The 72,089-nt window shown below is 46.6% G+C and overlaps 1 protein-coding gene across 1 annotated transcript; it reads right to left on the minus strand.

Moving 5' to 3' along the window:
* Positions 1-2,165: 2,165 nt before the first annotated feature.
* pkd1b (polycystic kidney disease 1b) lies at positions 2,166-57,844 on the minus strand (the record flags this gene model as incomplete). Its single annotated transcript, XM_080542561.1, has 44 exons — positions 2,166-3,053; positions 4,557-4,668; positions 4,870-5,069; positions 6,073-6,207; positions 6,470-6,574; positions 6,697-6,873; positions 7,967-8,135; positions 8,464-8,664; positions 8,823-8,977; positions 10,036-10,260; positions 10,803-11,005; positions 12,210-12,418; positions 13,099-13,228; positions 17,875-17,896; positions 18,353-18,559; positions 18,722-18,859; positions 22,992-23,115; positions 31,352-31,562; positions 34,207-34,350; positions 34,477-34,644; positions 35,087-35,282; positions 35,509-35,761; positions 35,969-36,119; positions 36,237-36,989; positions 37,190-37,334; positions 40,432-40,569; positions 40,828-40,978; positions 41,128-41,256; positions 41,477-41,564; positions 42,235-42,517; positions 47,156-47,293; positions 47,443-47,595; positions 47,696-49,083; positions 49,231-51,372; positions 51,674-51,810; positions 52,069-52,244; positions 52,494-52,625; positions 52,853-53,620; positions 53,714-53,985; positions 54,122-54,269; positions 54,455-54,573; positions 54,883-55,088; positions 57,386-57,566; positions 57,766-57,844. The coding sequence occupies 44 exons, from the start codon at positions 57,842-57,844 to the stop codon at positions 2,166-2,168; spliced, it is 12,249 nt and encodes a 4,082-aa protein (XP_080398687.1).
* Positions 57,845-72,089: the final 14,245 nt, after the last annotated feature.

Genomic DNA, 72,089 nt, shown 5'->3' on the forward strand with positions numbered 1-72,089 from the left:
TGGACCTCCAGACATTTGTTGTCAACGCGCACCTCAAGTTCCCTCCTGGCTTCTCTGGTGCTAAGGTGGTATGCCGCTGTGACTGTCTTTCCAACACTGAGTTGTAGACGCCACCTTCGAAGGTATGCTACCAGTGTGCCTATGTCTTCGTTAAGACCCTCTTCCATCGCCTTCCACGTTGGTCGGCTCAGCATGATGGCAAGATCGTCTGCGTAGCCATACTTTCTGGATGCTGTATCAGGTAGGTCGTGGATGTAAACATTGAACAGCATCGGCGAGAGAACAGACCCCTGCGGTACCCTGTTCCTCAGTCTTCTGAGCCTACTGCACTGGCCACTGCTGGTCTGTAAGATGAAGCTGCGGTTGGAAAGTGTCTCCATGATGAACTTCACCATGTGGCGGTCCGGTATTGTCCTCAGCAGCTTCAGGTGGAGTCCCCGGTGCCACACAGTGTCATATGCAGCAGTCAGATCCAGGTACACTACCCCAGCTTTCTCATTGTCCTGGAAGCTGTCCTCGATGTCCTGACAGAGTAGTGTTACCTGGTCTGCTGTTGATCTTCCACGACGGAAACCAGCTTGTTCCTGTGGGAGCTGTGAGTCCACCACTGGCTCGATGCGGCTATGGATCATCCTCTCCAAGATCTTAAATGGGACACAGAGCAACGAGATTGGTCTGTACGACTTGGGGTCTTCTGCAGGTTTATTTGGCAGAGCTATGACAGAGGCACGGCGCCAAGTCTTTGGGAGCTTTAATCTCCGGTAGCATGATGTATAGAAAGCACAGAGCCAGCCAGATGTCGTTGTCCTAAATTTCGTTGTTTGGTACCTGTACTGTAGCAATGACAAATAAAGTCCATTCCATTCCATTGTGGTCTGGTGGATGACGAACTCCGGGTGGATTTTGTCACCGCCGGGGGATTTGCCTGGCTTGAGCTTGCTCATGGCCTCACTGAGTTCCTCTGCTGTGAATTCTCCCGAGAGGTTGGAATCGACACTGACCGCTCCCGAGATGCAAGACACCTCACGCGATGTCACGTCCACCTCTTCTCTGGCACTAGCCCTCTGGTGGTCGCACAGAAGGCGGCTGCATTCCTCGTCCCAACCTGGGATGTAATTCCTGTTATAGCCACGTGGGATGGTCTTCTTTGCCGCACCCAGGAGGACCTGGCAGTAGGCTGCATAGGCCGCATCGAGATCGGCTGTGTCTGGGTCTGGCAGGCCAGCTGACCTTCTTTCAGTCTCCTCAGCATACGACTCCCAGTTGGCTTTTCGGAAGTTCGGAGTGTGCTTTGCTGTGCTGGGGGGGTGATAATCTCCCCTTGGGGAACAAGAAACAGAGATTATGTTTATATCAAAAGAACATCGTTTATTTTAAGATTACAAAGAAAAGAAAACACAGTGTCGATTCCAAGGGCCATTAGTCTTTATTGGTCTGCAGAAACATGTCCACTTGAGATGACAGGAACAAGCTTTTTAAAGGTCAGTCTGTATATAGTAGACATACATGAAGTACAAGGCATCCAAAAGCTCTTAATTCATTTTGCTTTGCTATGCAGGAGATACAACAGTGTGGGCAAAGCATGGGTAAAGACCTAACCATAACCCTAACCCAAAGCATGGGTAAAGACCTAACCATAACCCTAACCCAAAGCATGGGTAAAGACCTAACCATAACCCTAACCCAAAGCATGGGTAAAGACCTAACCATAACCCTAACCCAAAGCATGGGTAAAGACCTAACCATAACCCTAACCCAAAGCATGGGTAAAGACCTAACCATAACCCTAACCCAAAGCATGGGTAAAGAGGTAGACAAGGACAGAGAGATTGGTAGATTAGGATCTCCTACACATACACATATGAGTCCACTTACTCATAAAGAAGCATTAAGCTGGTCTAGGTCTATCAGGTCTCATGGCTATAGCACTGTTTCAATAACAGTGTATTACAACAGTCATCCAGTGTTTTCACAGAGAGGCAGTTATCAGTCCTAGCCCAGTACAGACACAAGCTCAGGGCAGGCTGGTGGTGACAGAAATTGAAGGAAGGAATGGAATGCCACATGTTTGATACCGTTCCTCATTCTACTCCATGCATTACAATGAGCCCATCCTCCGATTTCACTCTCCATCAGCCTCCACTGATCAGATGTGTCTCAGTGTCTCAGTCCTTCTCTGTCTCTGGCCCCTCTGAGGTCCAGGCCTTCCTCTTCACAGGCACCCCCTCACTGATGCGTCTCCTGTCCCCCTCCTCACTCCTGGGCCTGGCCACGCCAGAGGCAGCCCCACCCACACCACCTCCACCACCACCTCCACCAGGGGCCTGAGTGGGCCTCTGAGCCGCATCAGCAGAGTGAGAGCTCCCAGAGTGCCAGGCCCTTCGTCTGGGGAGCCAGCCAGCTCCAGGGGGCCACATAGGCCCGACCTCCAAGCCCAGACCGGAGCTCCCCTGGGCAGACTTGGCTGCCTCAGATGGGTGGGTATCTCTGGATAGATGTGGCTGAGCCTGGAGGATGGCCGACTCAGAGTAGGAGCTACAAATGTGAGGGAAGGAGGGGTTGACAGAGGAGGTAGAGAAGGAGTGAAGGATGTTGGGGTTAAAGGAAGGAGGAGAGGAAGGGAGAGAGATGCGAGGCTTTGGGGGTAGCAGTGCTGTCCTTCTCCCCATTCTTTCCCCTACTTGTCTTTCCCCTCCAATAGCTGTTCCCCCTCTTCCTTCTTCTTCTCTTCCTCGTTCATCCTGGTCTCTCCTCCTCCTCCTCCTTTTCTGCACCTCTTCTAACTGAACCTCCAGACCGTGAATGTCTTCGGTCAGTTGGTTGACCCGGTCTAACCGTGAGAGCAGACCATTGAAACAAGGCAGCAGGCGGTCCAGATGAAGCTGAAGATCAAAGTCCGGCTCTGAAACACCCGCGCTCTCAGAGCCCAGGGAGACGGCTGAGGACAGGGGACGGGGGGAGGAGAGGGAGGAAGAGAGGATGGAGAGACGTGATTCCTGAGATGACCTGGAAGGAGGCACCACCACGCCCACAAACTTCACCCTGTGTCTGAACTAGAGAGAGAGAGAGAGAGAGAGAGAGAGAGAGAGAGAGAGAGAGAGAGAGAGAAAGAGAGAGGCTTGAGTATTTAGGATACAGAGATATAGAGTACTAATCATGTGTCACATCTAAGCCTACTGTCACACCCCTAAGGTCTAGTGGCACGGAACTTTTAATAGTGCCAGAGGCTAGGACAAAGAGATTCGGAGGATCAGCTTTTAGCATATATGCTCCTAGATTGTGGAACACCCTACCTGAGGGCCTGAGGTTGTCTAAAACTCAGGACATTTTTAAGCGTGACCTCAAAACCTACTTATTCAATGTCGCCTTTTGCTACTAAGGGAGACATTGGACATTATAGAACTAGGATCACTAGGCCATTACACCATACTCGTGTTTTGAGATTTGTGTTGACAGGAAAATGGACCCGGGTGCTGATGAGGCACTGTCAGCTCCCAGTAGCACCTAGAGCAGTACTGGAACCGGTACAAGGATGTACCAGGACCACCATCAGGTTGTATTGCTGTCATCTTTATTGTCTTTATTGTGTTGTTGCATCATAACTGTGCTTAAGTACTGTAGCAATGACAATAAAGACCATTCATTCATAAGATTCTCTTTTGGCAGGACCTGTGCCCATGCTGGATGCAGAACGATGCAGATATAAAACTAAATTTATGGACAGTGTGTACGCCGATAATATGCAAGGAACTTTTCCTGGATACATGGTGTACAGGTTTTTTGCCCTTGCTTGCTTGCTTTGTGCCGGTGGTCCTTGGCCTCCCCTTGGGGCCCCCCGGCTGCCCCGTGTGCCTGGTCTGTTCCGCCGCCGGGGCACCTGCTTGGCCGTCCTTGTGCGGGGCCTCTTTGGTGAGTGCTTGCTTGGCTGGGCCGGGTGTGCTGGTGGTGGGGCGGGCTGGGTGTGTGGGGCGGCGGGGGCTCCCCGGGGGGGGGGGTGGGGGCCCACCGCTGGGTACTGGTAGGCAAACTGGCTAGTAGTCACTCTATGTGTAGAGGGCTGCAAGGGAATTTTCCTGGCTACATAGTGTACAGGTTTTTACTTTTGCCTGCTCGCGGCTCTGTCAGTATTGATTGATTGATTGATTGACTGATTGACTGAAAATGTTCATTGTGTGAAGCGCATTGAGTTGCATCTTGTAAGAAATGCGCTATACAAATACAATTTGATTTGATTTGACATCATCAAAAAACTATTGAGAATTATTTCCACATGAAAACAAAGCAAGTGACATAGAATCCCCACATTACAGCTAGAGAGAGAGAAAGGCAAAACAATAACATTTTTCAGAATAAACATTTGAATGGTCCGTCGGTTGCCAACTTGTTCCCTGTTTCACCAGCTGCTGTCACATATGTCTTGAGTATGATACACATTTTACTGATGGCAAACATTTTCTTTGGTACATTTTGTTACATTTCATCTGGATTCTTCTCTATTACTCTAAATTCCCAAATCTGTATTCATTCATGAATAAATTCCCTCTTTATATACGTACCTCCTTAGCCTTGGTCAGCCCCATCCACAGCTTGAGTCTCTTGATGAGGAACTCCACCATCTCATAGTCCTGAGGCTCCATGGCTGGACGGTACATTTCTGCCTGCACTGCCCTGGGGGGTAATAAGGTTAGGGTTAGGGAGAGAGAGGGAAAGAGAGAGAGGGAAAGAGAGAGGGACATAGAAGGGGAGAGAGTGAGAGGAAAAAAGGGTAAGGAGAGAGAAAGATGCACGTTACCTGTATTTACCTGCATCTCTACAGTGTGTGTGTGTGTGTGTGTGTGTGTGTGTGTGTGTGTGTAGTTGTGTGTGTACCTGTATGTGCGGATCAGCACAGCCCCACAGAGCCGGGCCAGCATCCAGCCTACTCCCCCCAGCAGGGTGCAGCAGAGGGGGCCGAGGATGGGGTGAGCCCTGCACAGCCCCCGGAGGACCCCCCTCCCCCGCAGGAGAGACAGCAGGGAGAGACCAGACCGCCACACAGACCAGAAACCTTCGACAGAGGTGGAGAACAGCTGACACACACACACACACACACACACACACACACACACACACACACACACACACACACACACACACAGATGAAGAGGACTATTTGAATTCAAATAGACGTTCACTATTGTAGCTATCTGAATACTAGTATTCCATTAGTATTAGTAGTATTAGTATTAGTAGTATTAGTAGTATTAGTAGTATTAATAGTATTAGAAGTATTAGTAGTATTAATATTAGTAGTATTAGTAGTATTAAAAGTATTAGTAGTATTAATAGTATTAGTAGTTTTAGTAGTATGAGTAGTATTAGAAGTATTAGTAGTATTAGTATTATTAATAGTATTAGTAGTATTTATAGTATTAATAGTATTAGTATTATTTATAGTATTAATAGTATTAGTAGTAATAGTATTAGTAGTATTAGGGTTAGTAGTATTAGGGTTAATAGTCTCAATAGTATTAGTAGTATTAGTAGTAGTAGTAGTAGTATTAGTATTAATAGTATTAGTAATATTAGTATTAGTAGTATTAGGGTTAATAGTCTCAATAGTATTAGTATTAGTAGTAGTAGTAGTAGTATTAATAGTATTAGTAGTATTAGTGTTAGTAGTATCAGTAGTATTAATAGTATTAGTAGTATTAGTGTTAGTAGTATTAGTAGTAGTATTAATAGTATTAGTATTAATAGTAGTAGTAGCAGTAGTAGTAGTAGTAGTAGTAGTAGTAGTAGTAGTAGTAGTAGTAGTAGTAGTAGTAGTAGTATCAGTAGTATTAATAGTATTAGTAGTATTAGTGTTAGTAGTATTAGTAGTAGTATTAATAGTATTAGTAGTATTAGTATTAATAGTATTAGTAGTATTAGTATTAATAGTATTAATAGTAGTAGCAGTAGTAGTAGTAGTAGTAGTAGTAGTAGTAGTAGTAGTAGTAGTAGTAGTAGTATCAGTAGTATTAGTATTAGTAGTATCAGTAGTATTAATAGTATTAATAGTATTAGTAGTATTAGGGTTAGGGCTCCTACCATGTGTCCAGTGTGGGAGCAGAGCAGCATCATCAGTACCAGCAGGACGGCCAGGCTGGCCAGCCCCTTCCAGGCCTTGTGTAGAACACGGCCAAACACCCCCCACCTCCGCATGAACCGGAGGGCCCCCACCATCTGAAACACACAGACAGGACTCTTCACAGCTCAACAGAGTGGATATCTATGCACAAGCATCTTCTGCTGTTTTGGGTTAAAACCAAAAACCTGCCCGTGCATATCGTTCAAAACCTTTATTGGAGACATGGTAATTGTAAAGGTAACTCACAGGGAATTAACAGATATATTTTTTACTTGGTTTCTGAAGGACCCCTCCCCTTCACTCCCCCCCCCCCCCCCCCCCACACACACACCTTCACTGTGCAGTGCTACTCTTTACCTTTAGGAGTAGCAGAGTTAGCAGTACAGCTGACACCTGCGAGGACCTCCGGGCCAGCAGGGCGGCGCTGTGGAACTCTGTAATGCTGGCTGGCTGGAGCCGGTGCTACAAGAGACAGGATGGAGTTGGTATCAGATTTAGCCCTCATGATTAGTGTTAGGGTTAGGGTTCATGATTAGCCTTGAGGGTATGGTAATCCCATCCTAGAACAGTGGTCCGAGTTCTACCTGAAGCAGACAGGAAGCAGCCTGGGACAGGAAACAGAGTCGCAGAGTGGCCGTTGCCAGGGACAACAAGGCTAGCAGAAACCAGCTCCAGCCCTGATGCATGTACTGGGCATGCTCAGTAGCCATGGTCCAGAGCTCTCCAACCAGGAAGAGGAGAGCAGAGAGAAGCAGGAGAACCTGGAGATAGGAGGTGGGAGGGCATTAGGACCCTGGTGGAAAAGGAATAATTCACCCAAAAATCTAAGTTTGCTATAAGCAAAACAATAGGGCTTGTGTGTCTGTCTGTCTGTCTGTCTGTCTGTCTGTCTGTCTGTCTGTCTGTCTATCCATCCGTACATCTGAGCCTACACTGACTATAGTCTACAGTAAATAACTCTAATGGAGGAAATAACTGTTACCATGAGTGTTAACCCTAACCCTAACTGTTACCATGAGTGCTAACCCTAACTGTTACCATGAGTGCTAACCCTAACCCTCACTGTTACCATGAGTGTTAACCCTAACCCTCACTGTTACCATGAGGGCTAACCCTAACCCTCACTGTTACCATGAGTGCTAACCGTAACCCTCACTGTTACCATGAGTGCTAACCCTAACCCTCACTGTTACCATGAGTGCTAACCCTAACTGTTACCATGAGTGCTAACCGTAACCCTCACTGTTACCATGAGTGCTAACCCTAACCCTCACTGTTACCATGAGTGCTAACCCTAACTGTTACCATGAGTGCTAACCCTAACCCTCACTGTTACCATGAGTGTTAACCATAACCCTCACTGTTACCATGAGTGCTAACCCTAACCCTCACTGTTACCATGAGGGCTAACCCTAACCCTCACTGTTACCATGAGTGCTAACCGTAACCCTCACTGTTACCATGAGTGCTAACCCTAACCCTCACTGTTACCATGAGTGCTAACCCTAACTGTTACCATGAGTGCTAACCGTAACCCTCACTGTTACCATGAGTGCTAACCCTAACCCTCACTGTTACCATGAGTGCTAACCCTAACTGTTACCATGAGTGCTAACCCTAACCCTCACTGTTACCATGAGTGTTAACCATAACCCTCACTGTTACCATGAGTGCTAACCCTAACCCTCACTGTTACCATGAGTGCTAACCCTAACTGTTACCATGAGTGTTAACCCTAACCCTCACTGTTACCATGAGTGCTAACCCTAACCCTCACTGTTACCATGAGTGCTAACCCTAACCCTAACTGTTACCATGAGTGCTAAGTCTGCTAACCCTAACCCTAACTGTTACCAGGAGTGCGATGTGTAGGTCTCGTCCTGAGGAAGATGAAGGGATGATGAGAGGATGGATGGAGAGGGAGTGAACGAGTGTGTGGGTTTGAGCCCACTCCAACCGTACACACACAAACACACCAGTCTCTCTGTGGTACTGGGTGAAGCCAACAGACACAGCCTTCAACCTGAGGGAAGAGCAGAGTCAGGGTTAGGGTTAAACCCAATGTAAAAGAAAATGTTATTTATTGTTATTGGATTAACTTTTTTAGGGTTAGGATTAGGGTTAGGGTCAGAGTTAGGGTCAGGGTCAGAGTTACGGTCAGGGTCAGGGTTAGGGTCAGGGTCAGGGTTAGGGTCAGGGTCAGGTTTAGGGTCAGGGTCGGGGTCAGGGTCAGGGTTAGGGTCAGGGTTAGGGTCAGGATCAGGGTTAGGGTCAGGGTCAGGGTTAGGGTCAGGGTTAGGGTCAGGATCAGGGTTAGGGTCAGGGTTAGGGTCAGGGTCAGGGTTACTGACTGTGGTGTGGTCCAGTGAGCTGTGTTCAGGTCAGAGAGGATCAGGTGTGTCACACCACTGCTGTTCCCCAGCAGGACAGTCTTCTTATAGTCTGGAGCGTGTATAAACTGTATCCATGGTAACCCAACGAGGTGTAGGGCGGGGCTCTGATGCAGGTGGGGCACCAAAGTGTGGTCCATCCACTGCCACGCCTCGGCCCACCTGCACACACACACACACACACACACACACACACACACACAAGAATATAAAAGGTAAACAAAGGTACAAAATGTATACTCACAAATGTACTTATTCTCTCTCACACACAAACAAACAAACACACACACACACACACACACACACACACACACACACACCCTGTGATGGCAGTGAGGTTGGGAGTCCCGTGAGGGGCTGTGTGTAGTGAGTGTTTGACAGCGGAACGGAGAAGTCTAGCCTGGCTCTCCTGAACGCTGTCCTGGTAGTTCACCATCAACACCACCAGCAGAAACAGCATGTGACTCACACAGTGCTGGGGAGAGAGAGAGCATGTGACTCACACAGTGCTGGGGAGAGAGAGAGGAAGAGTTTTGAATGTAAAAATAATTATATATACTATATATATATATATATATATTATTATAGTCTATGACAGTAGATTATTCACTACAGAGTGATGATCCTATGACACAGTCAGGACAGTGTAGGAGGAACTCTAACCCTAACACTAACATTACCTTCATGAACCCTAACCTAACCTAACCCTAACACTAACATTACCTTCATGAACCCTAACCTAACCTAACAATAACATTACCTTCATGAACACTAACCTAACCTAACAATAACTTCATGAACACTAACCTAACCTAACAATAACATTACCTTCATGAACCCTAACCTAACCTAACCCTAACATTACCTTCATGAACCCTAACCTAACCTAACCTAACAATAACATTACCTTCATGAACACTAACCTAACCTAACAATAACATTACCTTCATGAACACTAACCTAACCTAACAATAACATTACCTTCATGAACCCTAACCTAACCTAACCCTAACATTACCTTCATGAACCCTAACCTAACCTAACCTAACATTACCTTCATGAACCCTAACCTAACCTAACCTAACCTAACATTACCTTCATGAACCCTAACCTAACCTAACCCTAACATTACCTTCATTAACCCTAACCTAACCTAACCTAACCTAACATTACCTTCATGAACCCTAACCTAACCCTAACACTAACATTACCTTCATGAACCCTAACCTAACCTAACCTAACCCTAACACTAACATTACCTTCATGAACCCTAACCTAACCTAACCTAACCCTAACACTTACATTACCTTCATGAACCCTAACCTAACCTAACAATAACATTACCTTCATGAACACTAACCTAACCTAACAATAACATTACCTTCATGAACCCTAACCTAACCTAACCTAACCTAACATTACCTTCATGAACCCTAACCTAACCTAACCCTAACATTACCTTCATTAACCCTAACCTAACCTAACCCTAACATTACCTTCATGAACCCTAACCTAACCTAACCCTAACATTACCTTCATGAGCGAGCGCAGCGCTCTGACTTTCCGCGCCTCCTCTCTGGCTTGCAGCAGGCCGAACCCACACGGCGGGTGTACCTTCTCCCCCTGCTCCCCCCCCAGTACCTCCTCCCCCTGCCCCCCCCCCACCCTCCTCACAGTGGTCTCCAGCCCCAGCTGATCCTGCACCTCGGGGTCCACCGGCCGCCACACTACAGCCCACAACACCGCCTGCACACACACCTGAGGAAGAGGAAGGGTTAACACTAGAACATCCATGAGGGGTCATTTGACCCCTGTGAGTAAAGACATTTTTAATATTTCGGGTTAACTCGTTCAAATTTCAGGACCCTCCTTTCATGACTTTTCCTAGATATGTGCGTTCTACCACCCATTCTACCACACCGTTTTTCTGTGTAGGAGGCAGGCTAATTTAAAAGCGGTCAACTAGTGGTCATTGTGTGTAAATAGCAGCTTGAGCATTGTAAAGAGGGCTCTTTTAGTAGGCAAAAAGGCACGGCGTTAACACTGCCTGCACACACACCTGAGGAAGAGGAAGGGTTAAGTTGTATATACTTGCCATTTAACTATCAGAACATTTTCTATTACCAAATCTCCCCTGGTGGGGTTAGGGTTAGAGACCAGCCTCCCCTGGTGGGGTTAGGGTTAGAGACCAGCCTCCCCTGATGGGGTTTGGGTTAGAGACCAGCCTCCCCTGGTGGGGTTAGAGTTAGAGACCAGCCTCCCCTGGTGGGGTTTGGGTTAGGGACTGACTGTCCCCTCACCTTGAGGGGCTCCAGCAGCAGGGCAGAGGTCAGGAAGGCAGAGAGGGAGGAGATGAGCCACATGAGGACCACGGAGCTGGAGAAGTGGCTGCCGTAGAGGCCTACCACAGCCAGGCAGGCTCCCAGCAGCAGCGCAACCAGGGGGTAAATTACACGCAGTACCCAGGGAAGGAGCAGCCAGCTGGGCTCCCCCCGGGCGACACCTAGGGTGGGGGACATGAGCGCTGTAAGACTATTACTATAATCACAAGTCATGGTATCAATACTGACATTCATGTCATGTGCTTTCACGCCAGCATCATTATCTAGAGATTATCTAGAGTGAATCTTACATTGGGTACGTTCGTAAATACGTTCTGAGAGCGCCGGAGCACACCCGGGGTGCTCTCTGACCGCGCACTGGGTGTTCCGAGCAGATTTCCAGAGCGTATTTACGAAAGCACCCATTATATTAACTAACCCCAACCCTAACTCATTTACTAACTAACTAACCCTAACCCATTATATGAACATATAATATGTTATAATCTATATATGCTGGTAGACTGGGTTTCATCATGAGTCTCTGAGGGTGGGTGCTAGTGCCTCACCTATGTGTGGAGTAGGAGGGTGGATGCTAGGAGGGTGGAGGAGGGTGGAGGAGGAGGAGGAGGGTAGGTGCTAGGGGCTCACCGATGTGTGTAGGAGGCGGAGGAGGAGGAGGAGGGTAGGTGCTAGGGGCTAACCTATGCATGTGGAGGAGGAGGAGGAGGAGGAGGAGGAGGAGGGTAGGTGCTAGGGGCTAACCGAGGAGGAGGAGGAAGAGGAGGAGGGTAGGTGCTAGGGGCTAACCTATGCATGTGGAGGAGGAGGAAGAGGAGGAGGGTAGGTGCTAGGGGCTAACCTATGCATGTGGAGGAGGAGGAGGAGGAAGAGGAGGAGGAGGGTAGGTGCTAGGGGCTAACCTTTGCATGTGGAGGAGGAGGAGGAGGAGGGTAGGTGCTAGGGGCTAACCTATGCATGTGGAGGAGGAGGAGGAGGAGGAGGAGGAGAAGGAGGGTAGGTGCTAGGGGCTAACCTATGCATGTGGAGGAGGAGGAGGAGGGTGGTGCTAGGGGCTAACCTATGCATGTGGAGGAGGAGGAGGAGGAGGAGGGTGGTGCTAGGGGCTAACCTATGCATGTGGAGGAGGAGGAGGGTAGGTGCTAGGGGCTAACCTATGCATGTGGATGAGGAGGAAGAGGAGGAGGGTAGGTGCTAGGGGCTAACCTATGCATGTGGAGGAGGACTCTGAGGGTAGAGGAGGAGGAGGGTGGGGGCTCACCTATGCGTGTGGAGGAGGAGGAGGAGGAGGAGGGTGGGTTGCTAGGCTAGGGGCTCACCTATGCGTGTGGAGGAGGAGGGTGGGTTGCTAGGCTAGGGGCTCACCTATGCGTGTGGAGGAGGAGGAGTCTGTGGAGTCAGGGGAGGGGCTGGGGATGAAGGTGCTGGCCATGGAGGAGACAGAGAGGGAGGAGGGACACTTATACAGCCCTGTCCTGTACAGGGAGGTGGGGGAGGAGGGCTTGTGTATCTCTGTACTGTACAGTGGCTTATCCAGGCTCAGCTCTGACCAGCCACTGCATGAGCTTCCCTGGCTAGAACATACAGAGAAAAGAGGCACAGTCAGAGAAGTACACTCAGAAAGAAGTATGTGTATTTGTACAGCAGTTCGGTGTGTCAGCACAGAAGATCACCGGCGCCCCCCTCCCCTCTCTGGAGGAGCTGTACAACACACGCTGTCTCAGGAGGGCCTCCAAGATCTCCAGGGACCCGACCCACCCTGGGCACGTACACTTTGTCAGGCTGCCCTCGAACAGGAGGTACAGGACCCCGGCCGCTAAGACAAACAGACTGAAGAACTGCTTCTACCACAGGGCCGTCAAGGCCCTGAACACAGAAAAGGTCTAAGTTCTGGGCCCAGGACAGTCCGGACGGATTGTATGGCAGCTAGTGCTGAGGCACAAACATGTACATTTTCAGCCTGCAAACTGTGACACTTTAAAATAACGTGAAAAAATACTTTTGTGCAATATGACAACCCTAGTTGACTATCTGTGCAGTATAGTACAGTGGATTGTGTACATAGCCTTTATTGATGTAAACCAGCTCCTTACCTTCTTGTGATTTTATGCTTTTTCTAAAATGTTTTTTTTTTTCTTCCTAACACCAGGGGAGCCACCCCTCCTAAATGTCGTTGTTTGGTACCTGTACTGTAGCAATGACAAATAAAGTCCATTCCATTCCATTCCATTCCATTCCAGGGTCAGGGCCTTACGTGTGTGGCAGGGAGGAGGTCCTGGGGGAGTAGCGGCCACTGTCAGAGGTGGAGTGGTCAGAGAGGTAACCCTGGGGGTTAGGGCTGGACAAGCCTGCATCCGCTGCTATGGACCTCAGGAGGTTCTCCTCTGACGTAACAAAGACATGACAGACAACAACGTTAGAGATGGAGCTAGCTACACTCTCTCTGTCTCATTCAGGAGGTGAATTCAAATTGATGTGGAGGAGAATTAAATAATTGGAAAGTGCTGTTCATTTTCAATGAATGAATTATTTTTTTCAATTGTTGAATTTGAGTTTCAGTTTACTTTGACAATTTACTCTTTGTTGGCCTTCTGATTGGTCTACTGACCACGAACCAGAGTGCTTCTTTCCGTAGCAACAGTTGCTAACGTACTGAGGGCTGGACAAACAACCCTTCTTTGTTAATGGCATTACAGTGAAACGTATAGATTTCTAGCTGACAAAACGTTTTACATTATTTTAACATGGTTAAAAAGTGTGCTTGGGGTATTTAGAAATATATAGAAGTATATAGAAACAATGACAAATGTCTCCTTTGGATTCGGCTTTGCGGACGACCACACTGGCAATTCAACACATAGGCGCTGTAATCCAATGTTACGCTATGGACTGTTGCTAGCTCGCAATGCTTACCTGTTGGGCAGGGCAGGTCTCACTGATAGACCCTAGCTCGTATTATACTAACTTGCTGGTAACATTAAAGTTTGTACAGGACAATATTGCAATTTCTATAGCGTCAGCTAACTATCTGTGGTCAAGCCCGGATTATCCATATATTGCATCGGGTGAACGCCCTGGGACACCAGCCAATGGGGGGGCACCAAATTATTCGGACAATGAATAGACCTTTAATATATTTTGGGCACATTTTTTAAATATAGGCTATATTTACTGGAAGACATCCACACAGGTACAAAACTAACGGTTATATTTAGGCTATCATGTATAAAAAGATAAATAAATGCGAGTGCCCCCCCCAGTCACAGACAAGTGCCCCCCCCCAGTCACAGACAAGTGCGCGACGACGCAGTGCCGCCATACTATCAACTATCAACTAAGAAATCAAAATGGACAGGCGACAACTGAGTGGCTCTGCCAAGCGAAAAATGAAGCAAGGCAAAGACTCCAGACATACGGCCGCTCTTAAAAATGTCCCAACAATTGGGATTTTTTAAATTTCACCTAGGCCTAAAATTAGCACTGAAGTTAACAGTGGGGGGGGGCAGCAGAGCGAGCGAGGGAGCGAACAGAGCTATTATTAGCAACAACGTTGAGAGCGGTGAAGCTAATGCTAACTGCCCAGCAGACGATCCTACAGCTCAGGCAGACGTGAGCCATGGCGCTGAGAACAGTCAGGTGCATGAGAGCGAGGATGACGGAGACGACGAGGTGGATCCTGGAAATATTGCCGAAGATCAGCAGCCGCTGGTGGATTTTAACATCTCAACAGACCCGGAACTATGGGGAGACATCACGGAGCATGTGAGGGAAATGGCCATTTCTAAAGGCCCGGTGTCCTTCCAGAATAGGGCCCGCAAATACCCAGCATCTGTGCGGGACATTGGTCTTGGAGGACAAACGCGGTCACTCACCAATGATTTATTGCATTGTTGCCTCCCAAACAAGCAGATAAGCAGTAGAGAGTGGTTAATTTACTCACCATCAGCAGGTATGGTTTACTGCTTTGCCTGTAAACTGCTATCTGAGTCACAGCATAATGCTTTAACGTCTGGGTTCTGTGACTGGAGACATCCTGAGCGAATTTCGGACCACGAGAAGAGTGCAAACCATAGGCACAACATGCTGGCTTTACTGCGCAGATCGAGGAATGTGGATACGGTGGATGCTTCGCTTAGGCGGCAGATGGACACTGAGGTGAAATACTGGAAGGAGGTATTGAGGCGTCTTGTGGCTGTGATCAAATTCTTGAGCGAGAGAGGCCTAGCATTCAGGGGTGATGATGAACTTTTGGGCTCATCAGGTAATGGCAATTACCTCGGAATGTTGGAAGTTATTGCGCAGTTTGATCCGTTTTTAAGAGACCACATAGAGAAGTATGGCCAAAAGGGACGAGGGACAACATCATACTTATCATCTACTGTGTGTGTTGAGTTCATTTAATTAATGGGTGAGAAAGTAAAGAAAACGATTGCAGCCGAACTACAGCATGTCAAGTACTTCTCGGTCATCGTTGATTCAACCCCTGATTTGTCGCACGTTGACCAGTTGACATTTATTTTTAGATTTGTCAGCGAGGAAGGGAAAGTGGTGGAGCGATTTATTGGTTTCGAGCCCATTCACAGCCACACTGGAGCAAGTCTTGCTGAATGTGTAGTAAGAATGGTTCATGACCTGGGGTTAGACTTGTCGAATTGCCGGGGACAAAGTTATGACAACGCCAGTAACATGTCGGGTAAATATAACGGCCTCCAGGCGCATCTTAAAAAAGCAAACCCCCTGATTCATTACGTGCCCTGTGCTGGACATTCCCTTAATCTTGTCGGTGTAAATAGCATTAACAGCTGTAAGGATGCGAGGGATTTCTTTGACCTACTTCAGTCATTGTATGCGTTTTGTGCAGCATCCACTCACCGATGGAGCCTGATATTAAAAAATAAGGATGTGAACATCAGCAGGACTCCAAAATCACTGTCCAGTACTAGATGGAGTTGTAGAGCTGACTCTACCAAAGCATTGAGAGAAAACTATAGTGCAATAAGGGAGGCCTTGGGAAGGTTTGCAGCAGATGCGGATGAGAAAGATGACGCCAGGGACGAGGCTGCTGCGCTCTGTCGTAATCTCGACAAATTGGAGACCGCAATAATGTCCAATCTATGGGATACTGTGCTGAGTAGATTCAAAGCCACAAGTGACACATTGCAAAAGCCTGATATAAACTTAGGTACTGCACAGCGACTGCTGGAATCTCTGCATACGTTTGTGGCATCACTCAGAGATCAATTTTCTACATTTGAAAATGCTTCTCGGGATGTGAAAAGCGTGAGACCCTCTTATCACCACGAGACACAGCGGGTAAGAAAAAGAAAAGCCTTTGCAGATGAGTCAACAGGGGATGACACGATGCTAACTGGGAGTCAGCGATTCAAGGTGGAAACCTACAATGTGATCATTGACAGGTTGCTGTCCTGTCTTGTTCAGCGCATTGATGCATACAGGGCCCTGAATGGACTATTTGGCGTTTTGTTTGATTCCGACATGGACCGCGATTCTGTGCGTAAACGCGCTGCTGCGCTCTCCTCCACATATCCAGATGACCTGGACAAAAACTTTGGAGATGAACTTATTCAGTTCAAGGATTTTGTGCGGGAGGAGACAACCCGTTCACCAGAGGAGATGCTTCAAATCCTGAGAATACATGGACTACAGACGACGTTCCAATGTGTGTTTGTCGCACTGAGGCTTTTCCTTACCCTGCCAGTTACCAACTGCGAGGGCGAGAGATCCTTCTTCCAACTCAAACGAGTGAAGAATGAACTCAGAACCACTATGGGACAGAAGCGTCTGTCTGCACTTTCCCTGCTGGCAATTGAATCCGAGTTGGTCAAAGAGATGGACTTTGAGGATTTAGTCAACGACTTTGCCTGCGGAAAATCAAGAAAAAAGAAGTTCTGCTAAAGGTAAGGCTTACTTATGATTATTTCGGGCTAATATGACGCTGTGGCTGATTTGGGCCTGTGTGATGCACAGGGTAATAGCCTACGTCTGATACAGCATCACGAAGGTGAGCAGAGCGGCAAAGAGAGAGGCGCTGTTTATTTCCATTTTTGGACTTGGTTGGTATTGAGCTTGTTTTATTGTTGTATACAGTATGTGCATTTTCCCCCTATGTTATGGTTTTGCATGTAGTCTCAGGCCATTTATGATGGAAATAATTAGCCTATATTTAGAAAGTCGTGTTGCATTGGGATGTGAGTTGCATTCAGATTTGAGCATCAGTGTCAAGGCTACACTACGGTATTAGGCCCAACTGGGATGAGCCTGTACTGTAGTAATATGCTCTTGTAAATCTATGTTTTTTGTAACCATAGTAAATAACTGTGATGACCCAGTACTGTAGTAATATGCTCTTGTAAATCTATGGTTTTTGTAACCATAGTAAATATAAAATGTTCACTTGCAAAGTAAAAAAAAAAAAAAGTGTGTGTGTTGGGGGGGGGGGGGGGGGGGCACACATCAAGTCTGGTCACCCTAGGGCACCCTAGGGGGTTAATCCGGGCCTGCCCACCAGACTAGTGTTTGTCCCACCAACAGTAGCCTAGGAGGGCGGGACTATGGGCGGGTCTTGACAAAGGGTCAATTGTCATGGAGTTTACAGTTAATACATTATTAGTTCAGAATAGATTTCAAGAGCCTTCTGCTTGTTTATAAAGCTCTCACTGGCACAGCACCAGAATATCTGAATATCAGCCCAATAGAGCTCTCAGGTCTTCTGACGCTGGTTTTCTCTGTGTACCACATGTACAAAAGAAGAAATTTAGTGAGGCACTCAAATTGTGGAATGCACTGCCAGTTTACATTAGGGATGCAACCTCAGCTAATATGTTCAAGTCAAGACTAAAACCCCTTGCCTTTAAATTACTAAATCATTAAATTATGATTATATAATGATTGGAGCATTTTAATAAAAAGTTATTAAGATAATAAGTATTATTATTATTATTATTATTATTATTATTATTATTATTATTATTATTATTATTATTATTATTACAGTAGATTCCAGTCTCACCAGACAGTGTAAGGACATTGGGCTGAAGGGTGTGGACACAAGGGTGTGGGAGTGGAGGTGTGTTGGAAGGAGGCTGACCCATAGGAGCAAATGAGGGGAGGGAGGAGGGTGAGTCAGGGGAGGAGGGGGAGGAGGGTGAGTCAGGGGAGGAGGGGGAGTAGGGGGAGGAGGGGAAGGAGGGGGAGGAGGGGGAGTCAGGGAAGGAGGGGGAGGAGGGTGAGTCAGGGAAGGAGGGGGAGGAGGGGAAGGAGGGTGAGGAGGGTGAGTCAGGGGACGAGGGGGAGTAGGGGGAGGAGGGGAAGGAGGGGGAGGAGGGGGAGTCAGGGAAGGAGGGGGAGTAGGGGGAGGAGGGGAAGGAGGGGGAGGAGGGTGAGTCAGGGGAGTAGGGGGAGGAGGGGGAGTCAGGGGAGGAGGGGGAGTAGTGGGATGGGGGTAGATCAGGGACAGCAGGCGAGGTGAAGGAGGAGAGGGGGTCAGGTGTGGAGGGTGAGGAGGGTGAGGCCAGACGGAGCTCCATCAGGGCCTTCTTCCTCTTCAGCAGACGGCCAGGCCCCAGAGACGACCCCGCAGGGTCAGAGGTCAGCCCTGACCCCGGGAGGTCCAGGAAGCGGTCACAGGAGGGCCAGGGACACATCCTCTCTCTCTCTGCTCCCAGAGTACAGTCCAATGCCTTGCTTTCTAGTAACTTGAGAGAAACGGAGCAGTTGGAACAAGCAGCATAGTGTAAGCGGTAAGCAAAATTGGTGTGGTAATAATAGTGTGTGTGTGCGTGCGTGTGTGTGTGTTCGTGTGTGTGCGTGTGTCTGTGTGTGTCTGTGTGTGTGTGTGTGTGTGTGTGTACTCTTACAGAGGAGGGAGTGTGTCGGTCCAGGCCCCCTGGCAGAGAAATGAATGAGGAGCAGGAGAGATCTGATTGGCCCAAATAATCATCCATCTCCACTGAGCGACAAACAGGGGAGGGAGGCACCGACATGACCATGGCAACCTGGAACAGAAACACACACACACACACACACACACACACACACACACACACACACATATAGAGCAGGGGGAGTAAGTGTCTCTTCAGGCTACACCTTAACTGCTCCTCCTGAGACATCTACTACCCCACAGCACTGTGTCTCCTGAGACATCTACTACCCCCCAGCACTGTGTGTCCTGAGACATTTACTAGCCCCCAGCACTGTGTCTCCTGAGACATCTACTACCCCCCAGCACTGTGTCTCCTGAGACATCTACTACCCCCCAGCACTGTGTGTCCTGAGACATCTACTACCCCCCAGCACTGTGTCCTAAGACATCTACTACCCCCCAGTACTGTGTCTCCTGTCCGGCTTCTGGAGCACCGCCTTGGGTGCCACAACCATGAGTTCTGTTTTCTTACTGTTAAGTTTGAGAAGATTTGATGACATCCAAGTTTTTATTTCACTTAGACAGTTGACAAGAGACTGAGGGGGGAGCTGAGAGGATGGAATAGTGCTGAAATAGATTTGGGTATCATCAGTGTAGCAGTGGAAGTTGAGGCTGTGATGGCGAATGATCTGGGAGCATGTAGATGGTGAAGAGGAGGAGTCCAAGCACAGAGCTTTGAGGCACACCATGACTGACTGGGGCTGGGGGGGAACTTAAGCCATTTCTGGTAACAAACTGTTCCCTGTTTAAGAGGTAAGATTGGAACCAGGACAGGGCTGTGCCGATGAGACCTAGGAGGTCGGATAGGCGGTTGAGGAGGATGGTGTGGTTGAGGAGGATGGTGTGGTTGTGGAGGGAGACAGAATCAAAAGCTACAGAGAGGTCCAGGAGGATGAGGATGAGGATGCTGATGCGGCCAGAGTCAGCAGCGATGAGGAGATCGTTGATGATCTTGTGGTATATTCAGAAACCGGATTGGAGGGGCTCATAGAGCAAATGGTTGGACATGTGCTGATGGAGTTGGGTGGCGGCTACTCTTTCCAGAGTTTTACTGAGGAAGAGAAGGTTGGAGATCGGCCGGTGGTTGTGAAGGTCATCAGGGTCCAGACCAGGCCTCTTGATGATGGGGGTGACTGAGGCAGTTTTGAAGCTGGTGGGGACTATGCCATATTCCAGAGAGACGTTAATAATGTCGGGCAGAGGGGGGGTAGTTAATAATGTAGGGGCAGAGGGTGGGTAGTTAATAATGTAGGGCAGAGGGGGGTAGTTAATAATGTAGGGCAGAGGGGGGGGTAGTTAATAATGTAGGGGCAGAGGGGGGGTAGTTAATCATGTAGGGCAGAGGGGGGGTAGTTAATAATGTAGGGCAGAGGGGGGGTAGTTAATAATGTAGGGGCAGAGGGGGGGTTGTTAATAATGTAGGGGCAGAGGGTGGGTAGTTAATAATGTAGGGGCAGAAGGGGGGTAGTTAATAATGTAGGGGCAGAGGGTGGGTAGTTAATAATGTAGGGGCAGAAGGGGGGTAGTTAATGATGTAGGGGCAGAGGGTGGGTAGTTAATAATGTAGGGCAGAGGGGGGGTAGTAAATAATGTAGGGCAGAGGGGGGGTAGCTAATAATGTAGGGCAGAGGGGGGGTAGTTAATAATGTAGGGCAGAGGGGGGGTAGTTAATAATGTAGGGGCAGAGGGGGGGTAGTTAATAATGTAGGGCAGAGATGGGGTAGTTAATAATGTAGGGCAGAGGGGGGGTAGTTAATAATGTAGGGCAGAGGGGGGGTAGTTAATAATGTAGGGCAGATGGGGGGTAGTTAATAATGTAGGGCAGAGGGTGGGTAGTTATTAATGTAGGGCAGAAGGAGGGTAGTTAATAATGTAGGGCAGAGGGGGGGTAGTTAATAATGTAGGGCAGAGGGGGGGTAGTTAATAATGTAGGGCAGATGGGGGGTAGTTAATAATGTAGGGCAGAGGGGGGGGGTAGTTAATCATGTAGGGCAGAGGGGGGGGTAGTTAATAATGTAGGGCAGAGGGGGGGTAGTTAATAATGTAGAGCAGAGGGGGGTTAGTTAATAATGTAGGGGCAGAGGGTGGGTAGTTAATAATGTAGGGGTAGAGGGTGGGTAGTTAATAATGTAGGGCAGAGGGGGGGTAGTTAATAATGTAGGGCAGAGGGGGGGTAGTTAATAATGTAGGGCAGAGGGGGGGTAGTTAATAATGTAGGGCAGAGGGTGGGTAGTTAATAATGTAGGGCAGAGGGGGGGGTAGTTAATAATGTAGGGGCAGAGGGGGGGTAGTTAATAATGTAGGGGCAGAGGGGGGGTAGTTAATAATGTAGGGCAGAGGGGGGGTAGTTAATAATGTAGGGCAGAGGGGGGGTAGTTAATAATGTAGGGCAGAGGGGGGGTTGTTAATAATGTAGGGCAGAGGGTGGGTAGTTAATAATGTAGGGCAGAGGGGGGGTAGTTAATAATGTAGGGCAGAGGGGGGTAGTTAATAATGTAGGGCAGAGGGGGGGTAGTTAATAAAGTAGGGGCAGAGGGTGGGTAGTTAATAATGTAGGGCAGAGGGTGGGTAGTTAATAATGTAGGGCAGAGGGGGGGTAGTTAATAATGTAGGGCAGAGGGTGGGTAGTTAATAATGTAGGGGCAGAGGGGGGTAGTTAATAATGTATGGGCAGAGGGGGGGTAGTTAATAATGTAGGGCAGAGGGGGGGTAGTTAATAATGTAGGGCAGAGGGTGGGTAGTTAATAATGTAGGGGCAGAGGGGGGGTAGTTAATAATGTAGGGGCAGAGGGTGGGTAGTTAATAATGTAGGGGCAGAGGGGGGGTAGTTAATAATGTAGGGCAGAGGGTGGGTAGTTAATAATGTAGGGCAGAGGGGGGGTAGTTAATAATGTAGGGCAGAGGGTGGGTAGTTAATAATGTAGGGCAGAGGGGGGGTAGTTAATAATGTCGGGCAGAGGGTGGGTAGCTAATAATGTAGGGCAGAGGGGGGGTAGTTAATAATGTAGGGGCAGGGGGGGGGTAGTTAATAATGTAGGGCAGAGGGGGGGTAGTTAATAATGTAGGGCAGAGGGGGGGTAGTTAATAATGTAGGGCAGAGGGTGGGTAGTTAATAATGTAGGGCAGAGGGGGGGTAGTTAATAATGTAGGGGCAGAGGGGGGGTAGTTAATAATGTAGGGGCAGAGGGGGGGTAGTTAATAATGTAGGGCAGAGGGGGGGTAGTTAATAATGTAGGGCAGAGGGGGGGTAGTTAATAATGTAGGGCAGAGGGGGGGTAGTTAATAATGTAGGGCAGAGGGTGGGTAGTTAATAATGTAGGGCAGAGGGGGGGTAGTTAATAATGTAGGGCAGAGGGGGGGTAGTTCATAATGTAGGGCAGAGGGGGGGTAGTTAATAATGTAGGGGCAGAGGGTGGGTAGTTAATAATGTAGGGCAGAGGGTGGGTAGTTAATAATGTAGGGCAGAGGGGGGGTAGTTAATAATGTAGGGCAGAGGCTGGGTAGTTAATAATGTAGGGGCAGAGGGGGGGTAGTTAATAATGTAGGGGCAGAGGGGGGGTAGTTAATAATGTAGGGCAGAGGGGGGGTAGTTAATAATGTAGGGCAGAGGGTGGGTAGTTAATAATGTAGGGGCAGAGGGGGGGTAGTTAATAATGTAGGGGCAGAGGGTGGGTAGTTAATAATGTAGGGGCAGAGGGGGGGTAGTTAATAATGTAGGGCAGAGTGGGGGTTGTTAATAATGTAGGGCAGAGGGGGGGTAGTTAATAATGTACGGCAGAGGGTGGGTAGTTAATAATGTAGGGCAGAGGGGGGGTAGTTAATAATGTCGGGCAGAGGGTGGGTAGTTAATAATGTAGGGCAGAGGGTGGGTAGTTAATAATGTAGGGTAGAGGGGGGGTAGTTAATAATGTAGGGCAGAGGGTGGGTAGTTAATAATGTAGGGGCAGAGGGAGGGGAGGCAGTCCTTGACCAGGGCTGGCGCCAGGAGCCGCTGGTGGAAGTCAGGTTATCAGTAACTTATCAGGCACTTTACTCTCTAACCCTAATCAGTAACGTGTTTTCTAAGAACTCAGGAAACATTGTAGTCTAATCATGTATGAGGGTTGCATATATATATCAAACAACACAGAAAGAGGGGGATAGAGAATGAGAGATAGATAGAGAGGGAGAGAGAGAGAGATAGGGTGGGGAGTGTTAGATACCTGACTACGGGTCTTTCTAAACAGGAAGCAGAGGAGACATTGGAGAGGAAACACCAGCACCGCAACAGTCATCCCCACGGCGACTGTCTCGGCAGTTACAAGCAGACGGGCAGAAACAGGCCCTCTAACACAAAACCAGACACAAAATGGTTGAATAATAATCAGACCAGTCATGTTCATTTTGAGTTATTACAGTACTTTTGCACTGCTGATATACAGAAGCACACATACACAACTACGTCTAAATTAGGGCTTAGAGTAAGTCCTGTATGTAGGGACATGTAGGGGTATGTAGGGACATGTAGGGACATGTAGGGGTATGTAGGGGTATGTAGGGACATGTAGGGGCATGTAGGGACATAGAGGGGTATGTAGGGACATGTAGGGGTATGTAGGGACATGAAGGGACATGTAGGGGCATGTAGGGGTATGTAGGGACATGTAGGGGTATGTAGGGACATGAAGGGACATGTAGGGGCATGTAGGGACATGTAGGGGTATGTAGGGACATGTAGGGACAAGTAGGGACATGTAGGGGTATGTAGGGACATGTAGGGGTATGTAGGGACATGTAGGGGTATGTAGGGGTATGTAGGGACATGTAGGGGTATGTAGGGGTATGTAGGGACATGTAGGGACCAGGGTTTCCGTTAACCGTTAATTACCGGTCTTTGTCCGGTAAAATTTGTTGAAGTCCGACAAATGTAAAACTCGTCGGTCATATTGTCCGGTGAAGTTCACATTCTGATTCCTTCTATTTTAAAAAAGACGAATATATAGGCTATGTATTTCTTTTATTATTATATGATTTGACGCCGGTATGATGATGACTCCTAATGTGTATGCTAGCGACTGCCTATGCGAAACAGCGGCGGCAGGGTTGCCAGATGGGATTGACAATACAGCCTAACCAGTCTATTACCGCAAAACCCAGTAGCCCATTCGGCGGTAACCCGGCCCATCTGGCAACCCTGCGCAGCGGGCCACCACGCAAACGTTGCAGCTCAAAGTGCACCATAAGCGAGCGATTAAATTAATGTAAACATGGCAAAACAAAGTAAGCTTAGCAATTACTTCATGAAACCAACAACAATGAGTCTGAGGAGAAGTCTGGCTCTGAAGAGATGGAGGCGGCTGACGCCGTCGCACCGGTTGCGCGAACAATTGCAGGCCCTCCGCCGGGAGTTCCTCCGGGACAACGCGTGCGTGTCCGACGCCCGGCTGGAGGAGCTGCTGGCCCGGGCGCTGGAGGTAGGTAACCAGTAACTACGGCGTGCCCGTGCTGGGGAACTCCAGCGAACCCAACTGGGATTTCATCTCCTCCCTGTTTTTCCATCAGCACCGTGCTGACCACCACGGGTGAGTGCGTGTGTGCGTGTGTGTGTGTGTGTGTGTGTGTGTGTGTGTGTGTGTGTGTGAGAGACAGCGAGTGAGAGAGAGAGAAAAAACCTAATTAAAATGTCATCGTATCCCAACCTGCCTATCAATTGTTTATCAATAAACAGTTATGTTCTCCTCCTTGTCATACTCCCGAGTCCGATTAAGTATGATTTGTGTTGACATGAGTGTGCTCTCCAGTCATCCCTATCCCAGTGTGAGTGGGGCATAATTGGTTGATTGACACCAGCTGTGTGACATGAATGATTGAGCCAGCTGATCCTATATATGTGACCATTCCCACAATAAACGTTGCTTCCTTGATAACATGAACCCTGTCTGACAGCGTATGATTCCTCCGTTCAGTGTGTAGTCCGATCGTTATGGTCTTAGCCAATACGCAATAACCAACGTTTAACAGGTTATGGGCCCAGAGTGCTACCATGGCGAGACAATCGGAAAGAAGTTCGCGTTGGTCTCGACTAGCGTTTGACGGAGATGAGGAAAGGTACGAACTGTGGGAAACAAAGTTCATGGGCCATCTCCGGCTACAGAAACTGAAAGACACTCTCAGAACAGACCTTCCCTTAACAGCTTCGGCTCAGGAGTTGAGAGAAGATGAGGAGAAAAATGCAGAGATTTACGCAGAGCTCATTCACTTTCTAGATGACAAAAGTTTGTCGCTCATAATGCGAGACGCACCAGATGACGGACGAAAAGCCCTAGAGATATTGCGCAATTATTATGCGGATTCAGGGAAGCCAAGGGTTATAAGTCTCTATACAGAGTTGACCACACTGCAAAAGTCTAACAGTGAAACAGTGACCGACTATATCATTCGTGCAGAAAGGGCAATAACTGCACTGAGGAATGCAGATGAGACTTTGAGTGATAGCCTACTTGTGGCTATGGTATTGAAAGGACTGCCCGAGTCATTTAAACCCTTTGCGATACATGTCACACAGAGTGACGAGACCATGCCTTTTTCTGTGTTTAAAACTAAGCTCAGGAGTTTTGAGGACACTGAGAAAATGCGCGTAACGGCGTCGGAGGACAATGTTATGCGAGCCCAAGCCCTGTCTGACCGGGGTGCCCAGAACGCCCAAAGCGCACGTAGCCAGAGCGCACAGCGAACAGACATTGTGTGCTACAAATGTGGCCAAAAGGGACATATCAAAAGGACCTGTCGACGCAAGGTGTGGTGTAACCACTGTAGGAGCTCCACACATCAAGGAGCCGCCTGCAAAAGGAGACCGGACCAGGACGACGCGCGAGGGGTGTCCGAGCAAGTGAGTGGTCATGACAACACTTACGCGTTTCTGGCTAAGGACAAGCCAGGACGCAGTGTTACGAGGGGCCTGATGGTGGACACCGGTGCGACTGCGCATATTATCACCGACCTGGCCAGGTTCAAGGTGTTCGATGACGGTTTCCAGGCCGAGACGCACTGCGTGGAGCTGGCGGACGGCACGAGGAGCAAAGGGGTCGCAGAGCGCAGAGGAGATGCGGAGGTGTGCTTGATGGACAGCCGAGGGAGGCGACTGACTACAACGCTGCGAGGGGCGCTGTACATCCCCTCATTCCCCCAGGACATCTTCTCTGTAAAAGCAGCCACAGACACTGGGGCAACTGTGATCTTCAGAACAGGAGAAGACATCCTACAGCACAGAGACGGTACTGCATTTCACATCCATGAGCATAATAGACTATATTATTTGCCCACAGTGGATGACCAATGTGATCAAAGTAAGAGCTGTTTTGATCTAAAGACATGGCATGAAATTCTAGGACATTGTAATTTTGAGGATGTTCTGAAACTCCAGAATGTTGTTGATGGTATGTCAATTAAGGGAAAAATTGATAAGTCTAACCTGAACTGTGAAGTGTGCACTCGGGGAAAGTTTGTACAGAGCTTCAACAGGAAGCCTGATAGAAGGGCCAAAAATGCTCTAGAGTTGGTGCACACAGACCTAGCGGGTCCAATTGACCCAGTGTCCATAGATGGACATAGATTTGCACTTTCGTTCACAGATGACTATACTAGTACTGTGTTTTTCTACTTTCTTAAGCACAAGAGTGATACTGTACAGGCGACAGAGCAGTTCATAGCTGACAACGCCCCGTATGGTAGGATCAGACGTATCAGGTCAGATAATGGTACTGAATTTACAGGGAAAGAGTACCAAGGGCTACTGAGAAGAAATGGTATCAGACATGAGACATCATCTCCATATTCGCCACATCAGAATGGCACTGCAGAACGCCAGTTTAGGACTCTCTTTGACATGGCTCGATGCATGTTATTAGAGAGCAAGCTACCCAAGGTGTTATGGCCTTATGCAGTACAGACTGCATCTGTAGTGAGAAATAGGTGTTTTAACAATCGCACAAAACAGACACCTTACATGATGCTGACAGGGAGACGTCCCAATATGTCTAGGATGCAGAAGTTTGGAACGGTGTGTTATGCCTACAAACAGGATAAGAAAAAGCTAGACCCAAGGAGTGAGAAGGGCTTCTTTGTAGGGCATGACAAGAAAAGCCCAGCTTACCTGGTTTTCTATCCTGACAGTGGAAAGGTGAGGAAGCACAGACTGGTCAGATTTATACCCCAGGGCAAAGTTGCAGTGGGGGGTAGATGGGTGTATACAATCAAGAAAAATGCAGATGGTTCAGAAAAATACAAAGCACGCTATGTTGCAAAAGGCTACAGTCAGAGAAGGGGTGTTGACTATGAAGAGACCTTTTCTCCCACAGCCGATTTAACCAGTGTTCGAGTGTTGATGCAAAAAGCAGCACAGGAGAATTTGATTTTACATCAAATGGATGTCAAAACTGCCTATCTTCATGCACCGATAGATTGTGAGATATACATGGAACAGCCAGAGGGTTATGAGCAGACATCTGGCACAGAGACAGTGGTGTGTAAACTAGAGAAGTCACTGTATGGTCTAAAACAGTCTGGCCGAAATTGGAACCATTTATTACACGACTATCTAATGGTGAATGAGTTTGTGCAAAACCCTGCAGATCATTGTGTATATACTAAAGAAACGGAACATGAGAAAGTGATCATGATTATATGGGTCGATGATTTGGTTATTGCTGCCAGTAACGAGAATGCACTGAATGTTGTAAAAGAGATGCTCTCAAAGAAATTTCAGATGAAAGATATGGGCAAATTGACACATTTCCTGGGAATCGATTTTGAACAGTGTGATGGATGTGTAACAATGTCACAAAAGCAGTGTGTAAAGAACATGCTAGAGAGGTTTGACATGCAGAACTGTAAACCCCGATCGACGCCTTGTGAGCAGACACTCAATTACACTGAAGGGGCAGGATTAATGAGTGATGTCACTCGGTACAGAGAGGTCGTCGGTAGCCTCATCTACCTGACTATGTGTACTAGGCCAGATCTTTGTTTCATAGTGAGTAAACTGTCCCAGTATTTTACCAAACCAACCGAGGAGCATTGGGCCACTGCCAAACATGTATTGAGGTTCTTAAAGGGCACCAGTGATAAAGTGTTGTGTTACAAAAGGTGTAACTCTGATTTGAGATTACAGGCTTTCAGTGATGCTGACTGGGCAGCAGATGTCACAGACCGTCGTAGCACAACAGGTTACTGTGTTAGTCTACATGAGAATGGTCCATTGGTCTCATGGAAGACCAAAAAGCAACCAACGGTGGCGTTGTCCACATGTGAGGCGGAGTACATGGCATTAGCTGCAACCACCCAAGAGTGTTTACACCTGACTCAACTGTTGACACATATGGATGCATGCAAGTATGCACCACCCATTGTCCATGAGGACAATCAGGGAACGATTGCATTAGCTAAGAACCCAGTCCGCAGACAAAGATGCAAACACATAGATATAAAGTACCATTTCATCAGGTCTACAGTACAGAATGGACAGATCTGTTTGCAATATTGTCCCACAGATCAAATGGTGGCTGATGTGTTTACCAAACCAGTAACTAAGGACAAATTGGTTAGGTTCACAAAGGTTATGTTTGGGAGAGAAACCACATCAGTGTGAGTAAGGACCAAGCGGTCAATTTTTGTTTTGGTTTTCTTGCTTTATTTTTTCAAAGTGTTATAAGAGAATACCAGTGAAAAACTGAAGACTGTTTGTAAATGATGATGATGATGTATATTCTTGTTTCACAGGAGAGGAACAATATCAGTGCCAGCTTTTGTTTGTTTGATTGATGGAATGACAGCCCCAAAGAGTGTTATGGAAATTGTAGGCTACTGATTGTTATTGATTTGTTTATTTTTCTCTCCATCTTGGTCAGGTGAGAGCAAGTGGGGGTGTTGACATGAGTGTGCTCTCCAGTCATCCCTATCCCAGTGTGAGTGGGGCATAATTGGTTGATTGACACCAGCTGTGTGACATGAATGATTGAGCCAGCTGATCCTATATATGTGACCATTCCCACAATAAACGTTGCTTCCTTGATAACATGAACCCTGTCTGACAGCGTATGATTCCTCCGTTCAGTGTGTAGTCCGATCGTTATGGTCTTAGCCAATACGCAATAACCAACGTTTAACAATTTGACAGGCAGCTAAACTAAATGCCTTCCCAACCAGCGAGACCTGATTATAGAAATGACGTTGTTTTATTGATTAAAAAAGGGTAAAACTGGAAAGAGAAAATAGAAAACTCACATTAATGCCAACCAAACAATTTAACAAACTTCAGTTAACGTAATGTGGAGTCTACCATCTAAGAAACATCACTAAGGTACAATCATTTCTCTCCCAGGCAGACACTGAAAAATTTATGCATGCGTTTGTTACTAGTAGGCTAGATTACTGTAATGCTCTCCTGACAGGTCTCCCCAAAAAAATGATAAATAGACTACAAATGGTTCAAAATGCTGCTGCTCGTGTCCTTACTAGGACCAAACGGAGAGCGCACATCACACCTGTCTTGAGATCACTACACTGGCTCCCTGTCAGTCATAGAATAGACTTTAAGATCCTTTTACTAGTTTATAAATCACTTCACTGTGATGCACCCAATTACATGGTGGACATGCTCATAAGATACACACCAGCTAGACCCCTACGGTCTAGTGGCACGGAACTTTTAATAGTGCCAGAGGCTAGGACAAAGAGATTTGGAGGATCAGCTTTTAGCATATATGCTCCTAGATTGTGGAACACCCTACCTGAGGGCCTGAGGTTGTCTAAAACTCAGGACATTTTTAAGCGTGACCTCAAAACCTACTTATTCAATGTCGCCTTTTGATACTAAGGGAGACATTGGACATTATAGAACTAGGATCACTAGGCCATTACACCATACTCGTGTTTTTGAGATTTGTGTTGACAGGAAAATGGACCCGGGTGCTGATGAGGCACTGTCAGCTCCAAATAGCACCTAGAGCAGTACTGGAACCGGTACAAGGGTGTACCAGGACCACCATCAGGTTGTATTGCTGTCATCTTTATTGTCTCTATTGTGTTGTTGCATCTTAACTGTGCTTAAGTTTCTCTCTTGGCAGGACCTGTGACCATACTGGATGCAGAACGATGCAAATACAACACAAAATTTATGGACAGTGTGTACGCCGATAATATGCAAGGAAGTTTTCCTGGATACATGGTGTACAGGTTTTTGCCCTTGCTTGCTTGCTTTGTGCCGGTGGTCCTGGCCTCCCCTGGGGGACCGCTGGGTACTGGTAAGCAAACTGGCTAGTAGTCGCTCTATTGGTAGAGGGCTGCAAGGGAATTTTTTCCTGGCTACATAGTATACAGGTTTTTTACTTTTGCCTGCTCGCGGCTCTGTCAGTATTGATTGATTGATTGACTGATTGACTGAAAATTTTCATTGTGTGAAGCGCATTGAGTTGCATCTTGTAAGAAATGCGCTATACAAATAAAATTTGATTTGATTTGATTTGGAGTCCGTTCATTGATCGATGCAGTCTGTTCAGTTCCCAGTGTGGCGCGCGTTCAGCGCTGGACATATGGCATAGCGCGCATGCGAATCATGTTATATTATTATATATTATATAGCTCGCATCTAATCGTATCGGATGAGAAATAGACATTAAATGGCATATATAGGCCGCTACACAACAGTAATCACCGCGACAAACAGCTATATTATATTTTAATATGATGGCCGGAATATGTCACGTTTGTCCGGTAAATCAAAATCTTCTCGGACACGTTGTCCGGCGTCAAATTTTTCTAACGGAAACCCTGGTATGGACATGTAGGGGTATGTAGGGACATGTAGGGGTATGTAGGGGCATGTAGGGTTATGTAGGGGTATGTAGGGACATGTAGGGGTATGTAGGGGTATGTAGGGACATGTAGGGGTATGTAGGGACATGTAGGGGTATGTAGGGACATGTAGGGGTATGTAGGGACATGTAGGGGTATGTAGGGGTATGTAGGGACATGTAGGGGTATGTAGGGACATGTAGGGGTATGTAGGGGCATGTAGGGGTATGTAGGGGTATGTAGGGGTATGTAGGGACATGTAGGGGTATGTAGGGACATGTAGGGGCATGTAGGGGTATGTAGGGCCATGTAGGGGTATGTAGGGACATGTAGGGGTATGTAGGGGTATGTAGGGACATGTAGGGACATGTAGGGGCATGTAGGGGTATGTAGGGGTATGTAGGGGTATGTAGGGACATGTAGGGGTATGTAGGGGTATGTAGTGGTATGTAGGGGTATGTAGGGACATGTAGGGGTATGTAGGGGCATGTAGGGGTATGTAGTGGTATGTAGGGGTATGTAGGGACATGTAGGGGTATGTAGGGGTATGTAGGGACATGGAGGGGTATGTAGGGGTATGTAGGGGTATGTAGGGACATGTAGGGGTATGTATGGGTATGTAGGGACATGTAGGGGCATGTAGGGGCATGTAGGGGTATGTAGGGAAATGTAGGGACATGTAGGGGTATTTAGGGGTTATGTATGGGTATGTAGGATATAAATGTCACCCCACCTGTGCCCCTCTCTGCCCACCGCCCCATGCCACAGCGCGCCCAGGGCCAGGTAGAGGTGCAGCAGCAGGGCGCAGCATGTCACCCTCTGACCCCGTGTGAAGCGGCTGTGGGCGGGGCGTTCCCATAGCGACAGCCACAGGTGGCGCTCGACCATTCCAAACACCAGCTGAGAGGAGAGAACACGCCGGAACTGATACAATTCCTCTGGACCTGAGAGAGAGAGAGAGAGAGAGAGAGAGAGAGAGAGAGAGAGAGAGAGAGAGAGAGACACACACACACACACTGAGATATCACTAAGGCCCAATTCCGATTCCCTTTTCTACCCCTATGGCTCGTTTTCGAGTGCCACTCAATTTCGAGTCAAGGCCTTCGAACAGAGCCACAAGCCATCGGGGTTGAAATCTACCCCTATGAAATGGGACAACCCTTCAAGACTGATACGTCATCAGTAGTATCGTAGAAAAACATTGACGCTCGCGACTCATTCACAACTTCACTTGTACGCTATCAATCGATCAAACAAGTCATCAAATAAAAAAGAACAATGCTTCATTATCAGACCATGACAGAATAACGGCACTCTAACCTGTATGAAACCTGTGCTCCTACTGTAGTTTATTTGTACTTAAACACACACACACACATGCATGGATTGTATATGATATGGGCCTGTCTGTGGGGGAGTGTTGTGGAATGGCTCTTGTGGTCTGTGACCTGCCCCTTGACTTAAGGCCAGGTGACATCATATTGGGCTCTCCCCTTTTCACCCATTGACCATCTCTAGTGAAGGTGATAGGCTATGGTCTGGGGTAGATATTTGCATATGACATAAAAAGGACAGCACAAGGGCAGATCGCTCTCTCTTCTCTCCCACCTCTTGACCAAGCAGCTCCCCCCCCCCCCCCCCCCCCCCTCTCTCTCTCTCTCTCTCTCTCTCTCTCTCTCTCTCTCTCTCTCTCTCTCTCTCTCTCTCAGGCCGCTCCTCTCAGGCCCTCTCTCTCTCTCTCTCTGTGCCTGACCCAGCAGCTCCTCTCTGTCCCCCTCCCCCTCTCTCTGCTCTCTCCCTCTCTTTCTGCCAGACCAGCGTCCAGTTTTGATGTCTGTATACTTTTGTATTTTGAATAAATGGTCTTAACCTGCTCAATAACTATTCTTCATTTTAGTAGCCAACAGGTTAGAAATATACAACACTACCCTGCCAGTCTGCACTGATTTAGGACAACAGTGCAACAACTTCGCGGCTGAACTTAAGTTAAATTTACGGCGTCATATACCATCAATGGGAAACATGGAAAAATGCATGATTTACAGATTTAATTTTATGACGTTCCGAAATCCGATGTGACAGGAACGCTGGAGAAACAGCCGCTGTCCACTGCATTAATTAACTACATGTCCTTTATGAGTCTCCCGCTCACTGCCCTCCATCAAAAATGGCACATCCATCGATAATATTACAGAATAACAACTGCTCGGATTAGATTTATTTATAAATAAACATGATTGTACATCTCTGAAATGTTAATCGCGCACCGATGTATTTCTATGGGGAAGGCTGTGCTTGACGATTCCATTGGACTGACGGCGGGGCAGAGGAACAGGGTGACTGTCTGTCACCCTGTGACAAATGCGCAGATATGAGTGCTCCGGTGTCCTGCTTTGGTAGTCTAATGGAAGTGATCAGGTCGGCTACCAGTCCTCTACTGCTAAACCCGAGCGCGCTGGACTGTGGAACTTTCTATGTTAAGCATAGGCACACGCATAGGCACCTCGGCATAACAACGATTTTGTTGTTATGCTTGTTGTAAAGAAAAGGTCTATAATGACATTAGTACATCAGACATTAGACATTAGACATCAGACATGGAAATATGTCATATTCGCGACTGTCTACAAGCCGATTTATTACATAATGTGCAGGTTATTACATAATGCGGTGTTATTACATATTGAAAGTGACTTTTTATTACATTTGGGGATTTTATTACATAATGTGCAGTTATTACATAATGAGGCTTAACAAGCCTGTAATGTTAGACACAGCACCTCGACATAAAAGCAATTATGTTGTTATGCTTGTTATAAAGAAAAGGTCTATAATGCATTGTAATGACATTAAACTAAGATAATAAGATGGTTATCATAATTATTCAAATCTTTATTATTAATAATAATAATAATAATAACTTTATTTGTATAGCGCTTTTCCTGCAAACGTTGCAGCTCAAAGTGCTTTAATCATTACATAATCTTAATTTAATTATTTTGTAACTTAAATGCAATATTAAAAGGATGGGTTTTTATAATCTTAATTTAATTATTTAGTCATTTAAAGGCAATATTAAAAAGATGGGTTTTTAGTCTTGACTTGAACATATTTACTGAGGTTGCATCCCTTATGTAAACTGGCAGTGCATTCCACAATTTGGGTGCATAAAATGAGAATGCAGCCTCACCAAATCTCTTCTTTTGTACATAAGTAATTACAGAGAAAGTAATGACATTTCCGCGTTGAATAGAGCGACATAACATTTCTGTAGATGATTCGCAATGCATGTTGGAATCAAGGGGTACGGCTTCAAAGCTAGTCTGGTCCTGAAATCGCTCGAAACGAAGTCATGGTTAGCCCTCCTCCTCACCCCTCGCCCTCGCTGAAATATGAATTGGGACACCCCTACCCTAAACGAGAACGCGCAAAACGAAGCCATAGGGGTGAAAACGAAGCCGTAGGGGTGAATTGGGATTGGCCCTAAAAGTTGATTCAGCAGTCCTAGGTTGTTTGGTTGGTGGAAGGGTTCGGTCACAGTAGAAGACACATGTGCGTACTCCTCACAGGAAGTGTGTGCGTACTCACAGGAAGCCAGCAACTCCTTCTCCACAGTCCCAGAGTTCCTGTCGTTCTCCACAGAGAGCCAATCCTCAACCAGGAAGAAGAACATGTGGTCCGTCAGAGGGTCCCACACCACCACATGCTGCACATACCAGGAGGGATCCAGACCTGACACTCACACACACACACACACACACACACTCATGTTCCTTGTGTTGTTGTTGTTCCACCTGTGCTGCCAGATTAGGTGTTACCTGTGTTACCTCTTCCAGGTACCTGTGTTGTCATGGGTACCTGTGTTGTCATGCCAGAGGCGTATCTTCCACACCTCTCCCAGGTTGGCGTCCGTCTCCAGGTGGAAGTGGTCCAGGCCGTTGCGTTGGAAGGCTCCGTCTCGCTGCAGGTGGCGCGATCCACTTCTGGTCACGCCATACAGACTGATGCCCACATGAGCTGTGGTGCCTGTTGGGACAGTTTGTAAGTCTAAGTAAACACTGTGACCTAGATCCCCATCAAAGACAAATGTAAGCATGTTTTCTGTACACAATATATAGGCAATGGTGAGATGTGATGGTTATCTTATCATGGCTTATCTTTCCTTCAAGAATAACCTTTATTCTCTGTAAACGTTCTGCATCTTGATCTGTTCGTGATTACAGTATCGACTTTTAGATATTTTCTGTATTGTGCAGCAAGGTTTTTAATATATGCCATTTAGCTGACGCTTTTACCCAAAGTGACTTACATTGCAGTGAGTGCCGACATTTTTCTGTATATTTTTCAGTCCCAGCAGGAATCGAACCGACAACCTAGGCGTTGTTAGCGCCATGCTCTACCAACTGAGTCCCAGAGGACCTTTTCTATTAGAGTACCCATTCTTCCCCTCCGACAGCCCATTCCCTACCTGCCCCCCGCCTCCAGCCCGTCTTGACCAGGACTCTGTAGTGGTAGCGACCCGGTCGGCCACACAGGGGCACCTGACTCACACGCAGGCTCTCCAGGTGGTCCAGTTTATGAGCGATGAGGCCCAGCAGCAGGTGGATCAGAACCAGGACCACACACACGATCCCCACAACCACGTTACGCACTGGACCGCCTGACTGGAGAAGGAGAGGGTGGGGGGAGGGGGGGGGTTGAGATTCTGTGGGTCAGTATTTAGTCATCTTGATGACTGTTCTGGCACAACATTCCTGCCATACATTACAAAATGGCTGCCATACATTACAAAATGGCTGCCATACATGACTGCTACACATTGGTGGTTGAGTTCCTTTTTTCACCATGAAGACCTTTGAGGTTATGTCATGTAAATGAATAAATGCATACCGGTGGAAGCAGTACCACAGCCTCTGGGTGGATGAACAGACTGGCCCCGAACATGGTGAGGTGCTGGGTGAGGCAGTGAGCTGTGTGAAGGGTGCTGCCCTCCAGTGGTCGGAGGCCCTCACTGCTCCAGCGCCTCTCCCTCAGGCTGAAGTACTGGCACAGGTTGCTGAACACACACACTGATGCCTGTACCGGCCCGCCCCTCAGGGAGGAGGTCAGGTTGATTGAGAGAGCGTGGTCTGTGCTGTTCAGCCTAGGGACAGTAAAGATGGATGTCTTCACACCTTTTACCATAGACGTTTTTTATGTAAAATATCACAGAATCTTGAAAGATTGGTCAGTTTGGCAAGTTTCCAGGAAAGTACACAGCGTTCAAAAGGGTTTAAGTCAATCATTGAACATTTTTTTTGCAAACATTTTAAAAACGCACCGTGACACTGACACTGATGATTTAACTCACAGCGGAGAGAGGAAGATAGTGTCCTCCATGGCGATTGTCTGAGAGGAGAGGGAGAGGGTCAGTTCTCGAAGCAGGGGACTCTGGGATGCAGGAGGACCTAGTTGGGTGGTCACTACGATCGTCACATGTCCAGACACCTCCAGAGCAGCACCTGGCCATGTGGATTAACAATACAACTCAAACATAATGAACATGTACCTGTATACCAATATCAGGGGGGAGAGTGGACCTCAGGTAAACTGGTTAGTGTTGATGATTGCCACTGTACCTGGACGCAGGCTGAATGTGAAGGTGATGTACAGCCCGGCGTTGGGATCCACTCCCACAGGCTTTACTGTGAATATCATTGACCCCTTGGCTGGGAGAGGAATAGTAATCGCTGGGTCTCTTTCCTCAGCACCAGCCCCAGCCCCACTTCCATCCCCATCCTCTTCCTCATACCCCGCAAGGTATCTGCTGGGCAGGGTAACCCGTATGGCACTATCAGGGTCCAGGTTGTGGATGGGTATGGGCTGGCCTAGAGGGGTTGTGAACTCCATGGCAGCCAAACTGGTGGAGATGGGGGGGTTGGCTACGGCCAGGAAGGGGTTGGACTTGGACACCCCCTCAATACCTAGGAGCACCTGCACCACCTCAGAGCTCTGGCTCCTAAGCTGGGCACTGAGAGAGGGGGGGATGAGGAACTGACAGGGAGGGTGTGGGTGTGATTCTGACTTGTCATTGGAGAAGGAAGACAAGGCGCTGGATCGTGATTGGTTGGACTGCTTTAATCGGTGGGCGTTGTTGTCATCGGTGCAGAGGAGTTCCAACGGGTTTCCATGGAAACCGATAGCACTGATGTGAGGGCCGGAGAGAGAGAGGGGTTCCTCGTTGCGCGTTCGCGAGCGCATCAGAGAACGCATAAGTGTGCCGGCGTGACCCAAAGCTGATACTACAGTCTCAGACGCAGAGCCCAGAGAGCCAGGGTGAGAAGGAGGATTAGAGTAGGGGACAGACTCGGACACAGCTGCCAATGAACTGCCTGAGAACAGAGATGAACCAAAATATCACCCATTACTTACACCAAATTGCCGATCACCAAGGCACACAATGTCGATATGATAGGTGCATCAATGTGTGTTGATGATGTGTGATGTATCTACAGTATGGTGAGCTGTGGTTGGTCAGGTAGGTGCCTGACTGTCCCCCTCCACTCTGTGGGTGTTTGTGATTGGTCGGTACCTATCACATGGAGGATGTTCCTTCCTGTGTCTACGGCCGTGGCGTCTCCGGGTGTCGTCTGCTCCGCCACCACGTGGATCATCCTCCCCACCGCCTCTAGAACCCTCTCCTGACAGCCCTCACACACCACCTCACTAGGAATGGCCTGCAGGATAGAACACCACACACAAACAACGTGAGTCGAAACAGACGTGAGAGTCAATATACAGGTGCTGGTCATATCAAATCAAATCAAATTTTATTTGTATAGCGCATTTCTTACAAGATGCAACTCAATGCGCTTCACACAATGAAAATGTTCAGTCAATCAGTCAATCAATCAATCAATACTGACAGAGCCGCGAGCAGGCAAAAGTAAAAACCTGTACACTATGTAGCCAGGAAAAATTCCCTTGCAGCCCTCTACCAATAGAGCGACTACTAGCCAGTTTGCCTACCAGTACCCAGCGGTGCCCCCCCCCCCCCCCCCCCCCCAGGGAGCCCCCGCCGCCCCACGCACCCAGCCCGCCCCACCACCAACACACCCGGCCCAGCCAAGCAAGCACAGACCCAAGGGGCCCCGCACAAGGACGGCCAAGCATTAGATATAATTAGAATATCATCTAAGTAATTCCATTCAAAAAGTGAAACTTGTATAATGTATACATTCATTCCACATAGACTGATATATTTCAAGTGTTTATTGCTTTTAATTTTGATGATTATTACTGACAACTAATGAAAACCTCAAATTTAGTATCTCAGAAAATTTGAATATTGTGAAAAGGTTCAATATTGAAGACCCCTGGTGCCACACTCTAATCAGCTAATTAACTAAAAACACCTGCAAACGCCTTTAAATGGTCCCTCAGTCCAGTTCTGTAGGCTACACAATCATGGGGAAGACTGCTGACCTGACAGTTGTCCAAAAGACGACCATTGACACCTTGCACAAGGAGGGCAAGACACAAAAGGTCATTGCTAAAGAGGCTGGCTGTTCACAGAGCTCTGTGTCCAAGCAAATTAATAGAGAGGCGAAGGGAAGGAAAAGATGTTGTAGAAAACAGTGTACAAGCAATAGGGATAACCGCACCCTGGAGAGGATTGTGAAACAAAGCCGATTCAAAAATGTGGGGGAGATTCACAAAGAGTGGACTGCAGCTGGAGTCAGTGCTTAAAGAACCACCACACACAGACGTATGCAAGACATGGGTTTCAGCTGTCGCATTCCTTGTGTCAAGCCACTCTTGAACAAGAGACAGCGTCAGAAGCGTCTCGCCTGGGCTAAAGACAAAAAGGACTGGACTTCTGCTGAGTGGTCCAAAGTTATGTTCTCTGATGAAAGTACATTTTGCATTTCCTTTGGAAATCAAGGTCCCAGAGTCTGGAGGAAGAGAGGAGAGGCACAGAATCCACGTTGCTTGAAATCCAGTGTAAAGTTTCCACCGTCAGTGATGGTTCGGGGTGCCATGTCATTAATTTTAATTAATTAATTTTGCCATTTAGCAGACGCCTTTATCCAAAGCGACTTACAATTACGAACTACAGGGACATTCCCCCTGGAGTAACTGAGGGCTAAGTGCCTTACCCAAGGGCACACTAGTAGTGGTGTGGCTTCAGGCGGGATTTGAACTCACAACCTTCCGATCACAAGTCCAACTCACTATCCACTAGACCACCACTACCCCTATGTCATCTGCTGGTGTTGGTCCACTGTGTTTTCTGAGGTCCAGGGTCAACGCAGCCGTCTACCAGGAAGTTTTATAGCACTTCATGCTTCCTGCTGCTGACCAACTTTATGGAGATGCAGATTTCATTTTCCAACAGGACTTGGCACCTGCACACAGTGCCAAAGCTACCAGTACCTGGTTTAAGGACCATAGTATCCCTGTTCTTAATTGGCCAGCAAACTCGCCTGACCTTAGCCCCATAGAAAATCTATGGGGTATTGTGAAGAGGAAGATGCGATGCGCCAGACCCAACAATGCAGAAGAGCTGAAGGCCACTATCAGAGCAACCTGGGCTCTCATAACACCTGAGCAGTGCCACAGACTGATGGACTCCATGCCACGCCGCATTGCTGCAGTAATTCAGGCATAAGGAGCCCCAACTAAGTATTGAGTGCTGTACATGCTTATACTTACCATGTTCATACTTTTCAGTTGGCCAACATTTTTAAAAAAAACTTGTTTTGTATTGGTCTTAAGTAATATTCAAATTTTCTGAGATACTGAATTTGGGGTTTTCATTAGTTGTCAGTAATAATCATCAAAATTAAAAGCAATAAACACTTGAAATATATCAGTCTGTGTGGAATGAATGTATACATTTGACAAGTTTCACTTTTTGAATGGAATTACTGAAATAAATCAACTTTTTGATGATATTCTAATATGACCAGCACGGTATATGAAAAAAAAATATATATACTGTATATGAATATGAAAAACCTTTATTTTCTCTTATTATTTATTTTTTATTTTTGGTGAGTTCTTCATGTTCTATGAGGGTCAGGGTTCACCCACAGTGGCCTGGGCCAGGGTTAGGGTTAAGGTTCACCCACAGTGGCATGGGCCAGGGCGAGGGTTAAGGTTCACCCACAGTGGCCTGGGCCAGGGCTAGGGTTAGGGTCAGGGTTCACCCAGAGTGGCCTGGGCCAGGGTTAGGGTTAAGGTTCACCCACAGTGGCCTGGGCCAGGGTTAGGGTCAGGGTCAGGGTTCACCCACAGTGGCCTGGGCCAGGGTTAGGGTTAAGGTTCACCCACAGTGGCCTGGGCCAGGACTAGGGTTAGGGTCAGGGTTCACCCACAGTGGCCTGGGCCAGGGTTAGGGTTAGGGTTCACCCACAGTGGCCTGGGCCAGGGCTAGGGTTAGGGTCAGGGTTCACCCACAGTGGCCTGGGCCAGGGTTAGGGTCAGGGTCAGGGTTCACCCACAGTGGCCTGGGCCAGGGTTAGGGTTAGGGTTCACCCACAGTGGCCTGGGCCAGGGCTAGGGTTAGGGTCTGGGTTCACCCACAGTGGCCTGGGCCAGGGTTAGGGTCAGGGTCAGGGTTCACCCACAGTGGCCTGGGCCAGGGTTAGGGTTAAGGTTCACCCACAGTGGCCTGGGCCAGGGCTAGGGTTAGGGTCAGGGTTCACCCACAGTGGCCTGGGCCAGGGTTAGGGTTAGGGTTAGGGTTCACCCACCGTGGCCTGGGTTAGGGTTAGGGTTAGGGTTCACCCACAGTGGCCTGGGCCAGGGCTAGGGTCAGGGTTCACCCACCGTGGCCTGGGCCAGGGCTGAGCTGATCTGTGCTGCGTCCTGCAGGGAGGAGACCATCAGAGAAGCCAGCGCTCGGGTCAAGTTCCCCCTGATCTCCCTCCTGTCCTGCAGCTCCTGCTCACTGCCCACCTGCTCCACCTGAGGGGGAAACCAGACACAGTGAATGTGTGTGTGTGTGTGTGTGTGTGTGTTTGTGTGTGTGTGTGTGTGTGTGTGTGTGTGTGTGTCTGTCTGTGCATGCATGCGTACGTGCATGCATGCGTGTGACTGTGATTAGAGGGATAGTACTTACTGAATGTAATCAGAAAACAAATAACAGAAAACAAAAAATTACTTTTGCGATAAGGCTGAGCTTAACCCTACCTGTGTCCCTACCTCTGTTCCCTACAACCCTACCTGGTTGAGCAGGCTGGTCAGGGCCAAGGAGAACGGGATGAGCTCCTGTGGGTTGCCCTGTTGGAGTAGTGCCCACAGTTCTGTCTGGCTCTTGTTCCTCAGCCAATCAGTGGTCACCTGGCCCTCCACCGGTTGCAGCACTGTCAGAGTTCTATCAAACCACAATTAGGGTTAGGGTTAGAGCTAGGGCTAGGGCTAGGGCTTTTTAAATTTTTATTTAACCATCGCATCTACCAGGATGTGCCTTGAGGTACAAACTATTTCAGGACAATCTATTTTTTTAACAAAGGCCAAATTCACCTGTTGAGGGCCGTCACTGTTGCCCCCAGGTAGTCCTCGACCTGCAGGATCACTGTGATGATTGACAGGTTCCTCTCTGGCCCCGGACTCCCCAGGGGGACCAGGGTGCCAAAGGTGTGCTGTGTGCCCCTGTGGAGCAGCATACTCAGAAACAATTAACAGGTTTGAAAAGGGCACTTTAACTTTGCGGGGGAGGGGGGGGGAGATAAATAATCAACTATTCCTTGTACACACAAGAATGTACTTATGTAACACACTTATGTTTGGCTGTATGCCTTTTATTTAATGACTCCATGAAGAGGTGAAACCAAAGAGTAATCTCATAGATATCAAATAGGCTGATATTCACCTGTAGAGGGTAAGCAACGGGCAGGACTGGTTAGAATGCTGGCATGATGCCACCTGGAGGGAGAAGATGAGCTGAGGACCACTCCAACCTGAAGATGGACACAAAAACATAAAAGTTGTTGGATTCCAACCAGAACCTGTTAAAATTGTGTTTGTTTGGTACCATTACAACTGAATGGTTCTTTATGCTCTAGTGCTACCATGAAAATACCACACATTTACTTCAAAATGGTAAATGGACTGACTTATATCGTGCCTTAATCCAAACCGTTTTACAATGGCCTCTCATGCCCAATGGCAGCAAGTTACCATGCAAGGTGCCGGCCGCTCATTGGGAGCAATTTGGGGTTCAGTGTCTTGCCCAAGGACACCTCAACATGTGGCCAGCCGGTGTTCGAACTGCCGACCTGCTGACCTTGCAATCATTAGACGCTCTACCTCAGGCACCACAGCTGCCCCTAAGTAGGTAGAGTACTTCTCCTGTTTCCGTAGCGTGGGGCGCCACTGGGGTGGCTTGATGTACAAGTACACCCCCTGGACATGACGCTGGTATGTCGCAGGGTCTTACCCCCAATCCAACCCTTAATGCTGAGTGCCAAGCAGGGAGGCATTGGGTAGCATTTTTATAGTCTTTGGTATGACTCGGCCAGGGATCGAACTCACAACTTCCCAATCTCAGGATGGACACTCTAACTGCAAGGCCGCTGAGCTGGTGAGGTAGAGTACTTACTACTCGGTGACGTTTTTGACATCCCATACCTGAGCAGTTGAAGGTGACCACAGTTTCCAGAAGATGGATGTTTGACACTGGTGCCAGAGTGCAGACCCCCCCGTAGGGGGAATGGTGGGGCAGCAGGGTCAGGCTGGCGCTCCCCCACTGCCCCTCAGGAGGGTGGCTCACGTTCAGGGTGAAGGTGTAGTTATGCCCATCCTGCAGCACCCCTGGTCGGATCACCAGGTCAGGAGAGAGTCCCCCCGAGGAGGTGATGACCCTGTTAAGGTCAAGGGTCAGGCCACTTTGGTCCTCAGCTGTCCATTTGTACTGAAAAAAACAAACATGTAGTGGATGATATACAGTGGGCTCAAGAATTATTGGCACCCCTGACCAGCAATGCACAAACAATTCTTTAAAAATGTTTACAATATAGTTATAGAGAAAGGGAATACACCAACATGTGCCAAATACTGTACTTTATTAATGTTTCAATGGAAACAAGCAAAATCATAACAATCATTTAATAAAAAATGTATTTCAACAAAATCAAGGTTTCAGAATTATTGGCACCCTTCACCTAGTACTTAGTGCAACCACCTCTGGCAAGGATAACAGCATGGAGTCTTTTCCTGTCATTTTTGACAAGGTTAAGGAACACATTTGGTGGGATTTTGGACCATTCCTCTTGGCATATCGTTTCAAGATCCTTCACATTCTTGGGTTTTTGCTTATCAACTGACCTCTTCAACTCAGCCCACACGATTGGATTTAGGTCTGGTGACTGAGATGGCCATTGCAGAATGTTGATTTTGTTGTCACAGAAGCATTTCTGTGTGGATCTTGAGGTAAGCTTCTTGAGGTATGCCTTGGGTCATTGTCTTGTTGGAAAGTCCACCTACAGCCAAGTCTCAGCCTTCTGGCAGAGGGAACCAGATTTTCAGCCAAAATTGCCTGAGACTTGGTGGAATTCTTGTATTATAAATGTTTAGTTCCAGTTCGAGAGGGGTAGCGAAAGGTACTTTGTGCCAGGCTGTGTGTGACGTGTGACGCTGCAGACCGTTGATTGGTCAATGGAAATCGTCGAAATAAATATATTTGACTACCAGCAAGACACCGGAGCACTCGTATCTATAACAAACGCGGAGATTGATGATAGTGCTGCATTTTGACATAATTCTTATCGCATTTCCCCCTGTTGAGCTGTATAGTGCTCTTATGACACTTAACTCCTCCTACTGTCCTGGCTCACTCCAGGTCTGTTGTGTATAATGGAAAAGCGTACCCTACCCTACCCGTACCATACTTTCAAATGCGTGCCGTACCAAGCTGTACCGGTCCGGTCAATGGAAAAGCGCCAGAAATGTAAATAACGTTTGGCAAACTCCAAGTGCTTCCTTCTGTGTCTTGTGGTCAGAACAGGCTTTCTTCTGGCAACCCTTCCAATGAGGCTGTGGATATGGAGGTGACGTCTGATGAATGAATGAATGAATGGTCTTTATTGTCATTGCTACAGTACAGGTACCAAACAACGACATTTAGGAGGGGTGGCTCCCCTGGTGTTAGGAAAGAAAAAAAACTTAAAAAAAACACTTTAAAAAAACACAAGAAGGGAAGGAGCTGGTTTACATAAATAAAGGCTATGTACACTATCCACTATACTATACTGTACAGATAGACGACTAGGGTTGTCATATTGCACATAGTGTTATTGCACATTTATTTAAAGTGTCGCAGTTTGCAGGCTTGAAATGTACATATTTGTGCCTCAGCACTACACACACTACTACATTTTTTCAGTCCAGCAGCTGCCATCAATCCGTCCAGACTGTCCAGGGCCCAGAACCTAGGTCTTTGCTGTGTTCAGGGCCTGGACGGCCCTGGGGTAGAAGCTGTTCTTCAGTCTGTTTGTCCTTGCGGCCATGGTCCTGAACCGCCTTTTCGAGGGCAGCCGGGTAAAGTGTTCGTACCCAGGGTGGGTTGGGTCCCTGGAGATCTTGGAGGCCTTCCTGAGACAGCGTGTGTTGTACAGCTCTTCCAGAGAGGGGAGGGGGGCGCCGGTGATCTTCTGGGCTGTTCTCACGACTCTCTGTATCGCATTTCTCTCCGCGGTTGTGCAGCTGGAGAACCAGTTGCAGATGCCGTAGGTGAGGATGCTCTCCACTGCGCCGCGGTAGAAGGTCACCAGTATCTCCTGCTTGCTGTGTTCCTTCCTGAGGATTCTCAGGATGTATAGCCGCTGTTGTGCCTTCTTGATGGTGGCTTTTGTGTTGTCCTTCCAGGTCAGGTCATCCTGCATGTGCACCCCCAGGAATCGGAGGGTTGAGACTCTCTCCACGCTCTCTCCGTCGATGAGCAGGGGCTGGAACTCAGTGATGGTGCTTTTCGAAACCTGGTGACCCCAAGATGCCACCAAGGCATGTCATTCTTTCACTGTGATCCTTGTCTCACCATTCTCCTCAGTATCCTGGGGGGCAAGATGCAGTTGCATCCTCTACCCATGAGGTTTTCAACAGTTCCATGTATTTTTTAATAATTGCTCTTACAGTGCTCAGTGGTATATTCAATTGTTTGTGAATTTTCTTGTAGCCATTACCACATTTATGAAGGTCTACAACCATCTGCCTCTTTTGAACTACCAATTATTTTGTTTTCTTCATGGTGTTGGATGACAAAGGGATATTGTATGTTTGTTACCTCATTTTTATACCCTAGTGGAACAGGAAGTGATGTAATCACTCAATACAGTTCCTTAAAACATAGATAAACTTAAATAAGTGGAATTTAATACCTGGTTTAATTTTGGTAGGTGTCATTTACAATAATCTGTAAGGGTGCTAATAATTGTGAAACATTGATTTGGAGGAAATTGATTTTTGTTGGTTCCAATGGAACATTAATATAGCACAGTATTTATCAAATGTTGATATTTCGAGTTTGTCTATAAATATATGTGACACCGTTTCATTAAAACTACAACAGCCTCTGTGTTCACTCGGTCATGTGGGCTCCTTTTTACACATGTACTGGGAATGTCCTGGGGTGGCGGCATTTTGGAAACTGATATCTTCCACTTTATCTAATCTATTGGGGATCCATATACCTTGTTGTCCGAGATTATTGATTTTGAATGATACCTCATCATTGGATCTGTCAGCTTCCATGTTTCGTGTTTTATTTGCTGGTCTTACCGCAGCCAAAAAGATGTTAGCATTACGATGGAACCCTCCACATACTCTTACGCGTAAACAATGGCTGCTGTCTTTCCTGAACATACTACACATGGAACAATCTATAGCCAGAATACATGGAGCTAAAGAAAGGACAATTCAAACATGGACCTCTGCAATACATAAGATAAAAGAGTTGATGGAGTGACTGTGTTTGTAGGCTGTGTTGTATGTGAATGTAACCTGTAATTGTTGTATTATTATGATTTTATGATATCTGAAAACTGCAAAACAGCTTTATACTATCTTATCCTGAAGTGATTTTGAAAATGTAATACTGGGTGGTAGAACGCACATATCTAGGAAAAGTCATGAAAGGAAGGTCCTGAAATTTGATCGAGTGCAAAGATAGAATTTTTACTCACGGGGGTCACCGTGACCCCTCACGGCTCTTCTAGTGTTAAAAGGTCCTCATGTCGGGAATTGTGAAACCTTGCAATCGAGCCAAACAAGTCTTGTTGTGAAACATTTTTTGCCCGTTTTTGGCATAGGACGACAAATGAAGCGATGAAGAACCCACTCGATATCATAACCAATAGTTTTACATTCACTAAATACCTACATTTAGTTAGCAAAGTCGGGTGGGGGGTATTAGTGTGGCAGTGTGTGCACACCCCAGCTGTATGTAAGTAGCCATGTGCGTGTGGACCACATCAGTTCACTATTCATGGCACAGTCGTCTGCAGACAGACTTTCTGCTGTGTTCTTGGGTAAGTTTTAGTGAGTTACATGTGTTGTTTACTAGGATTTTGTGTTGTTTATTTAGGATAGCCAAACAGTTATTTATTGTTTTGTGAGTAAGGTAGATACCGCCTTTGTTAGCATCAGTAATCAAACCACTGAAACTGTGCTTACAATAATTATGCCACCCCTCTACAAAAGAAATAGGAGATGGTGGGAGGAAGAAATAGGTGGTCAAAGATAAAACATAATGAATAAATACATTTGTTGCAGACCTACTAAACATGTTTCATGCACCGTTTTAGTGTGTTTTTGTGTGCACCAGCTAGCCAAATAAGTGTTAGTTTGTTAGGTAGCTTGCTAGCTTTGTTAGAGATATAATAGATTATAGAAAAAGTTCATGCTTTTGTAATGAACGGTAATGTTGTGAGGAATCAACAATAATGATTTATTAATTGATTTGTAGATTTGCTGTAGAATAATACTGTGGATTGAAATGATTTCACTAGCCTTCTTCTTACAGTACAAGTACAGTACACTGAGTCTATAGAAAACCTACACTAGAGAAGTGTCCACACCTCTGACCTGACATCTGTGTTACAGAATGACGAGGTGAGAGGTTCTGAGAGATGACACCTTGATGTGAGTCACCAGCACTTCAGGTATTGTCATTGTCATTGTATTTAAGCAATTATATTTTATGAACATAGTAGTATTTCGTAAAAGTGGTGTGTTGGTAACAGTGGGCAATCATTTTAAATGTACTGTCTTCTTTTTTTATTACAGCTTTGATGCCCAGATGGGATGGGAAGGAACTACACGAAGTCCCACTAGATGCTTTATGAACTATATTCTGTCAGGGGTGCAAATAATTGTTGAGCCCACTGTAGTTATAGTACTGAAACACCATAGGAAGTGTTATAAACCCAATGAAACTAAAATCAGCTTATCTTCAAAACCTTACTAAAAAACCTTACATAAAGCATGTTAAAGCTAGGCTGGAACTAACATCTGTACAAATACCTTCTAGGACCAGGGTTTGGGTTAGATCGTTTACCTGGGCATGGCTACCGCACTGGGCACAGAGGCCAGAGAGAACGACGGAGCGACTGTAGCTGACATGGAAGGAGAAGAGAATGTCACAAGAGACACATTCCACAGTCACAGGAAGCACTGGAGCTTGACACACTGCCACCTATAGACATGGAGGGGAAAAACACCAATCTTACTATCACACAATAAATGTGTACTTTGCAACCTTTAGTTCAATAAATAGCTTTCTCATACGAGTTAGAAAGAGATAGTGTGGAAAGATACTACACTATCTCTTTCTAAGAGACTCACTGACTGTGTTGTGGAGACGGGTTTCCTGCCTTCCTCATGGACAGTGAGGGTGAGGAGGTAGACCCGGCCAGGCTGCAGATCACTACTGTCAATAATAAATCTACTGCTGGATCTCGCACCAGGCCGGCTGAGAGAGGGTGACTCTGTGGAGTTCTACGGTAGAAACAAAAAGGGAATTTTTTTTAAAATGCTGTTATAACACTGTAATAACACTGTAGTAACATTATTGTATTTACAAGTATTTAAGTGGTACCTCAGTGATGAATTCCCAATGATACTGCATCTGTCCCTCCTGTCCTGGCTCCACATCAGGGTCATGAGACTCTGACCCATCCAGGGTGAGGTCACTGTAGCTGGGCCAGAGTCTGTATGATCCACCCCTGATGATGGCTACCAGGGGGCTGTGGACCACTGAGACCCTGGTCCTCCTGTACAGGTTTAGAGGGGTTCCCTGGAGAGTGGTGGTGAATCCTAGGCAGTACTGGCCCACTTCTAGGGCATGGATAGGGAGGGACAACAGTGGGGTAGTCACATCCACCAGACTACTCAGGGTTACCAGGTACCCACTGTTCTGGGTTACCAGACCCATGTCATTATATCCACAGTCAGGCTCTCTATATACCTCCCATAGGTATGTGGTCTTGTATGCGGTGCAGCCCTTGACGTCTACAATGGCCTCAAAGTAGCTGGGTCTGGACTTAAGGATGGTGGATTGCCCCTGAACCAAGGAGACGTCGGGCAGGAAACACTGGAGTTCTCTTACCTCAGTGAGTAGTTGTGTGGAGACTTGGCTGATGTTGTTGGAAACTGTGACCTGTACAGCATAGATTCCAGCAGTATAGTAGGTATGATCCATGGTGTTGGATTCTGTAATAACAACTTCAGTTGAGTCTCTGAAGTCCCATTGAAATCGTAGGCTGCTGCCAACATCCACTATAGCTGAAAAGGTGACAGGATATCCCTGAAATACTCCTGTGGAAGTACCCATAAGATTGACCTCTGTCACAGGCCACTGAACAATGGCTGTCTCGCTCAGGGTCTGCGAGCAGACGCCATTACTGGCCACAACACTCACAGATAGCCTACCACTTCCAGGTGAGATATAAATCACTTCCTGTCCTGTGACCTCCAAGGGTTGAGAGCCATCTAATTGGAACATCCAGGTGTAATCAGTAGGAGATCCACTTGTGACCTCCGCTTGAAAACGCATCTCTTTTAATGCTTCTAGAACAGCAGAGCAGCAGTGAACCAATCGTAGGCCGCTGATCTGGTCAACCACTACAATGGTACGAAACACCTCAGATATGCTAACCTGGTTCCATGCCTTCACTGTGACAGAGTGGAGTCCAACTGGGAGGGTAGAAGTAGTGAAATATCCCTGAACAAGGTCAATTGATGAATCACCATCTCCAAATACTAAAGAAAAGCTCAAGTCACTTCCTTTAGAAATTATTGGTGTAAAAACAATGGTGTCCTCAGAACAAATAGTAGAGCTGCTTACATTTAGAGCCAGACCCTGAATAACTTCCTGGACAGTGACTCTGTGTGAGACTGCCTGCCAGCTGACTTCATTAGAAACATTGAGAAACACTTTATAAATTCCTATATCTGGAAAGGTGTAGATAACTGACTGATTGCTACCTATAAAAAAATGGCCTCCAGTGCTCATGACATGCCACTCCCAATGCAGGTCATTCCCCTCTCTGATATATCCATGGAATAATACAGAAACATGTGACTTCATAAAAAATGGCTGTGTTTTACTGTCTATATGGAAATCAACCTCACTGATCTCTTCCTGGACTATCAGCTGTTTGGTGGCATTACTGGAGCCAAGAATATTCCGGATTGTCACTCTGATAGAGGACAAACCCAGAGTCTTAAACCTTTGAAGAAGAAAAGGCTTGTGTGTCTGTATAGGTGAAAGGTTAGAGTTCACATACCAGAAATACTGAAGGTCAGACCCGGTTTCCACGGTTACTGAGACATTCACAGGCTTCTCAACTGCCACTGTTTCCGACTCAGTTGTTATTCTTGCCCCTGAAACTCTCTCTACTGCCACAAGAGAAACATGACTGGTCGTCTCACCAAGTCTGTTGGAGGCTGTTAGTTCAATGGAGATATCACCAGGTGTTTCTCTAAACAGCTGGAAATGCCTACCATCACTGGTAGTCTGGTTCACTCCTCTATGGGTAGCTAACCAATGGTATGTCACATTAGAGCCATGTGTCACTGAGGCAGCGAATAGAATACTCTCTCTGGAGGGTATGTACCTCATTGATGTCAGACTCTGACATGTGATGTGAAGTCCTTGTATTCTCTCTGAAACCTCAATCAAAATGGATGCCTCTTTCTGACTCACCAGATTCTGGATTCTAACTTTGACATGATACACACCTGCTTTAGAAAACACATACTTAAACTTGTACGTCCTCATTGTGGGGGCAGCAACACCGTCCACTGACCAGTAGAATTTGGTGTTACTCACAACACCACTAACTGCTGTTATAACAGTTTCCTCCCCTACCACTGCAAATGGCTGGCTGACTTTCAGCGTCAGGTCTGATACAGGATGTAAAACATTCACTTCCAGGGTCATAGAGTCACGGCTCACTGCATTAAAAACTGTGGCAGTGACTGTGAACTGGCCAGCAGAGGTGAAGACACGGGAGACATTTTGGCTCTGCACCAGTGGGGTGCCATCACCGAAATCCCATTGCACAGAGACATTGGTCCCAATGCAACTGTTGACCCAAAATGAAGTCATCGTATTGACAGTCAATGTGTTGCTTTGACCACTGTGCACAAAGGTTAGTTTGGTCACAGGTTTTTGAATAACAACCGTAGCTTTGGCAATTTTCTGGCTGACATTGTTACTTGCCATGACAGAAACTTCCTGGATTCCTTCCTCTTTAAACACAAAGCAATATCGAGCAGGACCTTTAATAAGAGTGTTAATGGAGGAACGGTTGAACCACATAAACTGGTAACTGTTGAGCTGTGTTGGATAAACTACAGCCTGGAAACACACCTCTTCTCCCACTGCTACAGCATTCTGTGATGGGTGGACAGTTAGTCTACTTATTAGGAACTCTAGGCAAACATTTGAATCATACAATGCCGATCCTACCAGACTTAGAACCGTCACGTTTACATTATAAGTCCCGGGCCTTGAGTAAGCGTGAGCAACTGTCGATTTCCCCCTCAGGACAGACTGAGGAGTCCCGTCTCCAAAACTCCAATGGAAAGTTAGGGAGGAAACATTCCCATTTACCAGGGCTTGGAGCTGTATCACTTTATCACTCTCGCCACACTCTGTTGGTAGTATTCCACTGACAGCCAGTCTGTAGATCTCCACACAGATAGACTGGCTAACTTGGCTCACTGAGTTAGACACAGTCACTCTGACTGTGTAGTTTCCAGGAGACTTATAGACATGGGAAACAGAGTTGTCTGAGAGGTTGCTCTGCCCTGACCCATCGCCATAGTCAAAGTCCCAGTTCAGACTTGTGCCTGAAGCCACTTTGCCACTGATTTTGGTGACAGAGTTCAGTTCATTAGGTCCGTTGCAGCTCAGCTGGAGTCCAGAGACTTTCTCTATGATTTCCACAGCCACCCAGGCAGTTACTGCAGTCAACGTGTTGTTGGCACACACAGTCATGTTATATATCCCTGCAGCTCCAACAACATGGCTGACTTTGCCATGGAAACCTTGGACTTCTTTAGAACCGTCCCCAAAGTTCCACATGTAGAACATTCCATATGGCGAGGGCTGTGGAGAAGCTTCCAGAAGGAAGGTCTGGTTAATGACAGGGACCAGAGGGGTTGGAGATATGAGTAGCAGAGTTAGTGGAGGGCGGACCCTCACTGTCATGGCCTTCTCGATTGTTTCATATTGGTTGTCGACTTGGGCCCTCAGTGTGTAGTCATCTGTATGAAAAACAAACAGAGCTATATTAATTTGTGGGCACAAGGACTGTAAGACATTTGTTTTGGTCTTAATGTGTGTTTTTAATCACATTAGCTATTGGCATCAGTGTCTTGGATTACATCTTTTGCTATTATATTGTAATTACAAGCTAATTATCATGCCTAATTATCATTATCATATCATATCATTGTCTGGTCTTACTTATCTGCTGTGTGTGTGTGTGTGTGTGTGTGTGTGTGTGTGTGTGTGTGTGTGTGTGTGTGTGTGTGTGTGTGTGTGTGTGTCTGTGTGTGTGTTTACCTGGCTGTAGGTAGGCATGGCTAACAGAGTCTTGCACATACACCTGTCTCACACCCCTCTCCACTAGCTCCTCTCTGGACTCACACTGGGCTGGATAGGTGTGGTTCACCTGGGCACCGCCTTCACCAAAGTCCCACCTGAGAGAAAGGTTAATAACAACAATAGTATGAACAGTACATTGTTTTACACAACTTTACATCCAAGTAAATGGTTACCCAATCATTGACTACACTAAATGCACCAGTAACGATTAACAATGTAATCTAACAAAAATATTGCATTGTTAATTGCAATCTTTTTGAAATTGCATTGTTCATAAGCGCATGTGGAGGATACACAAAACAGTCCATTCAATAGTCTTAGTGATACAAACATTCCAAAAAAATGACCCTCACCTGAATGTGACACCTATTGAGATGTCAACTTTGATCCTGAAGATGAAGAGGTGAGTGGTGGCCACAGCTATGACCTCACTGACAGAGAGGAGTTCTGGGTGGGCCAGAGGAGCCATGACATCAGCAGTCAGAACCACCTCCAGAGACTCGGAGCTCACAGGGTTCTCTGCTGTCGCCTGGAACACACACGCTTATGATTCATTATAACATCCCATGTGTACAACATTGATTTAGCAAAAAATACAATAAACATTAAATATATAAGTAAATATGTGTATTTTAACAGTATTTCTAGACACGTTTCTAGACATGTTTATAATCTGAGGCTTACAAAAGTTAAAACTGTTCTTTCTTTTCCATAAGGATACCATAATAATAATAATAATAATAATAATATATCATTAAAACTAAATGGATCACCTCACCTTGAGCTTGTACTCTGCTGGTTTCTTGAACACCACACTGTAAGCATCTCCTTCATAGGCAAACTTACACAGGTTGTCAATCACCCAGGTGTACTTCACTGAGGAGCCGCTCTCTACCTTAGCTGTGAATAACTAAGGTGAGAAAGCAGAGAGGATGATGGGAAAGCATCATTTAAAAGTAAAGTGATACTTAAACCCTACAGTTCAACGTGCAAATTAACTTAACCTACAAGGAAGTGTTCAAAGCAAAGAAAAGTGTAGTTTGAGTTTGATTGGTTTGAGTAAATGAAAAGGTTAGTGAGTTAAAATCTCGATTTTCTGGTCAATAAAAAGCATGCCACTGAGAAGGAGATGGGCACCTGTGACACGTCCACCAGCATCCGCAGGTGTCCCTGTGGTTCCACACTGAGCCCTGTCACTGCCTCATAGGCAAACACATCCACAAAGATACTTTGTGTGCTCACTGCATTGGACACACTGATGTTCAGAGTGTGGACTCCCTCTGAAGCTACTACCAGGGACACGTAGGAGAACCAAGTACCAGGTACTCTCTCACAGCCAGGCCACGGCTGGGGCATCTCCTCTGGGCAGGAGGGCAGGAAGGGGACCCATCTCTGGAACACTGGAGCTGACCAGGAGCTGGTGGCACTTTGTCCGGCTACAATTTTTACCACAATGAGTGTTGGAGTGTTTACAAGGATATGGATCTGGTTGTCTCCATCAGGCTTAGGGTGGACAACATGAAGCCCAGAAATTGTACTCGGAGCTGGGGCAGAGGTCCTGCTAAGAGGGGTACTCATAGTCCCTGTGTGTGTGCCACCATCCTCACTCTGGCCCACACTGGGCATGGACGAAACACTATAGGCATGCCCGTGCAGTGTGTCCACATACAGCACCCGTAGGTCGCACTCTACCCCGTCCACCCATTGGCCTCCCTGGAGAGAGGATGAGAGGCCCCCTTCCCACCAGCTCCCCCATTCCGCCCCGCCCAGGGAGAGATAGCTCTGGCGCCAGGGGGAGGAGGAGCTGTCACCACGGCAATAAAGGAAGGTTCCAGAACTCCTGGTGTGCTGCATGGCTAGAACGTCATCTGGGTAGACGGAGAGATCCTTCTCGGCTAGCGCCACCTGATTAAGTAAACATGAAGATAAGATGACTGATAAGTTGGAGCAAAATTTGTTTGACCTTGGTTAAATATGTATTCACGAGGGAGTACTTACAGTGATATGAGCCGGCTCAGAGCTGGGATCCACTCTCAGCAGCAGGTCTGCCACCCGGTGGTAAAAGGGAGGTATTGCAGGGTATCGCGGAGGCAGGGTGAAGCTGTGGTCTCTTGCCGTAGGGGGGTGGTAGTAGGGGCTACAGGGGCTGGTGACAGGTACACATGTCTCCAGCAGGTGGCACCAGTACTGCCCTCTGGCACAGCCACCTGTGGTGTTACATAGAGGCACTGCTGAACAGCAGCTGAACGGGTTGAAGAGGGAGCTGCAACCTGTAGAAAGGGAGAGAGAGGTAGGGTGGGAGATGGAGAGAGAGAGAGAGAGAGAGGTTACTACAGACTTTAATCAGTATGTTTCAACAAGCAAGAAGAACTTCAACTAAACAGACCCTGAGCAGCGCTGTGTTACCTGGGGGAACCAGGTGGTGGGTGGGGCTACAGTAGGGCCTGAGGATCTGCACTCTAACCAGGCTGGACACTTCACTAGGCTGGGCTACCAGCTCCACGGACACCACCTGACCTGCATGGCTGAACCACAGTCCTGGGAAGAGCATCATCTGATGGGGCAGAAATAAACAAGCGGGTTAGGGTTAGGGTTAGGGGAATAGGGAGAAAATATACTGTATATTGTATGTATACTGTATACTTGAGATTTAACATTGACTTAACATGAATAAATGTGTATTATCGATTGCTGTAGCAGTTTGATGATTCAGTTAGCAGTTAGATGACTCTTTCTCACCTCAACTCTCTGCTGGTCTGTGTCAGGGGCTGTGGACAGGACCTGTGTCTGGGTCTTGGCGTACACACCAGTCATGAGAGGAACCCCTGTGAGGTAACTGTCCAGTGATGGGAGGGTAACTACGGGAGACAGACAGGGACACACAATGCACTGAGCAAAAGCAAAGTGAGAAAACTAACATAGAGTTATGGTAGTCAACTGTAACAGATCCATGAAAAACACAGAAATGGAGGTCTACTTCATTCAATCCATTTCAACTTTCTAATTTCTCATTTATCTACTTTTAGCTGGACTCGACTCAAGTTAGTCACGTTATCTTTCACTAACCTAACCCACCAATCATCAAAGTAATACACTGTCTGTCAAGGAGTGCATTGCTTCTTTCCTTTGAGTTCCCCTATCAGTGAAAATAAATGATCCAGTCTTACCTGTCACCTCTCTCTCGCAAAGGAAGAGGTATTCTCCATCACACGCTGCGCTCCTCCACTGTCCTGGTGAGCCTAAAGCCAACTGGAAGCAGTCCGGCTGGCTCTCCCTGCCTCCGACCCCTCTCCGGTGCCTCTCTGTCCCCATATCAGTCTGGTATGGTCCCTCTCCCCAGCCACCTCTCAACCACACCCACACTCCGGCTTCTCTACACAGAAAAACAGTCAACAAACTATGAACTACGTATGTAACAAATGATACTGGCCCCCCCCCCACCTGACCTGACCCCTATCTATCTACCCTCCCTCCACCCCCACCCAGAGAGCTTTGGACTGTCTGGATATGAACACTATGAACACTTGAACACTTGATCTCTGCACTTTATATTTATATTAATTATGACTCTTGCACTTTGATGTTGGTTTGCACTGTCTTGTCCTGTCTTGCACCTGTCCTGCTGTAAACCGTGCTCCATTGTTCCAAACCAAATTCCTAACATGTTTACATGTCATGGCAATAAAAGTCTTCTGATTCTGATTCTGATTCTGATTCTGATACTGTTATGATAACAGTCAATAGTGAAATGTGACAGAAAACAATAAGGAGGTCTTAAGCTGAGCAGGTCTGTCATCCATGAATATAATCTGTCATGAAAATTCCATCTTTTAAGACTATGCAGGTTGGTGTTACACAGTAGTACACAGGTCCCCCATACAAGTATGACACAGGTCCCCCATACAATCCAAGGTGCTTTGTGATGCCAAAAAGCTACTTCCGCCAACTGGAGACCCATCCTGACCTCCCGGACAAACTCAATGAGTTCTATGGGAGGTTTGAACAGTCCCAGTCCCACCTTACTCTCCCCCCTCCCCCCCCACCACCCCTCCCATTTCACATCCAGGTGGAAGAGGTGAGGGCCATGTTCAGGAAAACCAACAAAAGGAAAGCAGCAGGCCCGGACAGGATCAGTTCAGCTGTCCTGAATGTCTGTGCTGATCAACTGGCTCCAATATTCACTAACATTTTCAACACCTCCCTCCGCCAATGCACAGTTCCTCAGTGTTTCAAGGCCTCTCCTACCTAAAAACCACCCCTCTGATGGACATTTATCAATTTGCTTATCGCACCAACAGATCTGTTGAGGATGCTGTCAACCTAGCCCTCCATCACACACTACGACATCTGGAGTCACCCAACACCTACGCCCGCATCCTATTCATTGACTTTAGCTCGGCCTTCAATACAATAGACCCGGTCAATCTCTTCAATAAACTGATGGACATGAACATTGACCCCTGCATATTACGGAGCTTCCTGTGGAAAAGGCGACAGAGGGTCAAGATGAACAGCCTTTCATCTCGACCCCTGACCCTCAGCAAAGGCGCCCCCCAGGGCTGCGTCCTCTCACCCTGGCTCTTCTTCCTCTACACCAACCACCTGATATCCCTCCACAGCTCATCACCATTCTCAAATATGCAGATGACACAACCATAATTGGACTCATAATGAACAACAGCGAGCAGATAGCCCAAGCAGTCACTTGGTGCCTCAATAACAACCTCCAGCTCAACACAAGAACTCATCATAGACTTCAGGCACAGCACCCCCTCAAAAAACTCCATTAACATCTTTGGAGAACCCATAACTATAACAGATTCTTTAAAATGTCTTGGCACTCACATCAGTAACTCACTCAAATGGAACACCAACACAGACTACAAAGCCCACCAACGACTGTTCTTTCTCAGACAGCCCAAAAAATCTAAGTGAAACAAAACCTCCTCCTTCAGTTCTACACATCCATCATTGAGAGCATACTCACCTCATCCATCACAGTTTGGTACGGCAGCACGGACAGTAAATCACTGAAAAAACTACAGCGAATAGTCAAAAAATCATCTAAGATCATCTGCCCCCCTCTGCCATCAGTTGAATCATTATATCTCAAACGCACTACCAATAGAGCAAATAACATTTAAATAAAATATCTCTGACCCCTCCCACCCTGCTCACCACCTGTTTCAACTGTTGTCCTCTGGACGGCGCTACTGATCCCTGGCCACCAAAACATCCCGTTTCAAAAACAGTTTTTTCCCCTCTGCTATAAGGACTCTCAACATCTGACTCACTGCACTAACCCTGCCAGATGTACTGCACTTTATAGTTATAAATATTTACTATGATTTTGTCTTGTGGTTATGTGTGTACATTGTCCATTGTGACAGTCATGTGTAATGTGTGTATGTATCATTCATTCATTCATTCATTCATTCATTCATTCATTCATTCATTCATTCATCTCTTTAGGCTACACATTAACTGTCCCTCTTCCTTCTTTTAGCACGACGACTGACAATGTCAGGTTGAGGTTAAGCTTACTTTTTTCTACTATGACTGGTGGATAGATTATTCACTTACTTAGTCAAATGTATTTGTTGTAAGTCGCTTTGGAATAAGGCGTCTGCTAAATGCCAAAAATGTAAATGTAAATGTAAAGTGACTTACGCTGGAAAGGAGCTGTGGATGAACGTCTGTGTTCCAGGACTGCTGACTGTCGCCAGATCTCCACCGTTGACCTGTCCACACAGATCTTGCGCCTCTGGCCATGATGATGCTGCCGATGAGAGCCAATAGCATCGCAGATTGACCAGATGGATCTGGGCACCCCTGGGACAAGGGACCCCGTCTGGAGGACAACATCCAGATGTGATGTTCAATAATCAGCACATTGACAACCATTACCAATATACAAGTTGCACTGCATAGCATTGTATACCTCACACAGAGAGCCAAACAAGATGACCATGTCAAACAGAATTAGCTTTAAGCATCAGGATTAGTTTTCAGCATCCTCTCTGGATAACACATCAAATAAAGCTTCTCACCATCACCTGCTGCAAGGCTCACTGTCACACACAGGCCCCAGACCAGCGCTAAGCTTCCTGTAGCTGTCATCCCTGTCATCCCTGTCATCTCCTGCTGAGGTTCATATTCCCCAGATAACGGAGGCTAGACTAACACATTGCTGGAGCAGAATGGAGTGCAGAAGAATCTCATTCTCACTCCTGGGCCCTCTGGGATATGTGGCTCCCACTACACGGCCCTCCTCCTGTCTTCCTCACTCTATTGCCTCAGAGACACTCTTTTGTCACCTTTTTACCACCCACCCCCCACCCAACAAGCTCAACATTGTCTTCTGTGTGTGTGTGTTTCTCTCTCTCTTTCTCTCAGCAACCGTTGCTCTCTACTCATTTCAACACAGTCGTTTTATTCCCTTTGCCCTCTCCCCTTTCTCCCGTCTTTCTCTGTTTCTCTCCCCTGCTTTCCCTCCCCCTGGTCAGTTCCCTCAGTGACTTATGAACATTGGGGAGCTGGGGAGGGGGGGGGTGTCATTGTTTTTAAAGGCCTGTGTCTCCCCTCTCCCCCCCGAGAGCCTGTGTGACTTTTAGCTTGTCTCCCAGCAACAGGCAGAGGTTAGAGTGGACAGGAGAGGCCCAGCGCTCCTAATTTACATGCTGTAAAACGTCTCCTGAATAAATAGAGACAGTTAAACCCCCTCAGACAGGCTAAACATGCCTTCCAGTAACCCCTCCTAAAACTCCAAACAGCAACGTTTTGGCGCCAGTGTTGAGAGAACAATTATGCCTTTGGTCTATATTGTTCATAAAGAGGGGTTTGGGAAAGTAAGCCATCAGGTTTTTTTCAGGTAAGTTCAAATGTCAATTTTTAAAGGTTTTGTGAAGATCTTAAAGATTAATTGGGACAAAGACGAGAACTGGGTTATTTTTTAATGGCCTCTTCTTTATAGAACTAATGCAGGTAGACTTGCATGCAGACATTCAAGCACAGACCACAGTACTCTCAAAAAGCCAGGCTGAAACTTTGTGACGCACATGCAACCATGCAAACGTAAGTCTTAAATGAGGGATGCCATGGTATTGCTTGGCAACAAAACAGTTAGAGTTAAACAGTTAAAGAGTTGTCATTAGCTTTTCTAGACAGCGGATCACCGTGGTAACACTGTGGATCTCCTTCTCACACCTGACATTCCTCTCTATGGCAATACCAAGCCTGCTATAAACAATATTTCAAGAAGAGGCACACTCTCACCAAATAGTTACAGCTAGCTAGTATGACTTTGAAAGTAAAAAAAAGAATATAACAAGCATTCCAATTCAAGGCAAGATTCCATGTGGACCTGAACATATTCCTGACCTTCTCTGCTGCTCTTTACCAGATCTGGTTGAGAGGGTTGAAACCATAGACTTCATTCAGTTGACATACACGGCAGGGAGTGGGACATTTAAGGGTAATTATTTTCATGATAACGGAGTCTCTTCAAATATACCCAGTTGTGAAGTCATAGTCTCCATACAATATCACAAAACTAAATGTGTGTGAATCAATGTGCTGTAGGCCTAAATAAATGTAACCTGCAGTAGGGTTGTTACAAAAAACTAAACTCGCCATCTACTGGAAGAGAAGAGAAGTAGGGTTAGGTTTGGGGACAACTCCGGGGGTCTTGGTGTAGCCCAGGGGGGGATTCCTAGAAGGCTGATTACAGTTTTTCTCAATTGCTTTGGTGCATTCATCAGAATTAAAATCCTCATAACTGTTAGTTCAACCTCCACAACATTTAGTCATTTGTGCACATCATAGTAGCAGTTTCTCATTCCTTCCAACAAATTGCAAATGCTTTTGGACATGCATCAATTGCTTTCATACAATTCTCTACTGTTTTATAACATTATCATTTACTTACGGTATGTCATGTCAGTCAACATGAACTATACTTATGAATGCTGAATAGTCATTCCCTATAACACAAATAGTCCTCATTTCATTGCTTGAGTCATAACATACAAAAATGTTGAACTAGTTGTCAAAATCTGTCAAGGACATTTTATACATTTCTTTATCATTTTTTCCTGAAAAAACAATTTATCTCGGGTGAACCTCAGCTTTCACTGATGAGGAGGAGTGTGTGAAGCATTAATTGTAACCAATGATAAGCCACTTCTCCACAGTCACTCAGAGCTGAATCTCATGAACCCTCAATTGGCAAGCATATGAACCGAGCAGACATAGTGTGTACCAGTGTGTGTACGACATAGTGTGTATCATTTAGACAATACTGTGACACAGAAATGGAAGGTCGGCATCATGGAAGTGGGGCGAGGATGCGGGGAGGAAGGGGAAGGGGACAAAACAGGGGAAGAGGAAGAAGAGGCCAAGTACATTCACAGATTCCTGATGAAATTAGTGCTACAATTGTGGACCATGTTGTCAATCACGGCCTCACAATGGCTGAGGCTGGTCGAAGGGTGCAGCCAAATGTTGGGAGAACCACTGTAAATTCAATTATTCAAACATTTTGTTGGGAGAACAAGTGTGTATATTTGACAGTAATTCAGAACTAAACAATCTGCACTGCACTACTGTCATTGTGTCATACATGAAGCTTACAGTGGGACAAGAACTTTACATTTTACATTTAGACTTACAGCTTTACTGTTAGTGTTACAGTAAAGATTTGCCATATTTACAGTATGGTACTGTACTGCAGCATTTTACAAGTCGGAAGCACTGTTATTGTACACTACAGTAATATGGGTCAAAGCAGTATATCTCATGTTTACTGTACATTACTGTAATGTTACTCTGCACCACATAGACAAGACAAGGCAAGACAACCTTGCAGAGGTGGAAAAGGGCCCCTTTTTACTCCACAACAAGAGGAAGCCATTTGTGCAATGTCATAATGAAAACATGACAAAGCCATTTGACTATCTTGTTCATAAACAATGGTGTCAGGACTTTTCATTTTGATGACACTGACACTTTCATTGACATGAATACTTGCTTTTGAGGAATGAACTATCCATTTTGAGCAAGTGACACACTTTTGCAGGTTATCAACTACGTTTTGCAGTTTGTACTAATTGTTTTGAGAAATGCACTAACTGTTGTGCAAATGTTAATAGTGATGTGAGAAATGCACCAAAGCGACTGAGAAAAACTGTAATAGGTCCCCATCTTGGCAATTTTGAAAGCTCACAATCGAGCCAAACAAGTGTTGTTGTGAAAAATGTGTTTTCCGGTTTTTGGCATAGGACGATAAACAAAGCGATGAAGAACCCACTCGATATCATATCCAACAGTTTTACATTCACTAAATACCTACATTTAGTTAGCAAAGTCGGGTGGGGGGTATTATTCGTTTTAGTGTGGCAGTGTGTGTAGCCACGCCCACCCCAGCTGTATGTTAAGGAGCCACAAGTGTATGTTTGTTTACAAGTTGGAGGCTGAACCTCTCGCTAATGCTATCAACAGAATTTCATAAGCAGGCAGAAATATCGACAGTGGGCAATTAATGAACTCCTTCATATTGGACTATACATAATGGGAACTCCGAACGGGAACTCCGAACTCCGAATCTGACGACAGATGACAAGGAATTTCAGACATTGATCTCCACTTCACTTTCATGGGACAGTCGTCTGCAGACAGACCTTCTGCTGTGTTCTTGGGTAAGTTTTAGTGAGTTACATGTGTTGTTTACTAGGACTTTGTGTTGTTTACTTAGGATAGCCAAACATTATTATAATTTTTTATAGTTATTTGTTGTTTTGTGAGTAAGGTAGATAGCGCCTTTGTTAGCATCAGTTATCAGACCACTGAAACTGCTCACCACAATCATGCCACCCCTCTACAAAACTAATAGGAGATGGTGGGAGGAAGAAATACGTTGTCAAAGATAAAACATAATGAATAAATACATTTGTTGCAGACCTACTAAACATGCAACATACTGTACAGTATGTTTCATGCACCATTTTAGTGTGTTTGTGTGTACCAGCTAGCCAAACAAGTGTTAGCTTGTTAGCTAGCTAGCTAGCTTTGTTAGAGATGTAATAGATTATAGAAAAAGTAAATGCTTTTGTAATGAACGGTAATGTTGTGTGGAATCAAAAATAATGATTAATTCATTGATATGTAGATTTGCTGTAGAATAATACTGTGAATTTAAATGATTTCACTAGCCTACTTCAGTACAAGTACAGTACACTGAGTCTATGGAAAACCTACACTAGAGAAGTGTCCACACCTCTGACCTGACATCTGTGTTACAGAATGAGGAGGTGAGAGGTTCTGAGAGATGACACCTTGATGAGAGTCACCAGCACTTCAGGTATTTGTCATTGTCATTGTATAAGCAATTCTATTTTATGAAGATAGTAGTAGGCTATTTCGTAAAAGTGGTGTTGGTAATAATAATGATAAATACATGCACACGGAAAACATTATTATTTTTTACCATTCTATTATTGTATTGCTCAATTGTATCTTGCCTAATTTTTTCCATTGCCATGAATTTTACTCTCTTGTACTTGTAATGGGACGTAATAAACTTTTGGCACACATGGCAATAAAATGATGATGAATCATGAATCTTGAATTATTATTATTATTATTATTATTATTATTATTATTATTGTTATTATTTAAACGTGTCAGCCCTGCAATTTTGCTTCCTGAGGGTTAGCTGACAACCCCACTGACAGATGACAGGTAGGTAATGACAGGTACTGTAATGGGGGAGTGGTTGTCTTGAGGGTGTGGTTGTCTTGAGGGAGTGATTAGGGTGGAGTTAACCAGCTATTGTTCCCACCCATTACCTCTGTGAAAAACGTCTGAAGACTTGGAAGGCTGGATATCTCAGTATGGTGGTTCAGGAGGTATCACCATTAAACTATCCATGACTTCTTCAACTTGTTTCAGATTTCAATGTATGACACATCATTTTAAAGCTTACAATCTACCCTTTCATAATCCGGAAAAAACAGAAAAAAGATGTTGCCCTAGTTGAGGACGTTTTAACCATGCCCTGTCACATTTGTGCAATGGTGATTGCAAACAATGCCATGAGGTTGAGAGAGATACAAAGCGCTGTTATAGAGGATGACAATATCTTTGGGAATGCTCAGGAGAAATTAAATGCGCATGAAACAATTGTACAATGTGCCATTTGAACGGAACTGCGACAGAGTGAAGGAGTATGTACAGGTAAAACATTGATGTGTTCTATCAGTGTTTCCCCTAGGTTTGCTGCCTTGGGAGGATGGCATGGATCCTCCAACCCCCCCCCCCCCCCCGCCCGTTGTGAAATGTTAATTTCTCCCCCCCCCCCACAATTAGTGTAACAGATTAGTAACAGAACTGTTGATTGAAACAAACTGTTACAGGACTCACATTGGATTATCAACAAATAAGAACACAACTAATTAATTGTGAATATTGATTATAATTTCAAATTCCAAAACCAAATTCAACTTCATTAAATAACTCAAAATTAAAACAATCATGCCTAGAGAATCTGGCAAATCATGCCTTTGAATCAAAACATTAATGCTGGCATGACCCCTTTTTTTCTTGTCTAAATTGACTGACGTATATAGCGCCCTACTCCAAATATCTTTACAGTCTCTCATTCCTCCTTTACCCACATAGTGTGCAACTTTTGTTGCTGCAGTGAATCTTTCTCGGTTTCTGAGACACTTCTAATGCCTCCTGGTATGGGAAGTCAGAGACCTCTGGCCCATTTATAGATGTTCCCCCTGCAGCCTGTTGCGGATGTTTGTCTTGACCTGCAAATACATTCATTTTAAATGTGATGGCTTAAAATATATATCTTAAAACAGTAAATGCCATTATGTGAGAGATATTTCTTACCCTGTTCATGGTGGAGAAGTCCCTTTCACAGTTTACACTGCTGGCTGGGACCGTCAGGGAAATGGCAGCCAGCTTTGTAAGGCGATCAACTTCTCCAGAATTGATTTAATTGAGTCGTCACTTACAAGCGAGTCCATTTAATCTCAACGAGACGTCCTTGATATAACTTCTAAGATAAAATGATCCAATCAAATATTCGGCACCACTACTGAACTGTTCTTTAAGAGAATATTTATTCGAGCACATCGGCAAACAATAGCATCAGCATACAATAGCATTTCATTCCATGGAAAGGGGTCTTATCTAGCTTCACCTCCGCAGACCAGGATCAGCTGGTTAACTGCAGAAGTTTCACCGGACAAGCGCCCCGCTTCGCCTGGGACCACAGTCTTTATATATTTTTCTTAACATTTTGGGATGGGCTGTCCCTCTCTGGTAGGTTTTATGGTAAGCGTCTGTTTTATATCGGAATGTGGCTTTCGACTCCTTTCGGTGTCCGTGCGAGTGTGTTATCCTCTTCTTCTGACCCCCCGGTCGTTTGTCATGGTGGGAGTGTTTGGACACTCTGTCTGCAACGGTATCCTGAGCAGCCTAGCACGACGTTAGACACACACACATTCTAATGTTTTTTAAGGAACCAGTAAGCATATGCACACAGTTATGTTTTTAGAATGCACAGATATTTTGATAGTTATTTTGGGTGTATTCTACATACGTTCTAAAGCACTAATTGGCCAGTTATTTAATCTTCAAACACATTCCTTCCATGACCAGGTCTGTAAGTTCTATGTCCTTATCAGGATCGCTTGTGTAAACATCACTGTTGCCAGGCCCACAGACTCCCATGACTTGGGATTCGATTAACAAGTTAGAATACAATATTGAAGAATAGACTTATCATTAATCATTAGTTATGATAATATAAAATGAGTATAGGAAAATAGAATATCATAACAGCAGGTACAAAATGGTTGTTAGTACATAGGTAAAAATAAGCAATCTACAGGCGGTTTGAACCACAACACTTTCTCCCAGTCAGGAGCCCCTTCCCCCCACGTCGCTCAAAAGCAGAACCTCTCTTTTATGGTTCTGTGAGACTTCAACTGATCTCAGTCACATATTATTTAAATGAACACACAGTATTTAATACAAATCCCTAACAGCTGGCTAATGGTGGGTATGAGGGTCCCAAATTCTTCATACTTTGAGGACAGCTCTGACAATATGGCCAGCTGAGTCTTGTTCTGAAAAGGTTCACATGATTAACACATGATAATGTCATGTGAAAATGTTTGTCAGACATAACGTTACCTTGAGTGGACCAGAGACCACTTGTTCCTTGAAAGGTGTCCATTCTTCAAGGACTGTGTCAACATCGACAGTGGGACAAAACTCCACCAGTGTCCTCAGGTGTGCATGAGCACTTTGGTTGGTGAGTGTAGCTGCCTGTGGACCCAGTATCCCAAAAGCAGCCAAGACTCCCACCTCACTGAAACGCCTCTCAAGATGGGCAATCAGGCCAATCAGATACGGATCCATCACCTGCTCAAACAAAAAAATGTCAGTAAACTATTAATCTAAATAAAACTGCACAGTGACTACATTTAAGTAACATCAATTAAAGCAGCCAAGCTACATAGTCATTGTGGGGAGCATGGCACGTTCTGGCCTGCAGAGGGAGCCAGACTGTCGTTGGGAGGGGGGTAATGAGCTGATTACGGACAGGTGTCAGTGATCAGACTCATTATCCCACTGGTCTATTTAACCTGTGTGTGTTTGTTCCCTCGGGAGAAAAGAGGGGCAGGAAGTACCTGCCGCACGGAGACACACTGGGAGACAGAGAGAGCCGCGGCGAGGACGCACAAGATCCCGAAAGGGGGGGTGGTGCGGAGAGCCGGGCAAACGGAGCGGGTCCCGAAAGGGGAAGCAGCGGGGAGAGAGCGAGAGCTCTGCGGAGGAGCGAACGGGTCCCGAGAGGGGGCGTGTCGCGGAGCGGGTCCCGAAAGGGGAAGCAGCGGGGTGAAAAGACTCGCTCAGCACGTCGGTGACGGTGCTGAGCTGCGCGGGACATAAATAAAATACCTACTCTACACCTGTTCCTCTGTGTCGACCTCCCTCTGTGCATAGAGTCCCTTACAGTTGTAACGGAGTAGAAAGTTCAAAGTTCAATTATAGCTAAAATAGAGCTAAACTGCGCCCTCTAGGGGTTTAATGTAAATACAGCTGGACAGTGCAATAGCACGGGACGTAACGTGATCTCCCTCAGTTCATCCTTAACCACTGATGCGGTAAGGTCATGTTTTCTGCAGGGTCTGAGATCGCATATAATTTAAGAGATTATTAATGTACCTATGTTTTATTTGAATGTTTAATGATCAAGATAGCTGTTTTGAGTTTCCCTATTTAAAGTATTTTAGTTTGGAACATATCACAAGTTTAGTAATGTGAGTTTTAAGTTGTTAACATTGATGGCGCTAACGTGAATGTTCGTGTAACACCATTTTAGAATTTAGCTCGATGACCCTGCAAGTCCCGTGTCCAGAAATTGATGCACTGTTTTCTACAGGTATTATTATTATTGTTGTGTTATTATATGTCTGTTGTTCTGTTAGTAGACCGTATTGTATGAGGTTGGGTTTTCCACCTCGCTAGTTTGCACCACGCTCGCAGCTTACCTAGCAGTCAGGTTGCAGCCATGTGTTGCACGTGGTGCGCATGCGTATCCCAAGTGCGCTGTTTTTCCATGCATTTGGATGTTCATGATTTCTTGTTGTTATTGTTAAATGAATACCACTATATGATCACACAAGTGAAGATTTATGTAGTCTACACATTTTGTATTTTTGTTTTATATTATTGTTATAATTTGTGTAGTATGAGTGACTACTATATGTAGCAGTTCATCCTTAACCACTGATGCGAATTTAGCTCGATGACCCTGCAAGTCCCGTGTCCAGAAATTGATGCACTGTTTTCTACAGAATAAATGAACGTGAGCCATCCAGCTGAGAGTGATTCATGCAATGATACAGCCCGTCACATTGGTGCCGTGACCTATGGACCTGAAGTCAACTCTTCACCTTGACCCGGGACCACTCTGCTGGACCACTCTGCTGGACCACTCTGCTGGACCGCTCCTGCGTGCTGTCTGGTGGGCGGCGTATGGTTTCACTCAGTTCATTCAGTGATGTTATGCACAAGCGATTTGTTGAATTAATGAATGTGATCACACATGTGATCTGTGATTTATTTTAGTTTTATTGCTGTTTTGGTGACATTTTTCTTTACTGGTCTTTTATCTGATTAGTCTGTATAGTACTGTTTTATTGAATTGTAATTCAACATGAGCTACAGACCAGGATGTTTCAGTACGCCACTAAGCAGTAGCATTGGGAGGGGTAGAGCGATGCTCCTCAGTGGAGGTAGGGGGATTCCAGTGTTGGGTTTTGATAGTCCTGTTCAGGGGGGTGATGTTCATGTTGTGGGTAGTCAGGATGCTGCTGGGGCCCTTTCAGTTAGTGGGGACACAGTTCCTTCTCAGAGCCACGACATTGATCATGCACCGAGCACACAGGTCAGTGATACCCCATCCCCAATCTCTGCTTTCCAGTTACCTGATGTAGTGAGCCAGATGAGTGACATAATTAGAGATGTTGGTCTACAGCTGGCAGATAGCATACTTGCACGCCTTGACTCAACGCTACCCCCCCTTAGCACTGCACATGCACAGACCAAGCCCACTGATCCATCCACCCAGAGTCTAGACCTGTCCCAAGTCCAGTTGGTACCTCACAGGAGGGTGAAGGAGCCTCCAACGTTCAGAGGGGATGATAAGGACGCAGTGAATGTGTGTGAGTGGGAAGACATAATGAGGAGTTATGTGAAGAAGGCGAACATCAGAGCAGATCAGCAGGCGGAAGAAATATTCACCCATCTCAGGGGCAGGGCTAAGGATGTAGTGAAGTATGGGACGAGGAGCAGTGGCATTAATGTCGCTGAAAACCCGGAGGCCATCTATGGTCTTCTACGTAAGCATTTTGCTGCTGTTCCCTGTTCACCTATCCCCCTAGCCGACTTCTACACCACGCTGCCGAAGAGTGGTGAGGATGCGTATGACTACTGGCTACGCCTCAATCAAGCTGCAGATGTTGCCACTGATCGCCTCAAAGAACAAGGTAAAACACTTGAGTGCCCTCTCCTGGAGGTGACACGTATGTTCATCAGGAACTGTCCATCCAAAGAGCTTGCCATGACTTTCAGATCAAAGACAATCGATAAGTGGATAAGTGGTGGGCCTCATCTCCGGGGGGGACGAATCTGCCTACAGGGGTGAGATCGAGGGGCTGCAGAGCTGGTGCAGTTTAAACAATCTGGAGCTAAATGCTCTAAAAACAGTGGAGATGGTGGTGGACTTCCGAAGGAAAGCAGCCCTGCCCCCTCCCATCACGCTGGGAGGTACCCCGGTGGCCTCCGTGGAGTCATGCCGCTTTCTAGGCATGACCATCTCCCGGGACCTAAAGTGGGAGCAGAACACCGAGGCCCTCACAAAGAAGGCCCAGAAGAGGATGTTCTTCCTCCGGCAGCTGAGGAAACTCAGGCTGCCGAGGTCCATGATGGTCCAGTTCTACACGGCCATCATAGAGTCCATCCTCACCCACTCCATCATCACCTGGTTCCCTGCTGCGACGACCAAGGACAAGGCCAAGTTGCAGCGGGTGCTACGTTCAGCAGAGAGGGTGATCGGCTGTCCCTTGCCCTCCCTCAACTCCCTGCATGACACCAGGGCTCTGAGGAGGGCAAGGAAGATCATGGCAGACCCCTTCCACCCCGGCCACGGCCTCCTCACCCTGCTTCCCTCTGGAAGAAGGTTGCGGCTGCCTAAGGCACTGAAGGCCCGCCACAGGCTCAGCTTCTACCCCTCAGCCGCCAGGCTGTTAAATGACTCTGGCTTCCCCCCCCCCCCCGCCCCCAAGTCTGCCCAGGACTGAACTGGACTCACTGTAAAAAACTCTGCACTGCACTTTACTTTATACCGCACTATCCAATGCACTGTTGTCTGTCCTGTGTTGTTGTTGTGTTGTCCTGTTTTTTGATATGTGAAAAAAGTATAAACGCACTTGCTGTGGTGACGAAGCAAATTCCTATATGTGTAATGCATAGTGGCAATAAACGTTATCTCAATCTCAATCTCAATCTCAAGTGGACTGCTGAAGAGGTCCAAGATGTACTTGACGAGTTCCACACTCAGGTGTGCTCGAACGGTGCTGCCGCAGCCGTGAGTAAAAGGCCCAGTGAGGGTGTGCTAGTGAACAGAGTTGAGATGTCAGGCACTGATATGTGTTCACCTGAAAAGCAGGATACTCGCCCAGACAAGGGGGCAGAGGCCTTTGAACGTATCATCTCAATGCTAGAGAAAGTCCTAGTGGAGTTGAGGTAGGCCTCAGTCTGCTCCTGCTATGGCCATGTCAAACAAGCAGTATAGACCCAGCCCCCCCAGGATTGAGGGTCTGAATAACCTGCCGTGTGCTGTGTGTGGCGACGCTAGACACTCTGCTTGGACTCACTGCCGTGACCAGAGGCTCTGCTTCCAGTGCCATTCGCCTGGACACCCCAGATCCAAGTGTCCGATGCAGGGCCGTGCCCAGTCGGCGCAGCAGGGAAACTTATAGATCTGCATTCAAGGGAGGACTGTGCAGATCCTGTTGATATCTCTCCCAATGATGAAATGGCTGATTGTGAGTCAACATACAAGTCATTCATCTCCAGGGCGCCTTAGAACAAGACTGTAGTATTTCAAGGTCTACACAGAGTCCAAAGGTCTGATAGTTTATTCTACACCACTGTCTCCGCTGCAGATGTCTCTCTTAGAGCGATGATAGACAGTGGTTCTATGGCATGCACGCTTAGCGAGGCTGCGGAGGCACGTCTCTTGCAGCATAACCCTGATCTGAGAGGATGCCCCGCTGATGATGTCATCATCATAGGATGTGGTGGTCACCGAGTTGTACCTAAGGCAATATACAATGTCGATGTGGTGGTGTATGACTGCAAGATGGTCATCCCAATGCTTGTGGTGCCTGGACAGACCGATGATATGATACTAGGCAGTAATGCCATCAAGAAAATCCTAGAGTTGATGAGGAAGACTGACATCTATTGGCGGCTGATATCTGAACATGGTGGTGGCAGTGATGGGGACTGTCATCACTTCTTCTCTCTCCTTTCCAATACAGAGAGATGGAGGGGTGAGACAGTGCCTGAGAAGGTTGGCACACTGAAGCTACAACAGTGTGTGATGCTACAGCCAAATAGTGAGCATCTTGTATGGGGCAGACTCCCTGTGTCGGCACCTATATCAGAGGGCAGTACGGTGGTTGTGGAACCAACTCAGTCCAGATGCAGACCGAATAAAGTTCTGGTTGGCAGAGTTGTTACGCCGATGTGGGGCGACCGATGGCTACCTATGAAGGTTGTGAATCCCACCGGTGAGCCGGTAGTGCTGAAGCGAAACACCAAATTGGCGGACGTGTTTCCCTGCATTGCCGCTGAAGATCTGTCCCCGCCCGACCACATTCAGTCTTCCCCACAATCCGTGACTGGTGAGTCTGTAGCAAGGCCCAAAGAAGACATCAGAAAGGCACTGGAGGAACTTGGCCTACGCGACCTAGACTTGGACGCGTGTGAAGTCTCTGACCTGTGGAGAGAGAAGCTTTGTCAGCTTGTTGTGAAATACGAGTCAATCTTTTCACGCCACAAGTTGGACTGTGGTGAGGCGTCTGACTTCGTGCACAAGATACATCTGGTGGACGAGAGGCCATTTCGCCTGCCCTACCGCAGAGTGCCACCGAACCACTACGAGAAGCTGAGGTCTGCCATCAACGACATGGAGGAGAAGGGCATAATTTGTAAGTCCAACAGCGAATATGCCTCGCCCTTGGTTCTTGTGTGGAAGAAAGATGGAGGGTTGCGCATCTGTACGGACTTCAGATGGCTTAATGCGACGAAAGACGAAAGACAACGAAAGACGCACATCCGCTGCCTCATCAGGCTGACGCGCTGGCTGCACTAGGTGGTAATGCCTACTTCTCCACAATGGACCTTACCTCTGGTTTCTACAACGTGCCTTTACATGAGGACCACAAGAAATACACTGCGTTCTCCTCTCCCTTTGGCCTGCATGAATATAACCGGATGCCTCAAGGGTTGTCCAACAGCCCGGCTACATTCATGCGGATGATGCTCTCGATCTTTGGGGATCAGAATTTCACCAGTCTATTGTGCTACCTAGACGATGTTATGGTCTTCGCTCCTACAGAACAGCTGGCACTCGAGCGTCTAGAGATGGTTTTCTCTCGTTTAAAGTACAACAATCTCAAATTGGCTCCAAAGAAGTGCTACCTTCCGCGGAAATCAGTACGGTTTCTCTGCCATATCATCAATGAGTCAGGAGTGCAGACGGACCCTGGAAAGGTTGAAGCCATTAGCCAAGTACAGGTATCCGATCTGATGGACAGTGATGGGGTGTCTCCTTCACAGAAGAAGATTAGGTCCTTCTTGGGCATGATGCTTTACTATCAGCACTTCATTGAAGATTGTTCCTCTAAGGCCAGACCCCTATTCAAGCTTCTCTCTGGACAGAACGCTGGAGAAAAGGCACGCAGAGGGAGAAAACCAGTGAAGAGATGTCACAATCTTGTAAAGCTCAAACCAGCTGACTGGACGCCCGAGTGTAGGGATGCTTTCGAGACATTGAAGCGTGATCTCCTGCATTCTGTAACCCTGGCCCATCCTGATTTCGCAAAGCCATTTATCCTAGCAGTGGATGCTTCATTCGATGGGATTGGCGCCGTCATCTCCCAGCTCCAGCCTGGTGATAAAGTTGCAAGACCAGTTGCCTTCGCTAGTAGGACGCTGTCACATGCTCAGTTGAACTGAACTCACCGACTTGAGTTCCTGGCATTGAAGTGGGCTGTATGCGAGAAGTTTTTCCACTGGCTGAAGGGAGTGCATTTCACAGCGTGGTCGGATAACAACCCCTTGACCTACATCCTAACGAAGCCCAAGTTAGATGCATGCGAACAGAGGTGGGTGGCCAAACTTGCTGCATATGATTTCGATCTGAATTATATCCCAGGGCCTATAGGAACATCGTCGCTGATGCGCTGAGCCGTGAGCCATTTGTTAAGTCCTGTGTGAGCCATCGCCTGGTGAGGGAGCCTTACCTGTCCTTGCTGGATCAGGTGAATGGAGTTGTGGCTGGTACGGTGCAGGACGCTTTCCGGCTGACTACCAACTGTCAAGGTGTTCAGCACACTAATGTCGACACAGATGAGGTCCTGAGTCTTCTGGAGGTGCCATTAGTGCTGAGGAGGTGTCTGCTGTCATGGACGTCCATCGCACTGGGGGTGTTTCTCAGCTGCCTTACATTAATCCGGAGTCTCTGCAATTGCCCGAGGAAGTCCCTTCCATCGCCATC

Source organism: Nansenia antarctica, assembly GCF_963989245.1.
Source record: "Nansenia antarctica genome assembly, chromosome: 11".
NCBI classification, from domain to species: Eukaryota; Metazoa; Chordata; class Actinopteri; order Argentiniformes; family Microstomatidae; genus Nansenia; species Nansenia antarctica.